A 71,656-nucleotide genomic window follows, 5' to 3' on the forward strand; every position below is an offset into this window, starting at 1 on the left:
TTGTGACTTGTATTGTTTAAGATTATTGTACCTGTTTTTATTATGTATACCCCTCCTCACATGGAATAAATGGCGCTATAATAATAATAACTTTGACCTGATTTAGGTGAACGTCCTTCTTGCAAAGTGTTGGAATATAAAAGGAGAGAACCACAAGTCTCAGCAAGTCCAGACTGGTATTATGTTACAGTGAGAGGAGGACTTTATCTCCCATCATTCCACCCATCACTGTACGTCCTTCTCCGTGGACTGCCCATCACTACTCCTCCACAGAGTCTGAGGCAGAGCTCTCCCGCACACAGCAGCTTCTTCTCACTACTTAGCTCCGCCCTCATGTGACGTCACCACAAGTCCTCTAGTCACTGCTATGCCTGCCCGTCATGTGACGTCACCTCAGGTTCCCTACTAGTCAATGCTAGGCTCCTCCTCGTCATGTGACTGGTCACATGGCGGTGACATCACCACAGGTCCTGCTAGCACTGAGCAGCTACCTACAGGTCGGTCCTGGCCGGGTTTGTATGCGCTCATTAATTGTACCGGCGTTCACTGTCCGGGAGGCCTGCGGTATCTGAGCTGTGTGCTGTGATGTTCTGCAGCAGCTGGAGCACCGTGCATAACACATAGTGAGGCTGCTGGAGATCCCCTCAGTGCAGCACAATAAGGCTAAGTTCCCACCATGAGTATTCGGTGCGGTTTTTTTTCTGCCGTGTATTTTTGTGCACACATAACGCAGCGTCTCCCAGTCCCAGCAAAGTTCATGGGGTTTTCAGTAATCTCATGGTCACTGAGCCAAATCCGCAACTTGCCAATTTCCTTAGCTGTAAATCTGCGTTTCATGTGCAGATGTTTCCCGCAGACTTGTATGAGATTAGGAAGATCCGTAGGTAAAACACGCAGTCGTCTTTATGTAGTTTCCGCACTAAAAACACGTAATGCACACATGACCGTATAAATAAAGCCCCGGATGAGGTGCAGGAAGTAACACAAGCAGAACAGCTTTATCTAAAACCTGGAGACAAAATCAGCAGCGGAAACCTGCAGTGTAGCTCATGGTAATGCGGCAGAAACACTGCGACATCCAAACCCCCCCATCCTGGATGCTCGTCGTCAGTCTGTGGCTGGTACAGGAGGAAATGGCAGACGCATAGCACCGATATCGCCTTAGCGTCACAATGGAGCCATTAGAGAACGGGGATTATGGCCGCATTGTGGTTGTTGCAGAAGATTTGTTGTCATCTTTTTTATTCCTGTCCTGTGACCTAGCAGATCCATGACCCTCCTCAGTCAAAATCCAGAAACTAGCAGACCATGACATTTAATATATGTGGCACCGAATAGAAACAGCATCAACTTTTAATAATAATAATCTTTATTTTTATATAGCGCTAACATATTCCGCAGCGCTTTACAGTTTGCACACATCATCATCACTGTCCCCGTTGGGGCTCACAATCTAGATTCCCTATCAGTATGTCTTTGGAATGTGGGAGGAAACCGGAGTACCCGGAGGAAACCCCCACAAAGATGGGGAGAACATACAATCTCCTTGCAGATGTTGTCCTTGGTGGGATTTGAACCCAGGACTCCAGCGCTGCAGTGCTAATCACTGGTGAGATGTTATCATTGTGGCATGACCCACACACAACGTCATGCCAGGCTGGTTAATCTAAGGTAGAGCTAGGGATGCTGGGAGTTAAAGAGATTTGCAGGCCTCCTTTCCAGTGGTCACGGATTACTGACCTGCCCCGTGGACCCGAGTCTGTGTCATCTCTAGCGAGAGGAGAAAATCAAACATTACCTATATTTTTTTCACAGGTTCATGATTTTATCCTTCGGCGCTTGTAAGCAGCAATGGCCGCAAAGTCTCTCACTTTGGAGAGATAAGAGAGACGCTCCATTCATCCGTTAAGTCAGTTGCAGAATAACCGGTAAAGGATTACATTTTGTATAACTCTTCTCCATCCATTATACTGCGTCTCTTCAGCAATAGAATGCTATAGCACTGGACTTAATGCAATACTAAACATAGAAAAAAAAGTTCTTGTAATTTAGTGATAGACTGATGCACTAAATACTGTTAAAGTGACAAAATTGTGGTAGTATTAATGTAACCGACAATTAAAGGGGTTGCCCCAAAGTATAATAATCATTTAAAAAAAATACTTATTCTCTCTTATGCTCTGTTGTGGTTCCAGGTCTCCCAGTGTTCGAGTGATATTATGTCACATGAGCACTGCAGCCAATCAATGACCGCTAATGGGCTGCTTCGCTAAGGCCCGGGATCACACAGTGAGATATGGCCGAGTCTCGCAGGTTAAAACCAAGCTCTGGCACCGGCACTCCGGAGCAGAGCGTGCTGCCGCATAGCAATACATGGAGCCGCACGCTCCGCTCCGGAGTGCCGGTGCCAGAGCTTGTTTTTAACCTGCGAGACTCGGCCGTATCTCGCTGTAGTGTGATCCCGGCCTTACTCTTCCTGGGACGAAACTGGGACAGTCAGAGCACTGCAGGCAATTAGCAGCCACTAATTAGATGCAATGCGCATGTGACATAATAATGTCAGGTTAACGCCAGGAGAACGCCACTGGTGTGCTAGGAGAGTTTTTTTTTTTTATTATACTTGTGCAGTCGGAACTACAGCAGATCTCTTTTTCTCTATCGCCTTTCATTGGGGGACACAGGAACCATGGGTGTATGCTGCTGCCACTATGCAAATAAAAAAGTTAGCTCCTCCTCTGCAGTGTACACCCTACCGACAGGAAGTAGGATATTCAGTTTAGCTTAGTGTCAGTAGGAGGTGGACACGGGTCTTTCATTAGACCCTTATCTACCTCAATGTGCGTCGTTCCTTTTCAGGTTTTCCGGAGGGATACAGGGTGAGCAGTCACACCTGTATTCCCACTATGCGGACTATGAGTACGGCGTGTACTGCCACCCCGTATCCTCATAGATCCCTCTCCAGGACCATGATCCTGGCACACAAGCGTGCTCAGAAGTCCGGTCCTGGCTCCGTCCCCCACCCACTCGCCCACCAGAGCCTGTCGATCGGAGGAGACGAGGACGTCCAGCTCCACGGACGTCTAATACCTTCAGGGCTTCAGGTTAGTAACGGACGGCGTGGGATGTTTAGGTGAGTATTCCCTTCCCACCGATCCCCCTATCCCTCTGTTTCTCTTCAAAGACAATCATGGGGGGGGGTCCCTGCGGATTCCCTGTTACAGGGGCGATCTTTGGACGTCTCTTTATTGGGACGTTTTCCACATTGCGGCACCTTTTTGCTCTGTGCGGCGCCCTGTAGGCAGCCGCGCTGCCGTTTCTGTGGCTGCACTTTCCCCCTGACCTGGCAGTTTGCGCGGCAGCTGCGCCGTTTCATGCACGGCGGCCGCACCTTTAGAGGCAGCGGCTCTGCCTTGTCTGCGGCCGTACCTTTGTTCCAGGCAGCCACGCCGTTTACTCCGGCGGCCGCACAGTTTGCTCCCCAGCGGCCGCACAGTTTTCCGGCGGCCGCACAGTTTCCTAACCGGCGGCCGCAGTGTTTCCTATCCGGCGGCCGCGGTGTTTCCTGACCGGCGGCCGCGGTGTTTCCTGACCGGCGGCCGCTGGGTTTCCTGACCGGCGTCCGCAGCGTTTCCTGACCGGGGGCCGCAGGGTTTCCTGACCGGCGGCCGCACGGTTTCCCTCACCGGCGGCCGCACAGTTTTTTCTAACCGGCGGCCGCACCGCTTTCCGGTCCCGTGGCCCTCTCCGGCGCCCACCAGCTTCTAATTTAGGTCCCGGCTTCTCCCGGGGCCTACTCTCGGCCGTGACTCCGCCCTCTTCCTGCGTTCTCAGGCGGGCTTTTTTCCCGCCCGTCTGTCTCGACTAGCTCCGCCTCCCGGCGCCATCTTGGTGCTCCTGGCCAGGCAATTAACCCTGCCCACTACCTCCGTATTCTCGAACCAGGAACGCCTTATGCCCCACTCCAAAGTGCGTAAATCCCGGCGTCCTCCTCACTTGCGGTCGCCTCAGCCCCACAGCTGGTCCCGGACAGGAGAGTTCCAGAGGTCTGCTCCTTCTGCCTGCACCGTCTGCCTGCACCCCTGCCTTTAAGGACCACTGAAGCGCATCACCTGCCGTGAGTAGCTCTGCTCTGCAGTTTGACACTCTCCTCTGCCCTTCTGTCCCCTAACCTTCTGGTCGGCCGATCCGCCCGTGAGTGACACCCCCATCCCAGGCTGGGCCTCCTCTCTGTCTCAATCGGTGGCCAATTTAACATGGGTGTCTCAAACCCTGGTGTCCGTGCTGGATCGGTTACCCTGGCAGACCCCCGCAGTAGCCACCGGGTCGCAGGAAGCTCCGTCCAAGCCCTCCAAGGCTAGCTGCAAAAGGTCCAGACAGGAACGCCGGTCTGAGTCCTCTTCTCGCTCCATCTCGCCACTCGGTCCTCCTCTGCGGTCGGCGTCCTCCCGATCCTCCTCCGCTGAGTCAGGCGAGGCTTTCTCTGATGCGCCTTCGGAGGATAATTTGGGGCCGGATTCGAACCAAATCGCTAACATGAGGGATATGGTTCAAAGCCTCATTGGAACGACCAATCAGACCTGTGGCATCGAAGATTCCTCTACGAAACCCGCAGATCAGGCGGTTTCGTTTAGACGGTCTAAACTACCTCCCAAGGTATTTGCTCCTCATCCTGAATTCGAGGAGCATCTGGCCAGAGAAAGAGCGAATTCGACCAGACATTCTCAAAGAGACAAGCGTCTTGGAGTCTCATATCTCTTTCCTCCGGATCTCATTGCCAACCGGAATGAGAGGCGTTAGAGAACGACCTCTCCCCCTGTGGATCCGTAGGCTGCTAGACTTGCCGCCAACACAGTCCTTACGCTGTCCGGTGGGCGGCTCTGAAAGATTCCATCGATAGGATCATGGAATCCTTCGTGAAGTCGGCTTTCGAAACTGCCGCATCATCCCAATGCCTGGCTTTGGCTTCCACTTGGGTTTCGAAGTCTGTATCCGAGGGGCTAAACAACTCCAATGAAGCATTCAAGCTGGAGCTCCGTCAGGCCGGCTGGCGGAACTTGCCACCCAGATTACTCATGACGGGGAATAATTTGTTTCCTGGACGTCGCATCTTCTGCCGCACAGGCGCCCAGTAATGTTGTTGCCAGCTGTCGCACTGTTTGGCTCAAGAGTCATCGAAGAAGTCCCTTACTAGCCTGCCTTTTCAAGGCTCACGTCCTTTCGGTTCCAAGCTGGACCAAATTATTAAGGACGCCACTGGTGGCACCAGTCCCCTTCTCCAGACCTCACCTACTTCCCCTTAGGCGGCTACTTTGGTCTTTTCGACCTTTTTCGTAGTTTTGCGGCATCAGATTCTTCTTCGCAACTGCAGAGGCCACAGGCACGTTAAGAGAAGAAGGTATTCTTCGGCTCACTCTTTCCTGGCGTGCCCGCTACTCCTAAGGTGGATTCTCCAGGTCCAGGACTGGAAGTTCCACCTAGGCATGACCCACGACTAGACCCCAGCCCGTTTCTCAGACTGGGTAATCGTCTCCTGTTCCTCAGGGACGTCTGGGTCTCCTCAGTAGAGGTCGCATGGGCCAGGGCTCTTGTTCTCTCTAGATACAAAATCTTCATTTCACAGTCCTGGGATCGTTTTCTTCAAATCCCAACCGGCTTTCTCCCGGGTCAAATGGTTCCTCGACTGGTGGCCGAGGTCACTTCTCTTATCCCAGAGTAGATCCTTCATAGCATATCCTTCCTTCCAGTTCCCTGGCAGGTGGTGACAACGGACGACAGCCCGCTCGGCGGAGGCGCGGGGCTTTGTCTCCTGTTCTTTCAGGGTTGTTGGTCGGCGCAGGAGTCCTCTTTGCCGATCAATGTCCTCGAGTTCCGGATCATCTTTCTGTCTTGCCTTCACTGGGTAAGGATTCTCGGCAGCCTGCCAATTTGAATCCAGACAGACAATGACACAGCTGTGGCATACGTCTACCACCAGGGGTGGACTCGGCGTTCTCTGGCCTCGGCCGAGATTCCAGGATCCTCCTTTGGACAGAGGCAACGGCCCTGGTGAGCTCCGCAGGGCATGTCCCCGGCGTGGACATTTAGGCCGCCGACTTCCTCGGCTGCGAGGGTCTCGCGGCTGGGGAATGGTACTTCAGGAGGTTTCCTGTCAGATTGCTCTTCGATGGGGGACTCCAGAGGTGGACCTCATGGCGTCCTGATTGAACAGGAGGTCCCTCGGGTCGGCCCAGGGTCCCGTGATCCACTCACAGTGGTGTTGTCACTCTGGCCATTCCTCGGTCGCAGTTCGGGCTCCCCTATCGGTTCCCACGCCTTCCCTCGCTTTCCAAGCTGTCGAAGAAGATCAAGGCTGATGGGTGCCGGTCATTCTGATCGTCCCGGATTGGCCCATGAGGTCTTGGTTTGCAGATATCGTCAATCTTCTCGCGGACACCCCTTGTGTCTTCCAAACGGACCCGATCTGCTGTCTCAGGGTCCGATCTGCCACCCGAATTATCGGTCGCTCAGTTTAACGTCGTGGCTGTGGACTCCACAGTTCTAAGAGCGTCCGGCCTTTCGGCCCAGATGAGTCACTCTATAATCCAGGCTGGGAAGTCTTCGTCTTCTTCCAGGATCTACTATCGTACCTGGAAGGCTTACTTTCGTTGATGCGAGTCCAACCGCTTTTCACCTATGTCCTTTTTCCCTGCCTTCCATTTGGTTTTTCCTTCAGGCAGAACTGGATTCGGGCTTCGCTCTCAATTCCCTAAAGGGCCAGGTTCCTGCGCTCTTCTCTTTTAAGAATACATTTCAAAAACCTGACCTGCACATCCAAACATAGACTGAGTGTGAACAGGTGCTGAAGCTCAGTCTATGTTTGGATGTGCAGGTCAGGTTTTTGAAATGTATTCTCTAGCCTTCTGATCGTGCACTCCCCGCCTCCTAGCTTCAGGTGTTTTAATTATAGTAGGTCCAATACCCCTCCACATAGAGAGAGAATTTGAGTCCAAGAAGAGGTTTTTGCATGTACCCATTCAGATGGAGACGTTTATTCTCAGTGAGGTAGGTCAAACTTAGGACCTCGTATAAGAGAGATGCCTTAACGTGGCTACGAGGTACACATAAAATTGGCCATTTTTGTGCGCTAAAAGCTCTCATTTTTCATATTTCTAGTGCAGTAATGCAGTTTAAATTTCGTTTTTTCAAGTTTACATGTTTTGGCGCTGCAGTGTGCTGCCCTATTTATTTAACTATATACGAGTTGGCGACTCTGGGTTGAGCACCTGTTCACACTCAGTCTATGTTTGGATGTGCAGGTCAGGTTTTTGAAATGTATTCTCTAGCCTTCTGATCGTGCACTCCCCGCCTCCTAGCTTCAGGTGTTTTAATTATAGTAGGTCCAATACCCCTCCACATAGAGAGAGAATTTGAGTCCAAGAAGAGGTTTTTGCATGTACCCATTCAGATGGAGACGTTTATTCTCAGTGAGGTAGGTCAAACTTAGGACCTCGTATAAGAGAGATACCTTAACGTGGCTACGAGGTACACATAAAATTGGCCATTTTTGTGCGCTAAAAGCTCTCATTTTTCATATTTCTAGTGCAGTAATGCAGTTTAAATTTCGTTTTTTCAAGTTTACATGTTTTGGCGCTGCAGTGTGCTGCCCTATTTATTTAACTTCTCTTTTAAGAAGACGTTATCTTCTCAGCCACAGGTTAAGACCTTCCTTCAAGGAGTAGCCCACGCTGTCCCTCCGTACAGGGCCTCTGTGGATTCATGGGATTTTAAGGTTGTGTTGGTCGTTCTTAGGGGTTCCCCCCTTAAAGCCTCTCAGGGAGCTTTCCCTGTCAGTTCTATCTCGGAAGGTGGCTTTTCTCAGGTCCATCTCTTCGATCCGCCGCGTTTTTGAGTTGGCGGTCATTTCTTGCCGACCTCCTTTCTTGATTTTCCACCAGGACAAGGTGGTCCCAGGCCTCCGCCTTCCTTCCTTTCTCGAGGTGGTTTTCATCTTTCCACCTCAACGAGGACATCGTTCTACCTTTCCTTTTGTCCAGCTCCGACTCATCCTCTGGAGTGATTGTGGAACAGGCTGGGACTCGTCAGGGCAGTGAGGATCTCCCTGGCTAGCACAGCCACTTTCCGAAAGATGGATTCTCTTTTCGCCATCCCTGATGGCATGCGTAGAGGCCTGCCGGCTTCCAAGGCGACTATTGCTCGCTCTATCAGAACGGCAATTTTGGAAGCTTACCGGGTCAAGAACAAGAGTGTCCCCTCCTGAGACAAAGGCTCACTCTACCCGGGCAGTCGGCGCTTCCAGTGCGGTACGTCACGGGGTTTTCGCCGATGGCTTTGCAAAGCGACAACCTGGTCTTCCATCCACACGTTTTGCCGAACTACGGCGGACTCCAGCCTGGGCAGAAGGATCCTGCAGGCGGCAGTGGTGAGTCCTCGGACCTGATGGAAGTCTGTTTTTCCCACCCCAGGGACTGCTTTGGGACGTCCCATGGTTCCTGTGTCCCCCAATGAAAGGCGATAGAGAAAACAGGATTTTTGGTTGCTTACCGTAAAATCTGTTTCTCGGAGCCTTCATTGGGGGACACAGCACCCTCCCAAGTTAAACAGCTCTGTTTACTGTATACGTTTGAGTTCTTTGAACACTCTTTGAGCGTTTGAATCTGTTAATCTATAGAGCGCCGTAGAATTTGTTGGCGCTAGTAGATAAAGTTTATTATTATTATTATTATTTCTCTTTTACACGTTGCTTCTCCTACTGCTTTCTCACTAACTGAATATCCTACTTCCTGTCGGTAGGGTGTACACTGCAGAGGAGGAGCTAACTTTTTTATTTGCATAGTGTCAGCAGCATACACCCATGGTTCCTGTGTCCCCCCAATGAAGGCTCCGAGAAACAGATTTTACGGTAAGCAACCAAAAATCCTGTTACTCTCCAATTTACACAAAAATAGTCTACAATATTCTAGCCAGGGAGAAACCGTACTCTTTATTCACATTCTTGTAAAACAACATTCCTCCTGCTTAGATCTTCCACTGAGAATGGATAAGGACGTAAATGAGAAGGCCAAGAGGATATTGTACCTTACCTTGGAGATCATCACCCTGCTGACTGGAGAGGTGAGAAACACTGGGGATCGAAGGAGGTTATGTGATATGACATGTTGTTATGGCTGATTAGGTTATGAAGTCTGGTTGTGGTTATATTTATTACTGTCCCTTTTCTTTACATACAGGACTACACAGTCATGAAGAAGACATCTGATGAGTATGTGACACCAAGCAGCTGCCCCCTTAATGAGCTTCTGCCTAATTTGGTACATGAAAGGATCAACGATGAGAAGATCCTCAAAGTCACCAATAAGATCATTGAGTTGCTGACTGGAGAGGTGAGCACTGCTGGGACTGGACTCACTGCCAGTGTGTGTTCAGATTACTACAATACTTCTATAAGGTTTTAAGGCATCACTACTTTTTTTTTTTTTTTGCAGAAAAAAGACTGGTCAGAAGTACAGATGGATGTACACAAGAGCGTCATGATGAAGTCTCGCCTGTCCCTCAGTTCCTCAGGTAAGAGACTTTCATTGGTTGGAAAGTAACGATCAGTTTTGAGAATCACCTTGTTACAAGCATCAGTCTTATCTTGCAGTATGTATGTCTATTGTAGATGGGTCATCTAGAAGTTCCACACCAGAGAGTTGTTCCAGCCCTTTTTATATTGAAGATTGTGAAAAAACAAGTAACAATAGCTCACAAAGCGATGAAGTCACTCGAAAACACAAAGTACGGTAGATCTCCATTTTTCTGATTGTATAGATCCTGTTTTCTCTAATTGCTATTCAATAGATCAGTATTCAATGACATTTTTCTGTTATTTCTTAGGAAAACGAGGTGTTCGTTATTAAAGTTGAAGCTCAAGAGGAAGATGAGATGTATATGAATGGCGGAGAATGGTGCAAGGAGGAGAGAACGACTACAGATAGCCTAGGTAAGAAGAGTGTCAGAACCTTGTTCTGTGTGCATACTTAGGTTTGAGACATGTGATCTTGTCTGGGCTGCGCACATCAAAGGGTTTGTTTTTTTTGTTACCAATAGGTGGGGATTTCAGGACCTGGAACCCCCACCCATTTGTTTGCAATTGAAAGGGCACTTAAAAATCTATAAAAGTTTTGTGGTCTTTTGATTTTTATTGATGAATCCAGTGATTTCATTTGCCTTTACAGCTGCAGCAGCCTGACACTAGTTGCTTAACAGGAATCTGTCAGGCCATTTTCAGTGATGCGTGCTAAAATCGAGCTTGCTGAGCTTTTTTGGTACATGTAATTTTTATTGTTTTCGCTCTCTTTTGTTCACCATAAGCTTGTGAACCTACTATGTGCTGCAGCTCTAATTAGCCCACTCAGTAAATGTAATATGCCTCATATTCCTCCATATGCTAATGACTCCCTACTATGCAAGCCCATCCTACGTGTAGGATCCTCCAGACTGTTGCAGTTGTGCATAAACAGACTTTTGCTAAGAATACCCCTCCCCTGTCTTCAATCCTACTAAGAACCTTTGGAGTATCCTTCAACAAATGATCTATGAGGTTGGGAGTCAATTCGCATCAAAACAGCAGCTATGGGAGGCTATGTTCACATTCTGCAAAGAAATTCAAGCAGAAACTTTTCAAAAACTCACAAGTTCAATGGATGCAAGAATTGTGAATGAGATGCAGTGGGGAAAAAAAGTATTTAGTCAGCCACCAATTGTACAAGTTCTCCCACTTAAAAAGATGAGAGAGGCCTGTAATTGACAGCATAGGTAGACCACAACTATGAGAGTCAAAATGAGAAAACAAATCCAGAAAGTCACCTTGTCTGATTTGGCAAGATTTATTTTGCAAATTATGGTGGAAAATAATTTGCCATTAACAAAAGTTCATCTCAATATTTTGTTATATATATATCTCTTTTGTTGACAATGACTAAGGTCAAACGTTTTCTGTAAGTCTTCAGAAGGTTGGCACACACTGCTGGTGGTATGTTGGCCCATTCCTCCATGCAGATTTCCTCTAGAGCTGTGATATTTTGGGCCTGTCGCTGGGCAACACGGACTTTCAACTCCCTCCAAAAGGTTTTCTACGGTGTTGAGATCTGGAGCCTGGCTAAGCCCCTCCAGGACCTTCATATGCTTCTTACAAAGCCACTCCGTTGCCCTGGCGGTGTGCTTGGGATCATTATCATGCTGAAAGACCTATCAACGTTTCATCTTCAATGCCCTTGCTGATGGAAGGAGGTTTGCACTCAAAATCTCACGATACATGGCTCCATTCATTCTTTCATGTACACGGATCAGTCATCCTGTTCTCTTTGCAGAGAAACAGCCCCAAAGCATGATGTTGCCACCGCCATGCTTCACAGTAGGTATGGTGTTCTTTGGTTGCAACTCTGCATTGTTTTGTTTCTACCAAACAGTTCTACTTTGGTTTCATCAGACCATATGACATTCTTCCAATACTCTTCTGGATAATCCAAATGCTCTCTAGCAAACTTCAGATGGGCCCGGACATGTACTGGCTTAAGCAGGGGGACACGTCTGGCACTGCAGGACCTGAGTCCCTGGCGGCGTAGTGTGTTACTGATAGCCTTTGTTATGGTGGGCCCAGCTCTATTGCGGGTCATTCACTCGGTCCCCCCATGTGGTTCTGGGATTTTTGCTCACTGTTCTTGTGATCATTTTGACTCCACAGGGTGAGATCTTGAGTGGAGCCCCAGATCGAGGGAGATTTTCAGTGGTCTTTGATGTCTTCCATTTTTTTATAATTGCTCCCACAGTTGATTTCATCACATCAAGCTGCTTGCCTATTGCAGATTCAGTCTTCCCAGCCTGGTGCAGGGCTACAATTTTTGTTTCTGGTGTTCTTCGACAGCTCTTTAGTCTCCACCATAGTGGAGTTTGGAGTGTGACTGTTTGAGGTTGTGGACAGGTGTCTTTTATACTGATAACAAGTTCAAACAGGTGCCATTACTACAGGTAATGAGTGAAGGATGGGGAGCCTCTTAGAGAAGAAGTTACAGGTCTGAGAGCCAAAAATCTTGATTGTTTTTAGGTGACCAAATACTTATTTTCCACCATAATTTGAAAATTATATCTTGCCAAATCAGACAAGGTGATTTTCTGGATTTGTTTTTTGACTCTCATGGTTGTGGTCTACCTATGATGTCAATTACAGGCCTCTCATCTTTTTAACCCTCCGTCAGGGGCAATATGTTTCATAACGAGTTTAGGGGCATTGCGCCTGTCCGGCACAGGCTAGAAAATTGGCTATATTTTCCTTTTTAAAATATTTCAATGCTCTAAAAGTGATCAGTTACCTTAATAGGAATGTAATAAATGAGAATACACATAATCAGGTGTAAAAAAAATGTTTAATAACCAGAAAAGTAATATGTTTCTATGTCTTGAGCATCCTCCTCACTCTCTCCATCTTGATCTGTATCAGACACATCTGGACATTCTTCCACATCATCTTCTGAATCAATGTCACTTTCTCCCCCTAAATCTTCTAGCTGTAAGGGGTCTGTCTCATCATCAAGCAGAATATTTTGCACTTGCTCAACATGAAGGGCATTGGACAAGTCAAATATTCTCCTCGCCATTTCAGAAGAAAAGCAGAAGCAAGAGAGAGAATATGTGTTAGGGCGCAATGTGCCTGAGAAGCACACTCTTATTTCTAACAAAACCTTCTATGACAAATCCACAAATTTAGCACTAGCTATTCATAAAACAAGCTAAAAAAACAATTGGGATGAATAAAAACAGCAAATTCTAACCGTCAAAGGTGTGACACATTCAGGGGCAATAAGCCGGAGAAGCCAAAACACTGATATCTGATCTCCTGCAGCTCTGCAGCACAAGAGGCTTCTCAGGTTTCACACAGCCTTTAAAGTTAGGAAGGTACTGGGAGGATGGTGTTTCCCAGACAAACCACTGAAAATAGAGAAATTAAACTAAGTGAGCTGCGCCTGTCAGATCAGTTGCCCCTGACGGAGGGTTAAGTGGGAGAACTTGCACAATTGGTGGCTGACTAAATACTTTTTTCCCCATTGTATCAAAGAAGAGGTCATATGTTAACAAGTAACTTGGCCTGTTAAGATGATTTTCACTGAAAAGCTTTTGTTTTCAGTAAATTACTTTTTAATGCTGCAAATTCCACAAATAATTTTCAGTTTTTCGCAACCTATAAAATGTTTGCAAACTTGTGCAGAATAATTTGGAACAATGCATTGACTTTTTTTTTAGTTTTGAAAAGAAAAAAAACTACTGTTATCACTGGGAGGTTTGTCCCATAAAGTGTGATTTATGCTCTTACAATTGATGATTTGAACATTGTAGTGACTCATTTGCATTGACCATTTAAGAAAATCAGAAAAATAGCATTAGCATAATAATTTGGAATGCGGTATAAGTGGAGTTTACTGCTTTAGTATGTAAAAAAATAAACACAACTTTTTTTTTTACATTTTAAATTTATATCCTTACAGCGATTTGCTTTTTTTTTTTTTTTTTTTTAATCCCTTTCTGACATTGGGCGTAATAGTACACCGATGTCGAACTCCCTCCCTTTGATGTGGGTCCACATCTTTCCCAGGACATGTCAGCTGTTTTGAACAACTGACATGTGCCTGCAATAGCCGCTGGTGGAATCGCGATTCATCCGCGGCTATTAACCAGTTAAATACTGCTGTCAAATTCTGACAGCGGCATTTAAAGGGGTTGTCCACTACTTTCAATTAACCCCCCAATGTATCCCCCCGGGGCCCCTAATGAATTGGGCAATTACCTTGCGTTGCCGTTTTTGCCTGTGAGCGGCGCTATTCTGGCTGCTGAGTCCGGGTCACGTGACCCCCAGACTGCAGCCGCCGCTCATTTCCGCCGACGTCACGTCAATTTCCAGACTCTAGAAATTGACGTGACGTCAGCAGCAGGCGTGACCAGCCCCCACAGTCAGCAGTCACTCAGCAAGAGTGACTGGGCTGTGGGTGGTGCTGGGGGCTGCCTGGGCTCTGTGTGCTCGGGCGGGGCTGTGCTGCGGTCGCTGGGGATCTGCCGCCCGGCGCCTGTGTTTTTGTGGACCGGCGCCGGTGTCTGCCCGCCGGCGTGTGCGGGGCTCTGCCCGCCAGCGTGTGCGGGTGCCTGCCCGCCGGCGCGTGCGGAAGTCTGCCCGCCGGCTTGTGCGGGGCTCTGCCCGCCGGCTTGTGCGGGGCTCTGCCCGCCGGCATGTGTGTGTGTGCGTGCCGGCGCTGTGTGTGTGTGCCGGCGATGTGTGTGTGTGCAGGCATCGTCCGATGGGACTACAAGTCCCATCGGGCTATGCCTGCTACACTGACAGTGAGTGACACATTAGCCAATGATGGGACAGTAGTAGTCCCATCATTCGGCTAATGTGTTGAATATAAAAAAAAAAAAAACATACACAGTACATACATACAACACACACCATGCGACGACATGCACCATGCGACATGCGACGACATGCACCATGCGATGACATGCACCATGCGACGACATGCATGCACCATGCGACGACATGCACCATGTGACGACATGACACATGCACCATGCGACGACATGCTGCATACGACGACATGCACCATGCGGCGACATGCACCATGCGGCGACATGCACCATGTGACATGCACCATTCGACGACATGCGACATGCTACGACATGCACCATGCGACGACATGCACCATGCGACGACATGCTGCATGCACCATGCGACAACATGCCCCATGCGACATGCTACATGTGACAACATGCTACATGTGACAACATGCACCATGTGACGACATGCATGCACCATGCGGCGACATGCACCATGCGACATTCGACGACATGCACCATGCGACGACATGCTACATGCACCATGCGACGACATGCAACATGCTGCATGCAACATGCTGCATGCACCATGCGACGACATGCACCATGCGACGACATGCACCATGCGACTGCATGCACCATGCGACGTCATGCACCATGCGACGACATGCACCATGCGACGACATGACACATGCACCATGCGACGACATGCTGCATACGACGACATGCACCATGCGGCGACATGCACCATGCGGCGACATGCACCATGTGACATGCACCATGCGACGACATGCGACATGCTACGACATGCACCATGCGACGACATGCACCATGCGACGACATGCTGCATGCACCATGCGACAACATGCCACATGCTACATGTGACAACATGCACCATGCTACATGCGACAACATGCACCATGTGACGACATGCATGCACCATGCGGCGACATGCACCATGCGACATTCGACGACATGCACCATGCGACGACATGCTACATGCACCATGCGACGACATGCAACATGCTGCATGCAACATGCTGCATGCACCATGCGACGACATGCACCATGCGACGACATGCACCATGCGACTGCATGCACCATGCGACGTCATGCACCATGCGACGACATGCACCATGCGACGACATGCACCATGCGACGCCATGCACCATGCAACGACATGCACCATGCGACGCCATGCACCATGCAACGACATGCACCATGCGTCATGCACCATGCGTCATGCACCATGCGACGACATGCACCATGAGGCGACATGCACCATGCGACGACATGCACCATGCGACGACATGCACCATGCCACGACATGCACCATGCGACGACATGCACCATGCGACGACATGCACCATGCGACGACATGCACCATGCGACGACATGCACCATGCTGCATGCACCATGCTGCATGCACCATGCTGCATGCACCATGCTGCATGCACCATGCTGCATGCACCATGCGACGACATGCACATGCAACGACATGCTACATGCACCATGCGAAGACATGCACCATGCGTCGTGCACCATGCGACGACATGCACCATGCAACGACATGCACCATTCTACATGCACCATGAGGCGACATGCACCATGCGACGACATGCACCATGCGACGACATGCGACATGCGACGACATGCGACATGCAGTACATACATACATACTACAGACATACAGTACATATAACAGAGTACATACTTACCATCACTTGTCACTTTGTTCCCCGAAGCCATTGTCACCTGTAAAAAATATTAAAATAATAAACAAACAATATACTCCCTGTCCGCAGAAATCCAATTAAAACGAGTGTCCCACGACGATCTCCCGTGGAGAGCAGGAGCATCAGTTGATGCGACCACTCTCCAGGGGCTCCAGGAACACAATGATGGAAGGTATCCTTCCATCATGTATTCCTCACAAGGTATTCCTACGCCCCTGTGAGAAAATAGTCCCTAGTCTCACTATTGGCATTGCTGGGTGAGACATTTTCCCACGCAGCAATTGCCATAAAGTGAGACCAGTGAACTAGAGTAAGCTTAGTGATGCACTGCAGGAGCCATTGTCTCCTGTCAGTGTGTCACTGAGGGTCCTATAGAGCAGTGACATCACCCGATGTCACTGTTCTATAGGGGAGATCGTCGTGGGACACTCGTTATTAATTGAACTACGGCGGAAAGGTAGTATACGGTTTATTATTTTACTTTTTTTTGCAGGCGCTGAAGTATGGTAAGTATGGTTAAATGAAGAATATTAAAATACTTTTTTCCAAATGTGTGTGTTTTATTAACCCTTTCTTACTATTGGATTAATAATGAATAGGTGTCTTATTGACGCCTCTCCATTATTAACCTGGCTTAATGTCACCTTACAATAGCAAGGTGACATTAACCCCTTATTACCCCATATCCCACCGCTACTCGGGAGTGGGAAGAGAGGGGCTAAGTGCCGGAATTGGCGCATCTTACAGATGCGCCATTTCTGGGGTGGCTGCGGACTGGTATTTGTAGCCGGGGGGGGGGGGCAATATCCATGGCCCCTCTCTAGGCTATGAATATCAGCCTGCAGCTGTCTGCGTAGCCTTTCTGGCTATAAAATATAGGGGAACCCCACGTCATTTTTTTTTTTGGGGGGGGGGTCCCCCTCTTAATAGCCAGTAAAGGCTACGCAGACAGCTGCGGGCTGATATTCATAGCAGGCTACAGATATTGGCCCCGGCCGTCGGCTTTCCCCCTCTGGCGCAGAAAATTGCGCGGGAGCCCACGCCGTTTTTTTCCCGCTTTTTTTTTTCTTTTTAAATTCATCGCTCATTAAGGCCTCTTTCACTCTTGCGTCAGTACGGGTCCATCGCTATGCGTCGGGCCGACGTACCGACGCACGTTATGAAATTTGTGCACGACGTGGGCAGCGGATGCAGTTTTTCAACGCATCCGCTGCCCATTCTGAAGTGCGGGGAGGAGGGGGCGGAGTTTCTGCCGCAAATGCACGGTAGAAAATGGCGGGCGAGCCGGCCAAAAAAAATTTTCAATTGAACCTTTTTTTGTGCCGACGGTCCGCCAAAACACGACGGATCCGTAGCACGACGGAGGCGATGTCTGGCCATCCGTCACGATCCGTCGCTAATACAAGTCTATGGGTAAAACGCATCCTGCGAGCACATTTGCAGGATCCGTTTATTTGCACCGGATCGTTTTTTCCGCCAGATCCGTTTTTTTCAACCGGATCCGTTTTTTTCCGCCGGATCCATTTTATTCCACCGGATGTTTTTTTTTCCGCCAGATCTGTTTTTTCTCATAGAGTTGTATTAGCGCTGGATTGCGCCTGGTGGCCACACGTTTAATCCGTTTTTGCAGGATCCGTCAAAAAAGGTGTTTCCACCGGACGGAAAACACATACAGAGGAACGGTTTTTCGGTACGTTGAAAAAATGCACAGCGACTGATCTAGCAAAAAACGGATGAAACGTGTGGCCATCAGACGCACTCCGGCGCTAATACAACTCTATGAGAAAAAAACGATCAGGTGGTAAAAAACGGATACGGCGGAAAAAAAAAGATCCGGCAGAAAAAAAAAAGATCCGGCGAAAAAAAACGGATCCTGCAAATGTGCTCGCAGGATGCGTTTTGTACCCATAGACTTGTATTAGCAACGTATCCGTCGTGTTTTGGCGGACGCAACGCACACAAAAAAAGTTCAATGTAGCTTTTTTTGTGCGACGTGTCTGCCATTTCCGACCGCGCATGCATGGCTGGAACTCCACCCCCTCCTCCACGCTCATCACAATGGGCAGCGGATGCGTTGTAAAACTGCATCCGCTGCCCACGTTGTGCTAAATTTAGCATAACGTCCGTCGGTACGTCTGGCCGAAGGTTTGTGACGGCCCCGTACCGACGCAAGTGTGAAAGTAGCCTTACATCTGAATTTGCTGAGTATAATGCAGCCACCCCAAAGTATAATGTAGCCCCCATAGAATATAATGCAGCCCCCCATAGTATATCAGACAGCCTCCCCCATAGAATATAATATACCCCCCATAGTATATGACAGCCTCCCCCATAGAATAGAATATACCCCCGCAATAGTATATAACACAGCCACATAGTATATAACACGGCCTCCCCCATAGAATATAATATACCTCCCATAGTATATATCAAAGCCCGCATATAATATAGAACAACTTGCATAGTATATAGCACAGCCCACATAATATAGCACAGCCCGCGTAGTATACAGCACAGCCCGTGTAGTAGTATACAGCACAGCCCGGGTCGTAGTATACACAGCACAACACGCGTAGTAGTATACACAGCACAGCCCGCGTAGTAGTATATACAGCACAGCCCGCGGAGTAGTATACACAGCACAGCCCACACAGTGGTATATACACAGCACAGCCCACACAGTGGTATATACACAGCACAGCCCACACAGTGGTATATACACAGCACAGCCCACACAGTGGTACATACACAGCACAGCCCACACAGTGGTATATACAGCACAACCCACACAGTGGTATATACACAGCACAGCCCACACAGTGGTATATACAGCACAACCCACATCTCATCCCCCCGATAATGGCTCTACACTCTCCTCACCTTTCCTCTTGCCTGCGCTGCTCCTGTCTCGGCGTCTGCAGTCTGCCCGGGACACAGCAGGTGTGCGATGATATGACGTCATCGTGCACCCGCAGTGTCAGAGGCAGAGCGGGGAATGATGGGAGAGGGAGCGTCAGCGGACGCTCTCTCCTCCATCATTGCATTGAACTATACCGGCGTCATAGACGCCAATATAGTTGAATGCGGCGGCGGCACTGGCGGGAGTAGGGGGGAAAGAGTGCAGCGGCCCACTACTGGCACCGGCCCTTCTGGCATTTGCCAGAAGCGCCCGATGGCCAGTCCGGCCCTGGTCACCGCCCACACACTTCCCTCCTCCTGAACTGCAGCGTTTCTCGGACCCACATCCGCAGCAAAACTGCAGATATTTTTTTACATCTCAATGAAAGTGTAAGGCCGGAGTCACTACAGCGAGATACGGCCGAGTCTCGCAGGTTAAATACAAGTTCTGGCACCGGCACTCCGGAGCGGAGCGTGCAGCTCCATGTATTGCTATGCGGCCGCATGCTCCGCTCCAGAGTGCTGGTGCCAGAGCTTGGTTTTAACCTGCGAGACTCGGCCGTATCTCGCTGTGTGGTATCCCGGCGTAAGGGTGCAGAAACGCTGCAGTTCGGCACAAAAGAAGTGACATGCTGCAGAAAAAAAAAAGCTGCGTTTCGGTGCGGCCTTTTCCGCAGCATGTGCACAACAAGTCTGTGGCTCCCATAGACTTACATTGGTTGTGCACAACACTGTGGATTTAATGCAATTCCGTACTGCAAAAAACGCTGCGGATCTGCAATCAAATCCGCAACGTGTGCACACAGTCTTAGCATTTAGTGAGCCAAGCAAAAAACAAGTGTGGGATTGCACTTTTTTTGCAATTTCATCATACTTTGAATTTTTTTCACATTTTCTACTACACGATATGGTAAAACCAATGGTGTCGTTCAAAAGTAGAACTTGTCCCGCAAAAGATAAGCCCTCACATGGCCATATTGACGGAAACATTATGGCTCTGGAAAGAAGGGGAGCGATAAACGAAAAAAGCTCCAGGGGTGAAGGGGTTTAGAAACATGGATATGGACATATCTATGGAAATAGATATATAGATATATCTGTATGTATCTATCTATCCCACATCTATCTATCCCACATCTATCTATCCCACATCTATCTATCTGTGTGTAAGGCCGGCATCACACTTGCGAGTTTTACGGACGTAAGAGCGCAGAAACTACGTCCGTAAAACTCGCAAAAAATACGGCACAATTATTCTCTATGCCCCTGCTCCTATCTGCCGTATTAAACTGATCAGTATTATACGGCTTTCTACGGCCGTAGAAAATCGCAGCATGCTGCGTTTGTCACCGTATTGCGCAAATAAAAAGTCAATGAAAGTCTATGGAAGCCCCAAAAATACAGATTACACACGGACCAGCAGTGTGACTTGCGAGGAATACGCAGCGGTGTTAGAGAGAAAAGCCGGTAATTCAATTACCGGCTTTTGCTTTCTCCTTCCTAAACCCGACATGATATGAGACCTGGTTTACATACAGTAAACCATCTCATATCATTTTTTTTGCATATTCCACACTACTAATGTTAGTAGTGTGTATATGCAAAATTTGGCTGTTCTAGCTATTAAAATAAAGGGTTAAATGGCGGAAAAAATTGGCGTGGGCTCCCGCACAATTTTCTCCGCCAGAGTAGTAAAGCCAGTGACTGAGGGCAGATATTAATAGCCTGGAGAGGGTCCACGGTTATTGGCCCCCCCCTGGCTAAAAACATCTGCCCCAGCCACCCCAGAAAAGACACATCTTGAAGATGCGCCTATTCTGGCACTTGGCCACTCTCTTCCCATTCCCGTGTAGCGGTGGGATATGGGGTAATGAAGGGTTAATGCCACCTTGCTATTGTAAGGTGACATTAAGCCTAATTAATAATGGAGAGGCGTCAATTATGACACCTATCCATTATTAATCCAATACTAGTAAAGGGTTAAAAAAAAAACACACATTATTAAAAATTAATTTATTGAAAAAAATCACAAAGGTTGTTGTATTAATTTATTCTACTCTCAATCCACTCACTGAAGACCCTCGATCTGTAAATTAAAAAAATAATAATAAACCAACAATATACTTACCTTCCGAGGATCTGTAAGGTCCAACGATGTAGATCCATCTGAAGGGGTTAAAATATTTTGCAGACACGAGCTTTGCTAATGCAGGCTGCTCATGTCTGCAAAACCCCAGCAAATGAAGGTAAAGTAGGTCAATGACCTATATTTAGCCTCATTTGCGGTGAGGCGCCCTCTGCTGGCTGTTCCTAGATCGTGGGAACTTTCCTAGAAAGCTCCCTTGCTCGAGATCATATGAGGACAACCAGCAGAGGGCGCCCTTTTATGATCTCGAGCAAGGGAGCTTTCTAGGAAAGTTCCCACGATCTAGGAACAGCCAGCAGAGAGCGCCTCACCGCAAATGAAGGTAAATATAGGTCATTGACCTACTTTACCTTCATTCTCTGGGGTTTAGTAGCAAGGAGCAGCGCTGCATTAGCAAAGCTCGTGTCTGCAAAATATTTTAACCCCTTCAGATGGATCTACATCAGTGAGTGGATTGAGAGTAGTGGCTTTACTACTCTGGCGGAGAAAATTGTGCGGGAGCCCACGCCAATTTTTTCCGCCATTTAACCCTTTATTTTAATAGCTAGAACGGCCAAATTTTGCATATACACACTACTAACATTAGTAGTGTGGAATATGCAAAAAAAATGGGGATATGAGATGGTTTACTGAGTGTAAACCATGTCTCATATCATATCGGGTTTAGGAAGGAGAAAGCAAAAGCCGGCAATTGAATTACCGGCTTTCTGCTATCTCGCTCTGTATGAAGTAATAATATATATATATATATATATATATATAATTTGATATATGTTTTTGTTTTTTTTAACACATGGATCCCTTGTATAGCCGTTTGTCGGTTTTGCAAGCCTGCGATAAAAACACGCAGTACGGATGCCATACGGATTACATACGGAGGATGCCATGCGCAAAAAACGGTGACACACCCTGCCTACGGAGGAGCTGCGGACCACTATTTTCGGGACTTTTCAGCGTATTACGGCCGTAATATACGGACCGTATTTTCATACGCTGAGTGTGACGCCGGCCTCATGGTGTGTGGGTTGGACAAATGTAAAAGAGGAGTTGGACAGAAATGACACCACAAATCTTTTTGAAGAGAGAGGACGGAGAGGAGGGAGGGGTTTGGGTGTTTTTGGAGTGGGTGTGCTAGATTCTGGCTTAGTGGCAGTGCAAAGCATCATGGAACTTGTAGTATTAGGGCACAATAAGGAAGTTGTCGATTAACCCCATGAGAGCTGAATCCAGCACTGAAGATGTGCTGCTACAGCATAACAGCTAATATTGCTAAAATAAACACAGTAGATGTTTTCAGTGGCACATAATAGCAAGATTTATGAAAAAAAAACTAAAAACTTTATAGTACTGGACAACTTCTTTAACAAGCGCTTCCGGCAATCATGCCGGATATACACACACCGGTGACCCCCGTCACGTGATCATGGGACACCGCTGTGTTGGCATGACAACCAGAGGTCTCCTGGAGACCTCTATTGTTGTCAGTGTCAGCTTGCTGTGAGCGCCACCCTGTAGTCGGCGCTCATAGCTAGTGAGTAATTCTGTTTTATATAGGCAATCTGATAATCGCCCCTATGTAGCAGATCCGATCGGGCTATGGCAGCTTCTAGCCTCCCATGGAGACTATTGAAGCATGCCAAAAGTTAAAAAAAAAGGTTTTTAAAAATGTAAAAAAAAAAAAGTTTAAATCACCCCCTTTTGCCCCATTCAAAATAAAAATAAAGTCAAACATACACATATTTGGTATCGCCGCGTTCAGAATCGCCTGATCTATCAAAAAAAAAAAGGATTAGCCTGATCGCTAAATGGCGTAGCAAGAAAGTCAAAACCCCAGAATTACATTTTTTTTATTGCCGCAATATGGCATTAAAATGCAATAACGGGCGATCAAAAGATCGTATCTGCACCAAAATCGTATCCTTAAAAACATCTGCTTGGCACGCAAAAAAAATAAGCCCTCACTCAACCAGAGATCATGAAAAATGGAGAAGCTACGGGTAACGGAAAATGGCGCAATTTTTTTTAATTTTTTTAACAAAGTTTGGAATTTTTTTCACCACTTAGATAAAAAAGAACCTAGACTTGTTCGGTGTCTATGAACTCGTACTGACCTGGAGAATCATAATGGCAGGGCAGTTTTAGCATTTAGTGAACCTAGCAAAAAAGCCAAACAAAAAACGAGCGTGGGATTGCACTTTTTTTTGCAATTTCACCACACTTGGAATTCTTTTTCTTGTTTTCTGTTACAAGACATGGTAAAACCAATGGAGTCTTTCAAAAGTACAATTCGTCCCGCAAAGAAAAAGCCCTCACATGACCATATTGACGGAAAAATAAAAAACTTATGGCTCTGGGAAGGAGGGGAGCGAAAAACGAAAGCACAAAACCGAAAAAAAAGCTCTGGGGCTTAAAATGAGAAAAATGTGGCATGCTATAATGTATTGAATAAAAATAACCCTAATTCGGACGCCTATTAAACAACGGAGAAAGTCTAGACCCATCGAACAGATCATATCTGGTCATGATGGATCACAACAGGTCTGTTGTATTTGTCATGTCTTATAAAAATGGAAATATTTCTTCCATAGTTAATAGACTAAAGCTTTGTTCACCTACTGTGTAGTATCCACGGTGTTCTGTTAATATAGCCATGGCTAAAAAGAATTGCAGTTTTTTTCTGCCAAATGTGACCTAATCTATGGTAAAAACTCTAGCAGGACCAACACATTTAGAACAAAAGACCTTATTTTTCACTACACATACAGTCCGGTACGTGATTCACAGACATCTAAGGCTACGTTCACATTAGCGTTACGCTAATGTGCGTCGCTGTTGCGTCGGCGACGCAGCGGCGACGCGCCCCTATGTTTAACATAGGGGACGCGTGCGTTTTTTGGTTAGCGTTTTTCGACATGTGCGTCGTTTTCGACGCTAGCGTCGGACGCACGAAAATGCAACAAGTTGCATTTTTCGTGCGTCCGATTTTCGTCAAAAAACGACGCACGCGTCGCAAAACGCAGCGTTTTTGCGCGCGTTTTTGGTGCGTCGCGCGTTGCGTCGCCGACGCACCGGCGCGCAACGCTAATGTGAACGTAGCCTAAGGTAACGTTCACATTAGCGTTTCCCGACGCAGCGTCGGGAAACGCTGCGGCGACGCATGCGTCATGCGCCCCTATATTTAACATCGGGGACGCATGGACATGCGTTGTGCTGCGTTGTGCGACGCATGCGTTTTTTTTGCCGCAAGCATCGGGCGCAGGAAACGCAACAAGTTGCATTTTTCTTGCGTCCAAATTTCGGCAAAAAACGACGCAGCGTTTTTGCGTGCGTTTTTATTTGCGTTGTGCGTTGCGTCGCCGACACAGCGGCGCACAACACAAATGTGAACGTAGCCTAAATGAGGTCTAAGGGTACCGTCACACAGTGGCACTTTGATCGCTAGGACGGCACGATCCGTGACGTTCCAGCGATATCGTTACGATCTCGCTGTGTCTGACACGCTACTGCGATCAGGGACCCCGCTGAGAATCGTACGTCGTAGCAGATCGTCTGAAACTTTATTTCGTCGCTGGATCTCCCGCTGACATCGCTGAATCGGCGTGTGTGACGCCGATTCAGTGATGTCTTCACTGGTAACGAGGGTAAACATCGGGTTACTAAGCGCAGGGCCGCGCTTAGTAACCTGATGTTTACCCTGGTTACCAGCGTAAACGTAAAAAAAACAAACACTACATACTTACCTTCAGCTGTCTGTCCCCGGCGCCCTGCTTCTCTGCACTCCTCCTGCATCCTGTGTCAGCGCCGGCCAGCCAAAAAGCACAGCGGTGACGTCACCGCTCTGCTTTACGGCTGACCAGCGCTGACAGTGCAGAGGAAAGCACAGCGCCGGAGGACAGACACGGAATGTAAGTATGTAATGTTTGGTTTTTTTTTACGTTTACGCTGGTAACCAGGGTAAACATCGGGTTACTAAGCGCAGCCCTGCGCTTAGTAACCCGATGTTTACCCTGGTTACCAGGGGACTTCGGGATCGTTGGTCGCTGGAGAGCTGTCTGTGTGACAGCTCTCCAGCGACCAAACAGCGACGCTGCAGCGATCGACATCGTTGTCGTATCGCTGCATCGTTTTAGTGTGACGGTACCCTAAGGTGCAAACCTAACCAATTCAGTGAAATTGATAAGTTCCAGTTTGACAATTTGTAGTCTTGTGAGGTGTTAGGTGCTTAGAACCCACTAAAAATGGTCAAAGGAAGGATAAGCTGTGAACAGACAACCTTTTCATTGTTGATCATGGGCAGTGAAAGCTATCTTGTTTGATCCAATCCCAGAAAAGAGCCATTGTGACACAAATTGCCGAAAAGCTACTGCTCATTGTTATAGGAAGGTATCAGAATCAGTTTTCTACATCTGGGACTGTGTAGCCACAGAATGGTCATATTGCCCATGCAGACCACTGTGTAAATGACCTGCAAACAGGCACATAAATATCAGATCTGGGTCATAAAACAATGGAAAGCCATACCAAAGGTACATTTTTTTTTTTTACACCATTCGGCTGATTGAGTGTATGCATCATTTGCCTAATGGAGATGGCACCACGATTCGATTTAGCAAAAGTGCCAACTGGCTGTGACTGTTTAATACTCCGCACAATATTTTCCTAGGAAATCGTTGGCCTGGCATTCAAATGGATATTGCTTTGACATGTACTGTGATGTGCATGCGAGGGGGGTGATACCCAAATTAACACTGGAAGCGGAGTTTTCTTCCAGGCACCCGCACGTCCCAGAGCCTGAAAGAACTAATTAACATAAAAGATTAAGTCTGTTTCCCGGCAACAAGACCCCAGCTATGAGACATACAGGTCAGACTTGTTTAACCATTCTGTTACCTGTATTACCATAGCAATAGCTTAAAAGCGTCCCAATGGGTGACAGATTCTCTTTAAATGTCTTGTATAGGCCAGACCTCCATGGGTCAAAGCGGTTTTGGTGGCATGAGGGACACTTATGCAATATTAAGGCAGGGGTTTTTAATGTACCGTATTTTTCGGATTATAAGACACTTTTATATCCTCAAATTTTTGGGGAAAGTGGGGAGTGCGTCTTATAATCCGAATCTGTGTGCTGTGCTGTAGAGGAGGGGAGGCGGCTCTGGAGTGGTGTCATGGGGCTGGGGGGGGTTGGCTGCGGGCTGCTGAGACAGCAGGAGGTACTGTGCTCCCGCTCATTAGCCTGATGTAATATTCACTGCACCCGCTGCCCATCACCTCAGTGCTGAAGCCACACAGAGTTGCTTGACAGGGGAGCAGCGAATATTGCATGTGCCTGCACTCCCCCCCCCCACCAGTCACTACATGCCCCCCTGCAGGCACATGATAAAATAACAGACACTTAACTCACCTTCTGATGATGGCTCTGTGCTCCCAGTTCTCCTGTGGCTCTTCCTGTGTCTGTGCTGACATCCAATCATGTGATCGGCACAGCACAGTGATGTCATCACTGTGTGCCCAGGTCACGTGATCTGATGCCTGGGAAACAGGAAGTGCAACAGAGGAGCTGGGAGCACGGAGCCATCATCAGAAGGTGAGTTAAGTGTTTGCTATTTTATCATGTGTGTGCCTGCAGGGGGGTACGTAGTGACTGGGGGGCCATGTACGTGCCTGCAGGGGGCATGTAGTGACTGGGGGGGGGCCATGTGCGTGCCAGCAGGGAGGCATATAGAGAGAGGGGGGGCCCATGTGTGTACCAGCAGGGGGCTTATAGTGACGGGGGGCCATATCCAGGATGAGATGGGGGGCAGTGTGCCAGTAGCACGGGGGGGCCATGTGCCAGCACAGGGAGGGGGAAAGTGCCAGGATGGGGATTATATAGATACCAGGATGAGGGAAATATATATGATTTGTAAGACGGACACTGTCATTATAAGACAGACCCCCATTTATCATAAAATTATTTTTTTCTCTTTTTCTTCACCAAATTTGGGGGTGCGTCTTATAATCAGGTGAGTCTTATAAAGCAAAAAATACGGTAATTGATAGTTGGTTAATCGGTAGAATGGAAAAAAAATAGTATTACCTCCAAATAGACAGACCTGGAATTTTATAAAGTAATATCTTTAACCTAAAAATAATCCCTTTCATTTCCAGAAGAAAGAATCCATGACAGCGCTGGCAGAAAAGGTTTAATTCCAGATTCGGAAACAGAAGATGCTTATATTATACAAAATTTTACAGGGGAAAAAGTATTTAACCCCAACATACTTCCTGGACTTTCCAGTGGAACTCTGTCTTCCGATCCCTCTAATTATGAGGAACCTCCTGATAAACGTATCAGAAAGAGTAAAAGTCATAAGGGGGTTGAAATTCTGCCATGTTGCCAATGTGGAAGGTTCTCTCAGTTTTCATGTTCCAGTTGTGGTACACAGGGAGCAATGATTACACACGAAGAAGTTAAAAAGAAAAAGCGCAAATTTTCATGTAGCGATTGCAGTAAAACCTATACTCACAAATCGCATCTTGTACAACATCAGAGAGTTCACACTGGCGAGAAGCCATTTCCATGTGTCGATTGCGATAAATGTTTTTCAAGGAAATCGCATCTTGTTGAGCATCAGAGAACTCACACAGGGAAGAAGCCGTTTTCATGTTTACAGTGTGGAAAGTGTTTTAGCAAGAAATCCAATTTAATTCAACATAAGAGAAGCCACACAGGGGAAAAGCCATTTTCATGTTCAGAATGTGGAAGATGTTTCACAGTCAAAGGAAACCTTGAAAGACATCAGAGGACTCACAGAGATGAAAGATTGTTTTCATGCTCGGAGTGTGGAAAGTTCTTTTCCCAGAAATCTCATCTTATTGAACATCAAAGAATTCACACAGGGGAGAGGCCGTTCCAATGTCAGGATTGTTGAAAATGTTTTATCGACAAATCGGATCTCGTTAAACATCAGAGAATTCACACTGAAGAGCAGGTTTTCCAGCTTCCCACTGATGAATTCTTCTCCCATCATCTGCAATAAGTGTATTCTCTTCACAAGAACTGTTAATATGGAGGTAGGAAGAAACCCAGAAGTTTAATGTTATGTTTCTCTTTTAAAAAAAGCTATTATATCATATGAATATGCAATTTAATCTTGCCTCCTTTTGTTTCCGAGGGCACCACATATAAAACCGTATTGTGTTTATTCCATTCAATCTCATAACATGCAAAATATATAGCAAAGTGCATTGAAAATGATTGTTAAAGGGAATTGTTTTAGCACCAAGAGCTTAAGCATGTCTTCTGGTCTGACACACCTCCTTCTGTGGTAGGCAGCTCACTGTCTATGGACATTGAATATGTTGTGGGCGGAATTAGCTTTCTCAGCTCTGCTTCTTGCTAAATCTAAAAACTCTGGCAGAACTGTTGTAAACTGAGTGATACATTGTTGGATTCAGGGTCTTTCTGCTCACATCGTGTTGCTCAGATGATGTAGCAAAAACCCGCTTACAGATTCCCTTTAATTGTTTGTTTTACAATATGTCTGTCATGTATTTGTATATAATTTATATTAGATAGACAGATATTTAATATGTTTATTAAAGCTATGTTTACTAAATATTAAAGGAGAAATGCCAAAAGATTGATGAGGAATGTATTTTACCGAGCACATTTAATATAATCATAATATAATAATTTTATGTATATAGCACCAACGTATTCAGCAGCACTTTACAATTAAGCGGTGACATGTACAGACAATAAATTGAATACAAGGTAAGACAGCTTAAACATTAGGAGTGAGGGCCCTGCTCGCAAGCTTACAATCTACAAGGAAATAGGTGGGGACACAATAGGTGAGACATGCTTGTTATTTCAGGTCAAGCCATTATAATTTTTATATAAAGCTGCATGATCCAGTCATTAGTTAGTATGTTTAACCCCTTCACGCCGCAGCCCGTTTTCGTTTTTTCGTTTGTTTTTTCCTCCCCTTTTTCCCCAGAGCCATAACTATTTTTTTTCAGTCCACATAGACATGAGGGCTTTTTTTGCAGGATGAGTTGTACTTTTGAATGATGTCATTCATTATACCACATGGTGTACTCGAAAACAGGAAAAAAATCCTAGTGCGGTGAAATTGTGAAAAAAAAAAACCAAAACACTGACATTGTTTTTTGGAAATTGTTTTTACGGTGACATTTTGTGCTAAAAATGTCCATGCAATACGATTCTCTTCATCAATATGATTACAGCGATGCCAAACATGTCCAGTGTTTTTTTTATTATTTTAGTGTTGAAAAAAAATCTGAAGCTTGAAAAGAAAATGTTTGGAGGGGTGTCGCCATTTTCCGAGACCCGTAATATATTTATTTTTTTCGATGCAGTTGTGTAATGTTTTATTTTTTGCAGGGAAAGACGTTTTGTATTAGTACCATTTTGGGATAGATGTGACTTTTTGATCACTTGTTACAGCATTTTTTGTGGAATTGTGGCGACCAAAAAAACCCTGTAATTTTGGCCTTCTTGAATTTTTTTTGCTCTTACGGTGTTACCCAATCGAGTTAATTGTTTTTAGATTTGATAGATTGGACTTTTGTGAACACCGCAATACCACATGTGTAATTTAAATATCTTTATTTTCACTGGGGTAAAAGGTGGGTTATTTGAACTTTTATTTTTATTTTTCATATTTTCAAGACATTGTTTTTTACTTTTCACTGATTTTCTAAGCCCCCTCAGGGGGCTTGTAAATATGATCATCTGATCGCTTGTGCTATATGCAGTGATGCTTTAGCAGAAATCACAGTCTCCTTTGAAGCCTAGCCACAGGCAGAGTTTCAAAGGAGTTCTGTAATGGCAGTCACTGGGGTCATCAGCTGACTCCCGCCTGTCATGACAACCCATCGGCAACCTGCGATCACATCACGGGTGCGCCGGAAGTAAAGACAGGCACTCGTCGGTGCAAGTTAAATGCCGCTGTCAGAGTGACAGCAGCATTCAACAGGTTAAGAAATGTGGGCAGAGCTCTGCTCCACCCGTTATGGTTAGCAGCAGGTCCTGGCTGTAATACTCAGCCATCGCCTGCCTAGTGTGGGGTGGGGTTGCTGCGCGAGCCCACTCCATACACCCGCTTCTGACTTGCTTTGTATATATATACCATGCGTGTCGTGAAAGGGTTAAGTGCAGTTATCAAGTGCAGTTATCATGTGCATGGAATGTGTGGAGACAGATGAATAAGAGGTAGCAGATTCTGAATAATATTTAGGAGGGAGTAGGGAAGAGTTAGGTTAGTGAGTTGAGGTGAGGCTTGTTTAAAGAAATGTGTTTTTAAAGCACACTTAAAAACTGGGGGCCTAGGTATCAGTCAGATTTCCTGTGGTAGTGCATTCCAGAGAACTGGCGCATCACAGGAGAAGTTAGTCTTGGAGACAGAGGTGCGAGGTTCAGTTTTAGAGGATGTTAGTCTTAGGTCAGTTTCAGAATGAAGGGAACGTGTAGGGCGATACACAGAGATGAGGGAGGAGATATAGGGTGGTGCAAAACTGTGGAGGGCTTTATAGGTGAGATATGAGTTTATATTGTATTCTGTAGCGGATAGGCAACCAGTGTAATGACTGGCATAAAGTGGAGATATCGGTGAAGCAGCTGGGCAGAAATAAGACCCCGGCTGCTGCATTCAGAATGGATTAGAGAGGAGAAAGTTTAGTTAGAAGGAGACCGATCAGGTAAGAGTTGTAGTAGTCCAGACGAAAATGAATAAAAGCGACAGTAAGAGTTGCTTAGACTTGGTAATTTTGGGAGTTAGGGTATGTTCACACGTTCCTGATTTCCATCCTTTTTTTTTCAGGACTGTTTTTTAAAAAACTGCAGCTCTTGGCAGAAAACGCAGGTCCTTTTTTTGGTCCTTTTTTGGTCCTTTTTTTGATGCGTTTTTTGATCTTTTTTTATCCTTTTTTTGATCCTTTTTTTAATGCAGTTTTCTATGCAGTTAAAATGGCTGAAAATACCCTAACCCTACCCCTAACCGTACCCCTAACCCTACCCCTAACCCTAACCCTACCCCTAACCCTATTCTAACCTTAGTGGGAAAAAAAAAAATCTTAATTTTTTTTTATTGTCCCTACCTATGGGGGTGACAAAGGGGGGGGGGGTGTCATTTACTATTTTTTTTTATTTTGATCACTGAGATAGGTTATATCTCAGTGATCAAAATGCACTTTGGAACGAATCTGCCGGCCGGCAGATTCGGCGGGCGCACTGCGCATGCGCCCGCCATTTTGCAAGATGGCGGCGCCCAGGGAGAAGACGGCCGGCCGGACACCGGGACGCCGGGTAAGTATAAGGGGGGGAGATTAGGGCACGGGGGGGCATCGGAGCACTGGGGGGGGGGCATCGGAGCACGGGGCGGTGGGATTGGAGCACCGGGGGGGGCGGGATCGGAGCACGGGGGGGCAGCCACACTCCGCCCACGCACTTCCGCCCGCTTCCCCGCACTTCCTGCTGCAGCGGTTCGGCACCACAAACCGCAGTAAAACCCGCAGATATTTTTTTCATCTGCGGGTTTTACTGCGGGTTTGACCTCACAATGGAGGTCAATGGGTGCAGAACCGCTGCGGCTCCGAAAAAAGAAGTGACATGGTACTTCTTTTTTCCCGCAGCTATTCAGCGCGTTTTTGTTTTTTTTTCCCGCATTGTGGGCACAGCAGTTCCTGTTTTCCATAGGGTACAATGTAATGTACCCTGCATGGAAAACAGCTGCGGACCCGCAGCGGGAAAATCGCGGCAATTCCGCATGAAAAAAAGGATCGTGTGAACATGGCCTTACCGTACAATTCAAAAACCTGCTCCCAGTTAGTTTCTATTGAAAAACAAAATATTCTTCATGTGCTTATTATTAGAGAGCACATATTGAAATTAACTGGTTATTCACCAAAAAGACAAGTTATCCTTTATCCACAGGGTAAGGGATAACTTACTGATTTCTGGAGGTCCATCCACTGGGACCCCCTGCGATCTCAAGATTGGGGACCCTGCAGACCTGTTTTGAATGGAGCAGTGGTGCCTCCAGTACATTTATTGTCTATGGAACTGCTGAGTGAAGGCCTCACCTGTTGCCATAGCTGTCAAACGTCCAGCAATCAACAAGTTATCACCTATACTGTAGATAGGGAATTAATTTACTTTTTGGGGGGGAATGGCATCACATAGATAACATGTATGAAATTAGTCCTCTGGAGTGAACAAGCTACTGAGTGTGAAAATCTTTCCTTGTGACAATACTGAGCCTTGATACAAAAACAAAAAGTAGTATGCTAAAGGGATCACCTATAAATACTTTTATTACAAATTTAAGCGAAAATTTTGAAAACAAAAAGCCCCAAGGCTTTAACAATGTATTGCACATAAGACAAATAAAGACATACCCAAATATATCAAAGAAATAAAATGGTATATGATAAGGAACAGCTCAACATGACAATTCTGTACAGCCATATATAAATAGTTCCCAAATGTAATCTATTGCAGGCATATGTTGCATTTATGAGACCTGTGATCTCATAACTCAAAATCAGACTATTAGCAATACAAAGTGGTTTAATTCTTTTCCAATACTACATGTGTTAGAAAATAAAGGAAGACTGTGATTGGTTGGTAAAAGGCCTATTTACTCCTACAATTATCTATTAGTCTGCCTAAAACAAGAAGAGGAAATGTTACAGGCAAATGAATTGTTCATATAGTCACCAGAAGCATGAAACTTATCACATTTTTTAAAGTTATTGAGGAAATTAATCTTTTGGTATTTCTCCTTTAGTATTTAGACTTATCATTGGTTAACGCTGACTACAAGTAGAAGTGTTCCAATAAGGCTAGGTTCCCATTAATACAGCGCTCTCAGCTGAGCACAATGTTAAGGCTTTTTTGATCCACCTAAAAACTGTATTCTGATGGGAAACTAGAATGAGAGTATGGCAAAACACATTTCCAGAATGTCTCCCCTGAAAGGACGCTGCACACGAGAGGTTAAAATGCTCTTTTCACTTCCACCCTCCGGTGTTTTTCCTGTCCCTACTGAGGAGAGTCACGAGAGGTTCTCTTAGTTTTAGAAAACTTCCCCTTTCCTAATGGACTCAGTTGATTGAGGGTTTTCCTTCCCTTCCTCCTTGAAATAGTCCAAGACAGGCATCAAGAGGTCGAGGTCCCTCAACCACAACAACCAGTGGAGGCCAGAATCTAATTTTTCTCCCAGGGTATCCACTTCCACCTGAGAGGGGCTCTTGACTCCTTACTCACGAGATCTGCTCCAGACTGCCTTCCCTGTGGGAGTGTGCCATGTTTGCTGTCTGGATTGGGTTCCAGAAAGGGACACGCATCCATTTCTAGTTCTGAGGAAGATAATCCTCTAGTGCCAAGGAGTGAACACTAATTGTTCTGTAAAGCGGTATTAAAGGTTGTATGTGAACCTTAGCAGGACTCCACAAGGTGGATCTATGGATGGCAGGAAGTAGGTGCGTCAGGGAAGTATTGGCATTAACAATTGGACGTAGTCTAACTTAGGAATACCTATTTATTCCAATTTCCCATCTGCTGTTCCATTGCTCGTTCAGTTCGGTGGTGAACCATTGTGGATGGCAAAAATCTAGGCTGTTCAGAGCTTCCCATGGAGGTTATCTCAGGTCAAGTGAGTGTTCTACAGGGGTTTTCTAATCACGTTCAACTGCTGTAGTTGTCTATTTCTTTTAAGGGAATAAAGATTCTGCCCAGAAGATGACTTCCACTATTAAAGAGAAAGATAATAAATGTGCCATCTGTAATAGTAAGCTCTCAGAGTCATACAAGAAGCTGCAATGTTCATACATCAGTACCAGGCTAATTAAAAAACAGTTATGGCGGCGGAAATGAAGACAATCATTAGAGAAGTTAGAGAAAAACACTGGTGCTAATCTTATTCCTCCACAAACTTCGTCTTCTACTTCCCCATCACTAGAAGGGAGTTAGCCTAAGATTTTTTTCCGCTCAAACGGAGTCTATGTGCACACGTTGCAGATTAGCCTTAGGTATTTCTGGTGCGGATTCTGCCTCTCCTGGCAGAAAACGCACCTGCGGATTTGTCGCTTTTTTTGCAGTTCCGCAGCTTTTGTGCGTTTTTTCTGCTGATTTGCTGCGTTTTTTACCCCTGCGGTTTTCTATAATGGAATGGGTACAAAAACGCTGCAGATCCGCAAAAATAAGTGACATGCTACTTTTAATCCGCAGCGTTTCCGCACCGGATTTTTCGTAACGTGTGCACAGCTTTTTTTTCTCATTGATTTACATTGTACTGTAAATCAATTGCGGATCTGTAGCGTTTCTGCACCGCAAAAAACGCTGCAGATCCGCAGAGAATCCGCAACGTGTGCACATACCCTTATACTACGCTGATGAAGACTTGGAGGGAGAAGAAGTAGTAACACCCTCAGTTGCAAAAGAAAGGTTTTGTTTTTTTATTATAGAGAATACAGATGAGCTTTTGCAGGCTGTAAGAAGTACCTTGAATATTGAAGAAATTTGGGAACTTTGCTCCGTTGAGGATGAAATGTTTGCTGGTCTGAGAAGTATAAAATAATCTTTCCAATAAACAAGAATATTAAATGGGAGGATGCAGAGAATAATAGTTGCAATAGATTTCAAGAATCACCGGCCATTTGACCAGTAGAAAGTCAAGATTTGGGAAGATGTTCCTAACATGGATGTCCTGGTCGCCAAATTAGCCTAAAATATTTCCATCCCCTTCGAGGAGTCTATAAACCTCAAAGATCAGATGGACAGTAAAGCAGATGAATTATGTAAATGGGTTGTCCACTACTAGGATAACCCTTTAAACGAAATGTTTGACTTCAATAAAATAATAAAGCTTATACTCACCTCCCGTGCCTGCTGCCTTCCAGCCGTATCGGCACTCACACCAGGACTGTGATGTCGTGGAATGACACGTAACTGTCTCCACCTTCGGACAAACTGAACATGAATAGGAAGTCCGGGATGAGCTGCAGCCCTGGCGTTACATGTCACCACACTGCATAACAGCCTGGGGAGAGCGAGTGCAGACACCGTGGGAATGGTGCCGGCACGGGAGGTGAGTATAAGCTTTATTATTTTATCGGGGCCGAACGTTTAGTTTAAGAAGAGGTTGTTCTAGTAGTGGACAACTCCTATAGAAAAACTTGGATGACCCTCAGATGTTATCAAGGTCTACACATCTTTGGATCGATCAATTAGAAAGTCATCTAAAAATGAAGACATCCAGAGAAGGAAGATTGGAATTTCTGCCTTTATTTAAACTGGCATTACTGACGTCATGTCAGATGCGTTTTCTCAGTATTTTTTTTTTGCAGCTAGAAATGGAACCTTTTCTAGAGCAACATGACAGAAATTGGGTTAATCCCTGGTCTGGGGACATCCATTCATAAAACAAGATTTTTTTCATTCCCTCTTCAGGTATTCCAGGCAGTGTAAAATGACAAACTGGAAACCGTTTCTGAGAAAAAGAAGGGAATTCCTGAAGGTAAACTTAAAATACCCTCCTTTTGTTGATCTCATTCTCAACTCCGGAAGTATAAGGCTATATTCACACTTAGAGGTTTTTACCGCGGAACCGCCGCGATTTTGATGCTGCGGGTCCGCAGCAGTTTCCATAGCGTTTACAGTAACATGTAAACCCTATGGAAACCGCAAACCGCTGTGCACATGCTGCGGGAAAAACCGCGCGGGAACGCAGCGGTTTACAACCCGCAGCATGTCACTTCTTTGTGCAGAATCGCTGCGATTCTGCACCCATAGGAATACATTGAACCGCTTACTTCCCGCATGGGGCTGTGCCCACGTTGCGGGAAGTAAGCGGATAATGTGCGGGTGGTACCCGGGGTGGAGGAGAGGAGACTCTCCTCCAGGCCCTGGGAACCATATTTGGGGTTAAAAAATAAAAAATCTGGTTATACTCACCCTCTGATGTCCGGAGCTCCTGGGCGCTGCACGCGGCTGTCCGGTCAGAGTTGCTGTGCGACCAGGACCTGCGGTGACGTCGCGGTCACATGACCGTGACGTCACGAAGGGTCCTTCTCCCACAGCATCTTAGGAACCGGACCGCCGGGTGCAGCGCCCAGGAGATCCGGACATCAGAGGGTGAGTATAACCAATTTTTATTATTTTTAACATTACTATTGATGCTGCATATTGCTGCATATGCAGCATCAATAGTATAGGCGGAAACCCGCAGCGGAAAACGCGGAACAAACCGCGATAAATCTGCAGGGAGAACCGCAGTTGTTTTGCCCTGCAGATTTATCAAATCCGCTGCGGGAGAACCCGCAGGGACCCGACGCAAGGTGTGAACATAGCCTCAGGGGAAAGGAAAGACTGGAAGATGGAACTATCACAAGGAATGGATTACGCCAGAAGAGTAAGTGATAGACATCTTTTTAGCACGTGTGGGAAGAGGTAATGCAATTTGTGGGTTTATCAGACTATGAAAGACAACAAAATATAATTTTCCTATAATATTCCCTGCTCCCTTCACCTAAAACTTCTGGAAGATGTTGGAAGACTAGTACAGCTAGAAGCATTCATTCCATTCTCACAGTCTCATCAGTACAAGGGCCATTATTCCAGGTTATTTCTTATAAAGAAACCCAACTGAACTTTCGTCCAATTATAATCTTAGAAAAGTTCAAAAGTCAATCAGAACAACAGTTCCTTTGATAAAAAATGTTGTAATGTGCACATTAGACATAAGAAACGCATATGATTATGTTCTTGTTCACTTGTCCTGTCAGAAATATCAATAACAAGCAACTCCAAGATCAGTGATTTCCATTTTCATTGCTTTTGCTTTTCGAATCCTTACCAAGATCATTGTGAAAATCATGGCATTCCTAAGAAATAAAAACATCCTGATACTGCTGTACCTTGACAAATTTTAATTGCACATTTACTCTACCCAAGAATTCTGCTCTCATCTGTCCATGACTTTCTGCTAGCTGGGCGGCTTAGGATGGATAGTAAATTGGGAGAAATCAAATTTTGTGCGGGAGTCCTTCCACCACAGAAACAAATAGCGATCATAGACAAAATACATTTCTTTTGAAGGAATAAAGAATGTACACTAAAAGAAGCCATGAACATTTTAGATCCAATGACTTCTTATATTGAGTGTGCACAGGAGTCAGTTTTACACGAAAATTCTACAGCATCTAATCCTTTCCTCTTTGGAAGAAGTACCAAAATTCCACTTCCACACTTGGTGAAGAAATATCTAAACTGGTGGATATCACCAACACACTTACAGAAGACATTGGAGTTGCACTCTGTACATCATAATGACTACAGATGCCAATCTTAAAGGCTGGGAGTTGGGATGCATAGATATAAGGATGATACCTCCAGGGAATTTTGGTCAGCATCAATAAAGCGAATGTCCTCAAATTACAGGGAACTGAGAACAGTATGGGAGATACTGCAGAGAAGTCACATTTATCTTCAAATTCAACATGTAAGAGTTCTATCAGAAAATAAAACCACAAAATCATTTCCCCAACATCAGGAGTGATCAAGATATCCGCTGGGTAGTCTTTTCTATTTCAACCAAACACCCGAAAGGATCAGAAAATCCTACTGCAGATTTCCTCAGCCGGAAAATATTAAATCCAGCACAATGGTCATTAAAGACCGAGGTAATTTACCAGTAAAGTCAGCATTTGGACCTCAGACCATTTTGCTTCCAGGGAAAACGCAAGGGTGTAAATGTTTTCTTAGAGCCAGCAGACAATACTACCGCTACATACCTCCTTTCTTAAAACTCGGACATTGTCTTAACATATGCATTTTCAAAATTTTCTTGAATCTCAGCCATTCTAAGGAAGATGCAGGGAAGCTCAGCAAAAGTCATCAGGGTTGTCCTTTAGTGGTGGAAAATGAGCTAGTTTTCTTTTTAAGACTACTGATTTTGGAGGACTGATTTTCTTGAGGAACTCTAACCAAGAATCACTAACACAAGAATCTAGGAAATCTCAACTTGTTAGCTTTGCTCCTGAAATGGAAATTTTGAGGTCTCATGACCAGTAGTTTTTGATATTCAAATTATTAGAAAAGATTTTACTTCAGCTACACAAGAAGTTCTAGAGAAAGTTTTGCTTATGGTGTAGAGAGAATGTTCCTGATTCCTTCCAAACCATCTGGAAACTTTAGGTTTTCTTCAGGAAAACCTTCATGGTTCCTAGACCTAGTACCTTGAATATCTGCTTTGAGTTCCTTATTTGACCACCCCTCACCAAAACACACCTGGGTAATAAGGTTCCTAAAAGCTACTAGCAGGCTTAGGTCTACTTTTGAAGGTCTTGCTCCTTTTTGTGTTTTTTAAGTTGGTCCTAAATAATCTGTCAGTTCCAATTCAAACCACTGGATTCTACAGTGCTAAAGTTTCTATATTTCAAACCAGCCATCCCAATGGCTATAAGAATTGGAGACAAATTGGAGAAATACATGCCTTCTCCATCAGAGACCCTTAAAGTAAAATTTAAGAAAGATAAAATTGTTCTGAAATTGGATTCTTCCTTCCTGCCAAAGGTGGCAATAAAATTTCATAGGTATCATGAGGTCATTCTACCTACCTGGTGTCAGGATCCTAAAAACAGTCAAGAAGCATATTTTTATTATCTGTAGAAAAGAGCAGTTATCCAGTACAAAATCCTGGCACCTGGATTCTAACCTGTTCAGCTACGTGGGTAAAAAATCTTTTTTGAAAAGATGCTTAAAATCTACAATCCATAAATCTTACACCATGGAGGGGAATGATCTGCCTTTAAACATCAAGGTCCATTCAACAAGGGCGGTCTTCTAATAGTTTCTCTTTTGGTATTGCTCCTGTCAGGAGGGATATCCTGGAAAATGGAAATTAGTCCTATATTCCCTCCCATGTTTTTTCCTGCCGTGTGAATCTAACATTGAAATTTTTCAATAAATATGTTGCATCCATCCTGGTGTACTTGCAAACGCACTGCAGAGTGGAGGGGAAGTTAACCTCCCGTGTGTTCCTTTCCCTACTGAGCTAGAGAAGGATATCTTCCTGATATGTGGTCATGATGAACTCCTGGATATAAAATTACTGGTATTACTATTTCTAGGTGTCTGTACATGTCTGTAAAAGAATGGCTGGACAATGTGCAGAGTGACCCCACCTGACTCATTCAAGTTAAGGAAGCCCTCCTCCCATCAAAATTTTTATCCTCTTAATATATTAGTCATTATATTATATAGCACTGTGTACTTACAATTGCTCATTTTGCCCTTCTACCAAGTTAATTCTTTTTAAGTCTATGACATCACTGTATCGCTGGTGGGTGTGTTGCCCAATTAAGCCACAGGCCGGGCTTACTCTGGAGAGTCATGAAGTGTTTACCGGGTCTTCACTGGAGCCCCTGATGAAGAGAATAAGCTAGGCAGCCTACAGACAAGGTACCACTCCAGGGCAGTCCCTGGGACTGCAGCAGCTGATCCACAGGTCAGAGCAGGTGTGCAGGTCAGAGGGGTGAAACAGAAGTGTAGTCAAGTGGTCCTATGTTGGGGCAGCCAACACAGGTTCAGGATATGTAGCCGAGGTTGGGAGCAGAGAGAACAGGCAGGACGAGAAGACAAGCCAGGTCAGTAACGGGAGGCATAAACAACAAAACACCTCGCCAGTAACTAGATGCTAACATTAACTGGAATCTGAACTCAGGCAAAGGTGTGGAGGGCGGCGGTGCTTGATATAGCATCTGCTGGTTGGTGATTGGCTGGGGAATCCAAACCCTGCAGGACACAACAAGGTTACATTTTTGCAGAATCTGGCTACACCCTCCTTTATAGCCATGTGGAAACCGCATACAAATTGAGGAGTGCTGAGACAAACTCAGCAAGTCAGCCAGACAGAGAAGCGGCACTGTGACCGTGATCAGTAAAGCGGCGCCGAGGAGGCATGCGAGTTACCACAGTGACATTCTCGTGAGTGAAAACAGACCAGCTGAACCTTTCTAAGGTAAGTAGAAACGGGAAGTCTCTTCTGCCTGCATGACTCATTACTGCAAACATCCCTGGCAGGGGGAGGTGCGGAATAATTGAGTCAGGATTGAAGAGGGAGACGACTCATGCAGGGAAAATAACCTTACTATTTATAGATAGAGAAAAGAAGAATTGACTGGGGAGAAAGGCAAAATGAGCAATTGTAAGTACACAGCGCTATATAATATGATGACTGCAATATATTAAGAGGATAAATGCTTTGATGGGAGTGATTCTTTAATGGCTCCATTGTGGGTCTGTCGGGGTTCTCATTGGAATACCATTTTTAGAAATTCCAACAGAAAACCCCAATGTAGTGCTTGATGGACAGAACTGTATTACTGTGAACCTAACCGAATACAAATGTAGGTTTTTCGGATTTTTCAGAGTTCAAGGCAGCAATTTAATGCTTGTAGTCAATTAGTTAAAGGGGTTATATGGGACTTAAAAAAATGTAAAAAAAAATAGCATGCAGTTGCTGACAGAGGCAACTACCTGTCTGTTGTACCCGACGCCAGTCATTGATCACTCTTGCTAGAGATTCAGATACTCCCCGTCAGAGCAACAGTTTTTCTTCCTGTTGACAGAGTGGGACTACTGACTTCATGCTGATTGGCAGCCAGCTTCCCCCAATTAGGCTTCAGGGAGCCGGCTGTCAATCAGTATGACACCAGTAGTGTCAAGGAATGGAATCTGCTGCTCTGTTAACAGGGAGTATCTGAATCTCTGGCAGGAGTGGCCAGTGACCGGCGCTGGCTACAGCAGACAGGTAGTTGTGCCTCTGTTAGCAATTACATGCTTTTTTTTTTAGGTCCTGGATATCCCCTTTAACTTCAAGCTACAAGTAGTTATATTTATTGCTAATATATGTGCCACTAGGTTCATGTCTTCTTAAGTAAATACTAATACTTCGATAAGTTAGTTTTTAATACATTATACTGTATAAGATGGTAAACATTCAGCTATATGTTTACTATCCAAGGTAAGAAAAAACCTAACTAGGAAACTGAATGTATATTTTTTTATTGTCCTCCCATTCTCAGTACATTATGGCAGGGTTGTATGAAAGTACGGTAATTGGAGTAGCTGGACTTGTCCAAGTCTCAGGATCACCAGGAGCAGTCTGTTGTGGCACCTAACTTTTTCGATTCTACTGATGCCTGTGGACGTGCTTTAGTGCAGATGTTTAGAAAAGTCTAAGGGTACCGTCACACAGTGGCATTTTGATCGCTACGACGGCACGATTTGTGACGTTCCAGCGATATATCCGTGACGTTCCAGCGATCTCGCTGTGTCTGACACGCTCCTGCGATCAGGGACCCCGCTGAGAATCGTACATCGTAGCAGATCGTTTGAAACTTTCTTTCGTCGTCTAGTGTCCCGCTATGGCGGCATGATCGCATGGTGTAACAAAGGTGTGCACGATATTGTATACGATGTGCGCATGGTAACCAACGGCTTCTACATCGCATATACGTCATGAAATTATCGCTCCAGCGTCGTACATTGCAAAGCGTGACAGCAGTCTACGACGCTGGAGCGATACTGTTACGATGCTGGAGCGTCACGGATCGTGCCGTCGTAGCGATCAAAATGCCACTGTGTGACGGTACCCTAATGAACTTTTGCCACAATCCAAAAGATTTTTAGTGTCTTCATTAATTTGCCCCTCCTACATTACTGGACATAAAGAGCAACCACTAGACTTAATATGAAAGTGTGAAACTAGCCTTAAATATGTATCACTACATTTTTAAAAATGATTGTTTACAGAAATATATTTTTTGTAATAAATGTTTTTTTCTGTGTGGTACGTTTCTTTAACTTTAAATAAAGTAGTTTTTTTTTTTTAATTGTAGACCAAATAATTAAACAGCGTAAGAAAACATAGCAGTAAATGTAAAAGACATACAGCTTTACAAATTGGTGTTGTTCCATGTAATGAATTATAGCTTAATCGGAAACGTCAAAAGAAGGGTGTATGCACACAAATAGCATGCGGTTTTATTCAAGGGCGAGTCAAAAAATGTCCACATTCCAGTTTTATTAAAACTTCTGGTGCCAATATTTATCGAATACATTGTGTATGGAGAAACTGTTTTGTTGTGAAGAAGTGTATATGAATAGAAAGAGAAATGAAGGAAGGGCACACGTGAACTGATTCTGTTCAGTTGGACTATCACCCTTTTGGTCCCCTGAAAGAAGCCCCACGAGGCTGAAAATGTGTCTGATAAAGACAGTGGTGCATTTGTGGCTCACAGCACAGCTTAAAATATTTTTTAATCAGAAAATATGAAAGCTTGTTGACCCATGTAGGTTTCTTTATCGCCTCTCATTGGGGGACACAGGAACCATGGGTGTATGCTGCTGCCACTAGGAGGCTTATGCTGCTGCCACTAGGAGGCTGACACTATGCAAATAAAAAAGTTAGCTCCTCCTCTGCAGTGTACACCCCACCGACTGGCATAATACTCTTCAGTTTAGCTTAGTGTCAGTAGGAGGTGGACACGGGTCTTTCATTAGACCCTTATCTACCTCAATGTGCGTCGTTTCTTTTCAGGATTCCCCGGAAGGGATACAGGGTGAGCAGTCACACCTGTAGTCCCACAATGCGGACTATGAGTACGGCGTGTACTGCCACCCCGTATCCTCATAGATCCCTCTCCAGGACCAAGAGCCTAGCACACAAGCGTTCTCAGAAGTCCGGTCCTGGCCCCGTCCCTCACCCACTCGCCCACCAGAGCCTGTCGGTTGGAGGAGACGAGGACGTCCATCTGCAGCTCCCATGGACGTCTGATACCTTCCCCAGGTTAGTAACGGACGACGTGGGATGTTTTTAGGTGAGTATTCCCAGTGGGGGTTCCTTGTTTTAAGTACTCCAGGCCACCTTTTTGGGCCTGATCGGCGTTCCTAAAAGGGGCCCAGGATTCAGCAGGGGTCATGGCTGCTTTTGCAGCACTCCCCATCCCCTGTGCGGTACCTTTCCAGCGCCCACACCTGACATCGCAGCGGTTCCCCTCCATTCTAGGCGGCGGCCTCGCAGGCTGCCGCGCCGCTGTTATCGCCACTGCGGTTTTCCCTCCGGCGGTCGCCGGCTCCTAATTTAGGCCCCGGCTGTTCCCGGGGCCTACTTCTGGCGATACGCCCGCCGGAGGCAGCGCAGCGGTCGCAGCCTTCTAATTTAGGCCCCGGTTTTTCCCAGGGCCTACTTCTGGCTATACGCCCGCCGGAGGCAGCGCAGTGGTCTCAGCCTTCTAATTTAGGCCCCGGCTTTTTCCTTTATTCCATGCGGCGGCTCCCGCGCCTATCAGCCGGGCGGCGCCCGCACATTATTAGCGCCGCACCACTGTCTACCACAAGCACCGGCCACCGGCTTTTAATTTAGGCCCCGGCTTTTCCCGGGGCCTACTTCCAGGCCGCGCTCCGCCCACTTCCCTTCTCTTCGGGCGGGCTTTCTCCCGCCCGACAAACTGTGCCCTGCTTTCCCCACCCACCGGTGCCATCTCGTCTGGCTTCGCCCCTTCCTCCACGCCGCTGCTGGACACTCAGGGCACGTGATTCCTGCATCGTGCCACGCACCTTCTAAAACTCCACAGAGCGCTCCTTCCTGGGGACACAGCACGCCATCTGCGCCGGAGATCCACAGCATTCCTACAGGCCTGCAGCATACTGGTATCCGGGTTTTTCGTCTGCCGTGAGTAGCTCTGCACTGCAGGCCGACACCCCCCCTCTGCCCCACTGTCCCCTAACCCACCGGCATTTTCTTCAGGGACCTTTCTAAAATGTCTAATTCTAAAGGGGGCCGCTCTCGCCCTCCTACTTCTTCCTCTTCTACCTTAGTCAAGTACTTTACATGTTCGTCCTGTAACAACAAACTTCCCTCAGTGTCCGCGCTGGGTCAGTTACCCCTGCAGACCCCCGCAGTAGCCAGCGGGTCGCAGGAAGCTCCGTCCGAACCCTCCATGGCTAGCCGCAAAAGGTCCAGACAGGAACGTCGGTCTGAGTCCTCTTCTCGTTCCATCTCGCCACTCGGTCACCCTCTGCGGTCGGCGTCCTCCCGATCCTCCTCCCCTGAGTCTGGCGAGGCTTTCTCTGATGCGCCCTCGGAGGATGTTTCGGAGCTGGATTCGAACCAAATCGCTACCATGAGGGATATGGTTCAGAATCTCATTGGAGCAATAAATCAAACCCGTGGCATCAAAGAGTCCTCTACGGATCCCGCAGATAAGGCGGTTTCGTTTAGACGGGCTAAACCACCTTCCAAGTTTTTTCGCTCCTCACCCGGAATTTGAGGAGATTATGACTAGAGAAAGAGAGAACCCGACCAGACGCTTTCAGAGAGGAAAGCGACTTGGCGTGTTATATCCCTTCTCTCCGGAGCTCACCGCTAATTGGACTGCCTCCCCTTCGGTGGACCCTTCAGTTTCCAGACTGTCCACCAGCACGGTTCTTCCACTGTCCGGCGGAGCATCTCTGAAGGATTCTAACGATAGGGTCATAGAATCTTTCGCGAAATCAGCCTTTGAAGCGGCCTCAGCTAGTCTTTGCCCGGCCTTCGCTTCCACTTGGGTTTCAAAATCTATATCCAAATGGGCCAAGCAACTCCGTCGGGGTCTTCTGGACGGGGCTCCGCCCGGACACCTAGCGGAACTTGCCACCAGATTTCTCACGCGGGTGAATATCTGGTCTCCGCCTCCCTGGACACCGCGTCTTGTGCGGCTCAGGCGTCCAGCAACGCAGTTGCCATCCGCCGAACAGTTTGGCTTAAGACCTGGCAGGTGGAAAGTCGGTATCCTTTAGGCCCACTCCTTCCTGGCGTGCTCGCTACTCCCAGGGTAGATCCTCCAGGTCCAGGACTGGAAGGACCTCCTCGGCATGACTCTCGAGTAGTAGCCAGTCCACCTCCCAGGCTGGGCGGCCGTCTTTTCAGGGACATCTGGATCTCCTCGGTAGAGGACGCTTGGGTCAGGGAAGTTGTATCCTCGGGATACAAGATAGAGTTCCTTTCACGACCCCGGGATCGTTTCTTCGAATCCCGACCTCCAAGAGATCCCGCTCTAGTTCCGGGTTTCTTCGCAGCCATCGCGTCTCTCCTCAAAGCCGGGGTAATCGTTCCCGTCCCGGAGAAAGAACGGTTCACAGGTTTCTACTCAAACCTTTTTGAGGTACCGAAAAAAGACGGCAGAGTGCGTCCCATTCTGGATCTCAAAATTACTGAACAGGAGAGTCCGCCTAAAGCACTCTAGGATGGAATCCCTTCGTTCAGTAATTGCTTCTATGGAGGCTCAGGAATTTCTGTGTTCCATAGACATTCAGGACGCCTACCTCCATGTCCCAATATTCCCCGGACATCACCGATTCCTGCGCTTTGCGGTGCTCCAGGAACACTTTCAGTTCGTCGCCCTGCCATTCGGTCTTGCAACCGCCCCAAGAGTCTTCACGAAGATCATGGCGGCACTGATGGCCATCTTGAGGGTCAGAGGTCTGGTTCTGTTTCCATACCTCGACGACATCCTCATCAAGGCTCCGTCTTTTTCTCAGGCCCACGAAAGCCTGTCCATCGTTCTCGACACCTAGCCCGTTTCTGGTGGCTGGTCAACCGGAAGAAGTCCTGCCTTATTCCTTCTCAGCGCATCATCTTTCTGGGCATGCTCTTCGACACTCGTCAGACCAAGGTCTTTCTTCCTGAAGACAAGAGATCCATTCTTCGTCGGGACATACGCGTGCTCCAGGGCCCTCGGTCTCCCTCCTTCCGATTGGCCATGAAGGTTTTGGGGAGAATGGTAGCAACATTGGAAGCGATTCCCTTCGCCCAATTTCACTCTCGACCTCTTCAGCAAGCCATCCTGTCTCAGTGGAACAGGTCTGTCTTCTCCCTGGACCGCCCGATCCGACTCTCTCCCCGAGTCAAACGGTCTCTCAACTGGTGGCTCACGTCACCTCTCATCTCCCAGGGCAGGTCCTTCCTTCCAGTTCACTGGCAAGTGGTGGCGACGGATGCCAGCCTGCTCGGCGGGGGTGCAGTGTTTCGCCAACTGACTGTACAGGGCCGCTGGTCAGCGCAAGAGTCACCCTTGCCGATCAATGTCCTCGAGATCCGGGCCATTTTTCTGTCCCTTTGTCACTGGGTAAGGATTCTCAGGGGCCTTCCTATCCGAATCCAGATGGACAATGCCACAGTGGTGGCATATGTCAACCATCGAGGGTGAACTCAGAGCTCCTTGGCCTTGGCCGAGGTATCCAAGATCCTCCTTTGGGCAGAGGCAACGGTTCCAGTGATATCCGCGGTGCATATCCCCGGCGTGGACAATTGGGCCGCCGACTTCCTCAGCCGCGAGGGTCTCGCGGCAGGGGAATGGTCCTTACATCCGGAGGTCCTCCATCAGATTTGTCTTCGAGGGGGGACTCCGGACGTGGACCTCACGGCGTTTTGAATGAACAGGAAGGTTCCGCGGTTCGTCTCCAGGTCTCGCGATCCTCTCGCAGTGGGCGTCGACGCTCTGGCCATTCCTTGGTCACAGTTCGTGCTGCCCTACCTGTTCCCACCCCTTCCCTTGCTTCCCAAACTGCTGGAAAAAATCAAAGCGGAAGGGGTGCCGATCATTCTAATCGCCCCGGATTGGCCCAGGAGAGCTTGGTTCGCGGAGCTCGTCACTCTTCTCGCGGACGCTCCCTGGCGCCTTCCAGACAGGCCAGATCTGCTGTCTCGGGGTCCGATCTGCCACCCGAGTTCTCGGTCGCTCAGTTTGACGGCGTGGCTGTTGAGACCGCGGTTCTAAGAGCGTCCAGCCTTTCGGCTCGGGTGATTCACACCATGATTCAGGCTCGGAAGCCTTCGTCTTCCAGGATCTACTATCGTACCTGGAAGGCTTACTTCCGCTGGTGCGAGTCCAGCCGCGTTTCACCTATGTCCTTTTCCCTGCCTTCCATCTTGGCTTTCCTTCAGGCAGGACTGGATTCGGGCCTTGCTCTTATTTCCCTAAAGGGCCAGGTTTCTGCGCTTTCCATCCTTTTTCAAAAGACTTTAGCTTCCAGACCACAGGTTGAGACCTTCCTTCAAGGAGTAGCCCTCGCGGTCCCTCCGTTCAGGGCCCCTGTGGATTCATGGGATTTAAACCTGGTACCGGACGTTCTGAGGGTTTTCCCCTTTGAACCTCTCAGAGAGGTTCCCCTATCTTGGGAGGTGGCCTTTCTTGTGGCTCCGAGTTGGCGGCTCTCTCTTGCCGACCTCCTTTCTTGGTTATCCACCAGGACAAGGTGGTCTTCAGGCCTCCGCCTTCCTTTCTTCCTATGGTGGTTTCCACATTCCACCTCAACGAGGACATCGTTCTACCTTCTTTTGTCCAGCTCCGACTCATCCTCTGGAGCGATCGTTGAACAAGCTGGACCTTGTCAGGGCAGTGATGATCTATCTGGATAGAACGTCCACTTCCCGGAAGACGGATTCTCTTTTCGTCATTCCTGATGGCTCGAGCAGAGGCCAGCCGGCTTCTAAGGCGACTATTGCTCGCTGGATCAGAACGGCTATTCTGGAGGCTTACCGGGTCAAGAACAGAGTGCCTCCTCCTGGGATCAAGGCTCACTCTGCCCGGGCAGTCGGCGCCTCCTGAGCGGTGCACCACAGGGCTTCCGCCCTACGGCTTTGCAAAGCGGCAACCTGGTCTTCCATCCACACGTTCGCCAAATTTTACAAGGTCCATACCTACGCTTCGGCGGACGCCAGCCTAGGCAGAAGGATCTTGCAGGCGACAGGGGTGAGTCCTCTGACCTGATGGAAGTCTGTTTTACCCGCCCTTGGGACTGCTTTGGGACGTCCCATGGTTCCTGTGTCCCCCAATGAGAGGCGATAAAGAAAACAGGATTTTTGGTTGCTTACCGTAAAATCTGTTTCTTGGAGCCTCCATTGGGGGACACAGCTCCCTCCCAATGTTTTGGTTATATGTTCTATGACTGTTCTCACGTTTGACTGTTATCACGTTTACAGTTCTCAAGTTTTTGGTTTTGGTTTTCAACCTTGTTATTTATCTCCTACTGCTTTCTCACTAACTGAAGAGTATTATGCCAGTCGGTGGGGTGTACACTGCAGAGGAGGAGCTAACTTTTTTATTTGCATAGTGTCAGCCTCCTAGTGGCAGCAGCATAAGCCTCCTAGTGGCAGCAGCATACACCCATTGTTCCTGTGTCCCCCAATGGAGGCTCCAAGAAACAGATTTTACGGTAAGCAACCAAAAATCCTGTTTTCTAATAGTTCTAAAAAGTAGCAGGTTTCAACTCAACAGAAGAATCTCTTTCAAATGTGTAAGCAGGGTAGAATGTCGAAAAATGATATATTTGTCTTTTCTGAAAGCTGATTAAAACAAATTCTACAGCCAAAGTACAATTCATTTTTGACTCACCCTTGTATATATAGTAAATTTAATTTTTATCTGTAGTGTTGATCGCCTTTTCTCCTGTGGCTGAAATCTTCATTACCTTCAGTGGTGGACAGGAGTTGGAGTCATGGAAATTGAGGAGTTGGTGGTTTGGCTTACCGACTCCACAGCCCTGGTGGTGGATGCACATGCTCGGTAATTTTTCTGCTCTACACCTCCTGTTCCAACATTCAAATATAAACTGTAATAAAAACTATGCATAGATACCCTGCAGTAAGCAAATACTACAAGTAAAAGACATAGGGTTTTTTGTTTTTTTTAACCAAAAAAGCGTAATAGCCATCCCACCACGACAAGGTGCACCCAACTAGGATGGTCCCACCATCTCTATCATCTCACCTCGCTATGTGTCAGCAGGCCTCAAAATAGACAGGACCAGAGCAGAACCTGTCCTATCTTGACTATGGAAATCTGAATATATAAAGCTGCCTCATACAGCAGCATCAGCACACAGTTTAAGGCCAGCGACACAACAATGCTGCTGATAATGCTGGGACACCACTATTCACACCCAGTAAATTTGTGTGTGAATAGTGGTGTCTGAAAATCTCTCTCATTCATCTTAATAGATATGCTTGATGGAAGCATGTGGATGTTTGCGAGCTTCATTTGTCATGTGTTAATATAACGTAATAAAGTAATTCCTGCTCTGATCAACTGTACACTTCATCTCTGTTTAAAGGGGTTGTCTAGGTTTTGTACGAAAGTCTGCAGTCACTATATGACTGCAGACTTGTGAATCCTCACAGTGCGCACTGTCAGGATTCTCCTAGGCCAGATGGTCATGTGATTGCAAGTGTGCAATATGCATACTTCCAGCTACACTCCAACTAGATAGTCTCGTCAGAATGTGGCTGGGGCATGCACTGTGAGGATTCACAAGTCTGCAGTGGCAAAATTATTGCATGTTTTCGTGCCAAAGCTGGACAACCCCTTTAAGAAGATACAATGGTTAAACCATCTAATACTCCCATTGCCGTAACACAGATACAGATTTGACTGTTAACTAGTGATGAGCGAGTATACTCGATGCCCGGGTTTTCCCGAGCATGCCCGGGTGGTCTCCGAGTATTTGTGACTGCTCGGAGATTTAGTTTTTGTCAGCCGACTTTAGCTGCATAATTTATGGCTGATAGACAGCTTGAATACATGAGGGGACTCCCTAGCAACCAGGCAACCCCCACATGTGCTCAGGTTGGCTAATAGCTGTAAATCATGCAGCTGAGTCGACAAAAACTAAATCTCTGAGCACTAACAAATACTCGGAGAGCACCCGGGCATGCTCAGGAAAACCCGAGCAATGAGCACACTCGCTCATCACTACTGTTAACTCATTCTTCACATACTTGACCATACATGTGCAGTTCTCCTTCAAAGCAGTGCTGTAAAAACGGGCAGCATTGCATCACCATGAGATCAACTGTCAAGATAGCAGATACTCCTGTGTATCCGACAAAGATTCAGTTGGAACGGTCCCTAGTCTGTTCTGATTGGTGACTGAAATAAATTGAGAAAAAGACCAGCACATTCAAGCTAGTGTGAATAGGTGCCAACCAAAAAAAAGCATATAAATTGAAAAACAAACGTTGCACCATGATTTTAACAATGATTACTCTAGAACATTGAAACTGCATTGCTACCATAGAAAATGGGAAAAAAGCACTATATAATGTATATATGAAATATTCATCTGCAACTTTAAAAAATAAAATTTTTTGCACATGAATATTTCATATATACATTACATAACTTTAGTTCTTTTTTTCCACATTTTTTCTATAGCAGTAATACAGTTTCAATGTTCTAGAGCAGTATTTCCCAAACTCCAGTCCTCACGGACCCCACAGGTCATGTTTTCAGGATTTCCATAGGCTACGTTCACATTTGCGTTGTGCTCGTTTGCGTCGGGCGACGCAGCAGCGACGCATGCATCATGCGCCCCTATATTTAACATGAGGGACGCATGGACATGCGTTGTGCGACGCAAGCGTTTTTTGCCGCAAGCGTCGGGCGTAGAAAACGCAACAAGTTGCTTTTCTGGCATCCGATTTTCGGCAAAAAACGACGCATGCGTCGCAAAACGCAGCATTTTTGCGTGCATTTTGATGCGTTTTATTTGCGTTGTGCGTTGCGTCGCCGACGCAGCGACGCACAACGCAAATGTGAACGTAGCCATAGTTTTGCACAGGTGAGACAATTCCTGATGCCTTGATGATACTTCCACTACTTGCGCAATACTAAAATCCTGAGAACCTGACCAGTGGGGTCCGTGAGGACTGGAGTTTGGGAAACACTGGTCTAGAGTAATCATTCTTGGTAAAATCATGGTGCAACCTTTGTTTTACAACTGATTGATTAACCTGACACTAGCTAGTTTGGTCAAGGCTGCAATTTGTTAAAAAAATAAAACCACGCTGCATTCCCACTCTTCGAGTCCACTGACGAGTCTCCATTGTTGCTCTTGGTGTCTGGCATTGGCTGTGGCACTGCAGCTAACCACTGACCTTAGCGGCTTTGCCAGTGTAGACTAAATGCCCACTCCACTGCTTGGCTGCTGCACTGTCTACACAATGTCAGCACCGAAGACACTGGCAGTAGCAGTGAAAATGCACCAGTACACCCAGTGAATGCGTGTACAGCACAGTTATTTTTTGGCTCTCGCTGCAGTTTGTTAAAAAAAATATCTGAAAGGGAACAAACCCATGTAGTCATGTACACTAAAATGTATGCTAGGAAAGAAAATTGGATCAGCAAACTGAATTTCAATTAAAAAAAAAATTGTAATTTATTTCATTCTTTTAAAAAAAATATTAGTCCAGACAGATAAAATCATGTAGCATTCTAATAAAATCATGTAGAATTCTATCATCTGTCTGGACTATTTTTTTTTTTAAAGAATGAAATGAATTTTTTTTATTGAAATTCAGTTTGCTTATCCAATGGTCAAACGGAATCTGGATCCTGACTGCAGTATCAGCGGCTATCTACCATATAATACACGGTGAGGCACCATTCCCCTTTTTTTGTTTGTTTTTTCTATTTAAAATGTATGCCATTTCTACTCAGATAACAGTACTTATGAATAGATGCTTTGCGTTGCTTCAGCAGGGAATACAGTATGACACTTGCTACATGTTAGTGATGAGCGAGTATAAAAGAAAGAAAAAAGAAGCGCAAAGAACGGTGCACACTGAGCCACAGTACTATTAATTTACGAAATTTTATTGAGACCAAGAAAAAAGTGCTTAACATTTAAAAACATTTAAAAATCAGCATAAAATATATGCCTGTACACACTCAATAGATGTCCTCTAGATATTGGGACATAATAAACAGACAGACCCCTAAGGAAGAATAATCCTGAAGAACATGCCTCCGTGAATTACATGCAAGGTAGATCTATCTAATGCAGGCAGATGTCCGCAGGAATAGCTCTGGCATAATATACTGACTTGTGAAATTTGGCATGTTAAAGGATAATGTAATATAAATAAATCATACAATTTCTAACCAGCCAAATACCCAGCACAGGTGTATACTATGCAATATATCTGATATTCAATATGAAAGCATAAACACGCATTACCATATTAAGCAATGCATACAGCTGATAACAAATATTGCCAGAGCGGTCACTGCAGGCACTGCCTAGTATATGATGTAATGGTCATATAATGAATACTCACTAGGAGGTAGGGTCTGTCAACTCCCTACGCGTATCGCCGCTCTTGGTGGCTTAACCAGGCAACCCCCACATGGACTCAGCCTGGCTACTAGCTGTAAATCATTCAGCTGCCGGCTGAAAACAATCTCCAGGCGCTAAAACACTCGGAGGTCACCCGAGCGCGCTCGGGAAAACCTGAGCAACGAGTATACTCGCTCATCATTATACATGATGTCTTAAAGGGAGTCTCACCAAGGAATGACTGTCCAAGCTAGGTAGATATGCAAATTGCCTCTTCAGAGAGGAAGAGGACTTGAACTCTAGTGCAGCAATTCGATAAGTCATTATTGACCCTTTAAGAAGCCTTGAAATATGACTTGGGATAAAAGCCAAATCAAAATATCAATTTGTAGCCACAATGTTTCGGGATATTGCCCCTCAGTGTAAAGTATGAGATCTGATTTGGCTGGGTGATAGGCTAAGACTGGGATCTAGGGGGTAAGCGTTCTCCTTGTGGGGAGTGACATGGCAGGTCTGGCATGCCAGTATGAGGAGACAAACGCCTTGCATCCTCTTCAGAAGGGAAACAAACAAGCTAGGTAGAGTCACTCAGTGAACGCTTGGCATGACCAGGGGTGTAACTACAACAGGTGCAGGGGTTGCAATCGCACCACGGCCCGGGAGCCTAGGGGGCCCTAAAAGTCCCTTTGGCCCCGTTGGAGCATTTGAATCAGGGCCCATGAGTTCCAAGTTACGCCACTGGGCATGACCAAACATTTAAGAGCACCTTTGGGCATGCTTGTTTTTCCCATCTGCCTCCACCCCTTCCCTTTCAGCTTTGAGGGACAGCTCTGGCTTTATAGAGCCAGAGAAGGGCATAGGTAGATAGAAAACAAGTAGGTGGGAAGTTGCACCAAATGGCTGTACTTGGTTTGAACAGTCATTCTGTGCTGATAGAATCTCTTTAAATCATCTGAGTACTAAGGGGCACATATTCCTTGAGGTGTGCTAAATCACCAGTAGATGGCAGTGTAAACTTGTAAAGAAAAGAAAGACTTGACAGATACTGCAGATTTTTGCAGCTGGTTCTTGTAGTCAAGAATTACAGGAAGAGGAGCAGTTCGAGAAGTAGTCCTCTGCAGGCATTCTTTAACTGCAGGCCTTGCAAAGTCCTAAGCAAAACTAGAGATTTACTACTACTTTATTCAATGAAAGATTGTTGTAGTTGATCTCCTTAAAGAGAACGTCATGTCCAAAAATGCTATTTAACTATTTATTTAGAGTTAATCTGCAGGTAAAATCCTACCTGCATGCCTTAGTGGAGCAGCGACTACAAGTAGAAAATCTTGTATCCCCCTGTAGCTGCTTTCAGTCAGTGGCGGTGGAGGGAGCTGGTACAGTCACTCACTACACAGTCAGAGCAGCTGTAATCATTGCACACACACCTGATGGTCAGCTTGTGCTGCTCATACATTCTGCAGAGCACACTGCCAATCTGCTCCAATCAGACAAAAAGATAGGCAGGTCTATCCCATGTCTGCCGGTAGATCGTATTTGTGGAAATGACAAGATCCCTTTAAATGCAATATAAAACACTTGGATTACAGACTTCTGTGATGTGCTCCAGAAAAATTGGAGTTGTACTCCTGAGTTGTCTATAGGCACCTTAGGGTGCTTTCACATTGTGTTTCGTGTCCCAGTAGGGCATATGTCTGAAACCCCCCGCAAAACGAGGTCCGAACACATACCAACAGGGCCGTAGACTGTAATGGTGACATTTTGGGGGGAGTGTACGTCTACAGGAGGCAGACTGTTGAGAATTCTGCTCTTGGGTTCCCTCCAGTGGTTGTAGGTGGGAATGCAGTTGTCTCTGAGTCGCAGTCCTGGCCAGGTGTATCTGCTGATTACAATTCTGACTGGGATATTTAGGTGTGCAGGATTCATTAGCCCTTGACAGTTGTCAATGTTCCTTGTGAAGTGTTGGATCACTTTCTGGCTTCTCCTGCTTAGCTGCCAAATTCAGCAAAGATAAGTGTTTGGTTTTTTTGTGTCTGTGGCACACTGCTGTGTGCTTGTTTATGTTTGTATTCCTGCTCTGATTGTAGGATTCGCTGGAGTTGCAGATATACGCTCCTACATCTTTAGTTAGATGTAGGAAGTTTTTGTATATTCTGCTGTGGATATTTTTGAAGGGTTTTAATACTGACTGCACAGAACTCTGTCCTATCCTGTCCTATTTAGCTAGAGTGGCCTCCTGTGCTAAATCCTGTTTTTCTGCCTGTGTATGTTTTTTCCTCCCCGACTCACCGCCAATATTTGTGGGGGGCTGTCTATCCTTTGAGGATCTGCTCTGAGGCAAGATAGTATTCCTATTTCCATCTTTAGGGGTATTTAGTCCTCCGGCTGTGACGAGGTGTCTAGGATTGTTAGGTACACTCCACGGCTACTTCTAGTTGCGGTGTTAAGTTCAGGATTGCGGTCAGTATAGTGACCACCTTCTCCAGTGAAAGTTCTCATGCTGCTCCAAGGTCACCGGGTCATAACAGCAGACACTTGGACAGACAGCTTCTGGGTGTTCTTCTCCAGGTTCATTAAGCCCAAAAATGGTGCACGGCAAAGCGAACATTCACAATTACAGTCTATTGCCCCATCAGCGCATACATCCGGACCCCATTTTGAGGGGGATTTCAGATGTATGCCCCAATGGGGACACAGAATGCAATGTAAAAGCAACTTTAGTTGAAGACCATAACGGCAAAATACTGAAAAATTAGAGGTACACTACCTGGTTGCCTAAAAAGTATCTGACCTGGTGTTATTGAACAAGACTTATAGGATACAGAGAAAATTCCTATGCAGATGGGTAGAATTGTTTAGTGATTCTCCACTGTATATCGTGCGCACCTGATTGGTATAGTCAGGGTGCTAGCAAATATTGGTGAGCAGGACTCTGTTGTAATGCCTGTGGTGCAATGGCTGCCACCCATTCTTTTCAGAAGCTTGATTAATCAGGACAGTTTAGAGCTCATCCCTTGACACCGCTTCTTCCTGGCACTTGCAGGTAAGTCCCCGGAAATGTCAGAATGGAGCTATTGGGTGAGTGTTTAACCCATTACCGCTGAAGATTGTTTTGACCTCCCGGTCCAGTACAAGTTTTTCATCTCACCTGTCACTATGTTGTAATAACTCTGGAATGTTTCCACCCATCTCAGTGATTCTTAGACTGTTTTTCATGGTACATCATTCATATGATTTGCGTTCATTTATCAAAATATCTAAAACTTGTCAAACCTTTACAGATATCCATACCATAGAAAATAATCAGTTACCACATCTACTTTTCATCAGCTTCATTATTGAAATAACTTCAAGGGTTAAACTTTTAGCAGCAATTTTTTATTTTTTTTTTTAAATAAAATTTCCAAAACCTACATTTTTAGTGACCATTTTACTTTTGAAGTGATTTTGATGGGTTGATATGTCAGAACCAAGATCCCATTTAAAATCTGTACCCTTCGACGTATTTAGAATCACATTTACAAAGTGTGTTAGTCCTTCAAGTCCTTCACAAGAGGGAACGCAACCTGGAAGGAAAAAAATGTTTTGTTTTTATTACACAAATGTTGCTTTAGCCCCAATTTTTTCATTTTCCACAAGAGTAAAAGGAAAAAATGGACCCACAATTTGTTGTGCAATTTCTACTAAGTATATCAATACCTCACATTTGGTCGGAAACTACTGTTTGGAAACACGGCAAGGCTTGGAAGGGAGAGGACACGATTTGATTCTTTGGTGCGTAAATTACCGTAGGATAGATTAGATTTCGGATGCCATGTAGCGTTTGCAGATCCCCCAAGAAAACATTTAATTCTTTCACAAAAATTTTCCTTTAGACCTAATTTTGTTTACTTTTGCAAGGGTAACAGGAGAAAATGGACCATACATTTTGTTGTGCAATTTTTTCTGAGCATGCCGATACCCCATATGTGGGGAAAATCTACTGTCTGGGCACACGTCAGGGCTTGGAAAGGAATTAGCGCCATTTCACTTTTTGAATGTAAAATATGCTGGAATAATTAGCGGGCGCCATGTCATGTTTGTAGAGCCCCTGATGTGCCTAAACAGTGGAAACCCCCAGCAAGTGACCATTTTGCAAACTAGACCCCTTAGGGAGCTTATCTAGATGTGTATCGAGCACCTTGAACCCCCAAGTGCTTCAGAGTTTATAACGGTAAGCTGTGATAAAAAAATTTAAAAAAAATCACATTTTTCCCAGATAAAATCTTTTTTAGCTCCAAATTTTGCATTTTCATAAGGGTAACAAGCTGCATACAATTTGTTGTTTTCCTCCACATATTGGGTAACTGCGCACTCAGGAGAAATTTTACAACTGTTTGGGCACACGGCAGGGCCCGGAAGGGAAGGAGCGCCATTTCACTTTGAATGTAAAATTTGCTGGCATAATTAGTAGTGATGAGCAAATATACTCGTTACTTGAGATTTCTCGAGCATGCTCGGGTGTCCTCCGAGTATTTTTTATTTCTTGGAGATTTAGGTTTTTTTGCCGCAGCTGAATGATTTACATCTGTTAGCCAGCTTGATTACATGTGGGGATTCCCTAGCAACCAGGCAACCCCCACATGTGCTTATGCTGGCTATTAGCTGTAAATCATGTAGCTGTGGCAAGAAAAACAATCTCCGAGCACAAAAAAAATACTCGGAGGACCCCCGAGCATGCTCAAGAAATCTCGAGTAACGAGTATATTCACTCATCACTAATAATTAGAGGACGCCATGTCATTTTTGGAGAGCCCCCTACAAATACATTAATTTGGAAACTAGACCCCATTGGGACCTTACCTAGATGTGTACTGAGCACCTTGAATCCCCAGGTGCTTCACAGAAGTGCATAACGTTAAGCTGTGAAAATTAAAAAAAAAAAAAAACTTTTCCCACAAAAATCTTTTTCAGTTAAAAATTTTGTATTTTCACAGGGGCAAAAGGAGAAAATGGACCTCAAACTTTTCCTACACTAGTTTGCAGAGTCCATATAAAGAGCCCCTAAGTGCTAGGAAAGCAGAATCCCCCCTCAAGTGACTCCATTTTGGAAATTATAACCCTTTGGGAATTTATCTACAGATGTAGTGATAATTTTGACTCCATGCGTGTTTTCCAGAAACAGGCAACAGTGGATGTTGAGTGAAAATTGCAAACTGCCCTTGTAGTGACTAGTACATTATGCCCAGCTCATGCTTCTGGAGACACACACCTGTAAATTAGGCGGGCTCTCATCACTACAGAAATGCATGTCGGCTCTAAATGTTGTTTAGACACACTGGGGCTTAGAAGTGTGGATATAGGAGCGGAGAATTTGCTGAATTTCTTTTGGGGAGCAGGGAGCCATTTAGCATTTCCAGAGCCTTTGTACTACCAGTAACATGGAAGGCCCTATATTTCCATTAACAAATGATGGACCTGAGTGAGGGCTTGCTTTTCTTTGAGGATTGAGTGGAAGCTTTTATTGGGAACATTTTACATAACGTTTGGGATCACATTTATCCAGCGCTCTACACTGAGCACTTACATTTGGGGTTTCCATCTAAATCTCCGAATGAAGTTACAGATGAAACCCCTGAGGGATCTATTCACAATAATGAGGTAGCAGATTTACTCTGGACTCCGTCTGGCCTCTGTTCAGTGGTGTCCTTTTCAAATGTGCACAAAACTGCAATCCTAAAAAGACAGACACTGCTGGACCACAGGTCCTATGGCGTCCACAGTATCTCCATCTGCCTCATGATAGGGAATATTCTGCTGGGGGTTCTGTCTGAATCACGTATTTCAGAGATTTAAACGGAATCCACAGTGTAAGCGCTCAGGGCAGAGCGCAGGATAAATGTGCGACAAACCTTGCTGCGATCTTTTGGAGGCAGAATGAAAAAAAAAAAAAAATCAACAGTAGATGAAGAATTGGTTTTATTTATTTTTTACCCCGTTCCTCGTGGGGTATCAGTGATTAGTCGACTTTATTCTTCAGGTCAGTGTGATTACAGCGATACCAGATGTATATTGGGTTTTTATGTTTGGCTGCTGTCACACACTAAAAGATGATTTTTATTGCGAAAACTAGTTTTTGCATCACCATATTTTGAGAGCTATAATTTTTCCATATTTCTGCCAACAGAATGTGAGGGCTTGTTTTTTTGTGGGATGAGCTGAAGTTTTTATTGGTACCATTTTCGGGCACATGACATTTTTTGATCGCTTTCTATTTTGATTTTTGGGAGACTAAATTAACAAAAACCAGCAATTCAGAAATTGCTTTTTGTTTGTTTTTGTACCGTTCCGCGTGTCGTAAAATTTGTAGGCAGCTTTATTCTACGGGTCACTATGATTACAGCGATACCTCATTTATATAGTTTTTTATGTTTTGCTGCTTTTACACAAAAACTATTTTATAGAAAAAATATTTTTGCATCGCTTTATTCTCAGAGCTATACCTTCTTTATTTTTCTGCTGATGGAGCTGTATGGCAGCTTGTTTTTTGCGGGACAAGATGACTTTCGGCGGTACCATTTTCTTAACAGTCGTCTTTTTGATCACATTTTATTGCAGCACGGTGGCTCAGTGGTTAGCACAGCAGCCTTGCAGCGCTGGGGTCCTGGGTTCAAACCCCACCAAGGACAACATCTGCAACGAGTTTGTATGTTCTCCCCGTGTTTGCGTGGGTTTCCTCCGGGTTCTGCGGTTTCCTCCCACATTCCAAAGACATACTGATAGGGAATTTAGATTGTGAGCTCCATCAGGGACAGCGATGATAATGTGTGCAACCTGTAAAGCGCTGGTGGAATATGTTAGCGCTATATAAAAATAAAGATTAATATTATTATTGCACTTTTTGTTTGGCGGTATGATAAAGTATTGTTTTTTGCATCGTTATTTAGTTATTTTTCTACGGTATGTACTGAAGGGTTAAACTAGTGGGACACTTTTATAGAGCGGGTCATTTCGGATGTGGCGATACCAAATATGTGCACTTCTATTTTTATTTACATAAATGTATTTATATAAATGTATAAAAGACTATATACTTGCTCTATATAGACGCCTCTCCATTATTAACTCGTGGACTTGATGTCACCAGGCAATACATAGGTGACTAACCCCACAAATATGAACCCCACTTGCCACCGCAAAAGGACAAGTGGGAAGAGCTGGGCAAAGGGCCAGAATTGGCACCTTTTCTAGGCGACTGTGGGATGCTATTTTTTGGCTGGGGGGGGAGCAATATCCTTGGCACCTTAACAGTCTGGGATTACCAGTCCCCAGCTGTCTGCTTTAGCTTAGCTGGTTGTCAAAAAATTTGGGGTATCCCATGCAATTTTTTTTTAATTATCTAAATTCTAAATTTGGGTATGGGGATCCCTCAATTCTTGGTAACCAGCCATGCTGAAGCTGACAGCTGAGTGTTGCAACCTGCAGCTGTCACTTTTGCCTGGCGGTTTATCAGAAATACAGGGTAACCCCACGTCATTTTTTAAAATTTAATTATAGGTCAAGCGGCAGCTGATGAATACTCCCATCAGCCGCCGCCTGCTCTCGCTGTTAACAGTTGAATATAACTCTCATCATTGTCCCCTGCTAGTGGTGAGCACAGCACAAGCAAGGGAAAATGATGAGAGCTGTCTTCAGCACCCGATGTGATAAGTGTGCCCAACATTTTGTGGCCCATACTTCTGTTAAAAAAACGGACATAGCGTGTTTTGCCCACGGACACAGTCTGTGGAAACACACTGACATGTGCAAACTGATGTCTGAAAGTCCTTAGGTTCTAGTACTCTACTAAGCTTCAAATCTGGAAAAGATGAAATATGGCTGAAAAGTTGTAGCAGTTGCTGCTGGGTGAAATAGAGATGAATCTGATGGACATTTAACCCCTTTATGACGCAGTCAATTTGCATTTTTACTTTTTAGTTTTTTCCTCCCATAGATATTTTTTTCTGGCCACAGACATATGATGGCTTGATTTTTGCTGTATGAGTTGTACTTTTGAATTAAAACATTTATTTTACCACATAGTGTACTGAAACCCGGCAACATTTCATATGGGGAGAAATTTTGATTAAAAACGCAATTCTGACATTTTTGGGGAATTTGTTTTTACGGTGTATATCGTGGGGTAAAAATGACCTCACAATACAATTCTGGTCATCATTACGATTACAGCAATACCAAACATGTCCAGTTTTTTTCCATCTTTAATGGTGAAAAAAAAATCAGTGGTTTGTCAAAAAAACAATTTTGGATGGTATAAGTATTTTCCGACACTACCAGGAAACGCACAGGATTTGGGAAGTTATACCATGAAGGCGCTCACGATGGGGAACATTTTGTCAGAAAGCGGCACAGGATGGCGGAAAGTTTACTATGAAGGGGCCCAGGATGAGGGAAACTACAAATTATACAAGGATGGGGGACACTACCGTGAAGGGGCCTAGAATGTTATGACATACCATGAAAGGGTTCAGGAAGGATGATACTATACCATGTAGGTGCTCAGGAAGGAGGATATTATACCATGAAGAGGTTCATGTTGGATGAAATTATACAAACAAGTAGCCCAGGATGGGAAACATTATACTAGGAACTGGGTAAACATATCAAGATGGGGAACATACCACGAAGGAGCCCAGGCTGTGGGACATTTTGTATATCACTGAATGAAATATTCCAGTTGTAAATCTTTATTCATTATATAGTGGGATGTGTTGAGAACAATAAAACCTAAAATTGATCAATGTAAATCACAACTAATATCCCATGGAGGTCTGGAGTTGGAATGATGCTCAAAATCAAAGTGGAAAATGAAATTACAGGCTGACCAACTTCAGTGGAAATGCCTCAAGACAAGGAAATGATGCTTAGTAGTGTGTGTGGCCTCCACGTGCCTGTATGATCTCCCTACAACGCCTGGGCATGCTCCTGATGAGGCGGCGGATGGTCTCCTGAGGGTTCTCCTCCCAGACCTGGACTAAAGCATCCGCCAACTCCTGGACAGTCTGTGGTGCAACATGATGGTGTATAGTGCCAGAGAAAAGTAACCTCCGGCACTCAACAAGTCCACACTCTTATGTTCTCAATGAAAATAGATTTATTCAAGGACAGCCAGCAAAAATCAATAACAGACAAAAATTTCCAACGTTTCGGCGTATCGCCTTTTTAAAGGAAGTCTGTGGTATCAAAACAAAATGAATGTTACAATACTTCATAATATACATACAGGCATATAGAACAGAATAAGAAATAAAATAAATCCCATCCAAGAGAGAAAAAAAGATTTTTTAATTGAAAAGAAGACACCAAAAGAAACCATGTGATTAAGCAACACCATGGTAAAGGAAAAAAAGTCTTTATTATTTGTTATTACAAATAGAAATCCACGTGTCCCAGGAACCAGAAAGAGGGGGATGTGTACATATAGAAAAGAAAATGGAGAAAGAACCAGTAGATAAAAAACAGTAGATAGAAAATAAAAAGCAAAACTAGAGAGACTAGAGACAAAAAGTATAAGTCCAGGTCAAGGTGTATAGGAAAAAAGAGCCATCAGCACATTGTGACTCACTCATCATAGATGTGTAATGGTATAAACACCAAACCTATATGTGTATAAATGTATACACACATATATATGCATGCAAATAAACATGACCACATGTATACACACACAGAGACAGGCTAATCCAGACCAAAGGAACATCCACACAGAAATACCTGTATATGATCCGGAAAAAATCTTAATTATATCGCATGCCAGTAACGGCTAAAGTGGAAGGACCACTGCAGAGAGAAAAAATATATGACACGTACCACTATAATCAGAGAGACACAAGGTAACTGCCCCAAAGCGACGACCAACATGTCAGACTGAATCATCTTATACCACAACTAATCCATCCACAAAAGCCGCCCAGGTGAAGCGAACAAAAAGTGCTCATACTTACTTTATTAAGGAGTAACCGGCGTGTGTCCCGTAGCACCAAGGCAGGATGACGCACAGTATGGCACAGACCCGGTATAAATGCCGGAAAGAGGATGAGATCACTTCCGGTTGCACGAAACCAATCGTGCAAAGTACAGAGAAAAAAAAGACGCATGCACGGTACTGAACAAGGCGCTGATAGAATAATCCGAGCTCAAGAGACCGCGCCAGCAATAGCCGCCATAAATTAATTGAAACAGCCGCAATACAGGAGTCATGTACGCAAGTAAAGCACAACAACCAGTAGGGGGGGGGGGGGGGACATAAAAATGGTGGCAACAAAAGCCCAAATAGAAAACCGGAACGCAACATAAAAAAATAGGAGCCTTACAGAACACCAAGACCGGACAAAAAAGAAATGAGAAATAAGGGATAATGATAAAGGAAATAAATGATACAAAAAACTTACAAAAACCAGAGTAGTGGAGATAATATAGATAAGATATATCCAAAAGAAAAGATAAAACCATAGTAGCATAAATCTATACTAGACGAGATCCCATAGGAAAGGTATCCATGCAATAGGAATGAAGAGGATGTTGAAGGGAGGCATAACCCAGAAAGAGGGAAGGAGCCTTGGAGAAAGATTAAGAATCATGATGGCACCTAAAAGGGGAAATAGTAAAAAATGTAATCAATAACAGGCATCATAAAGAATAATCATAAAGATGACATAAGATTGAAAAATAAGTTTAAATTTAAATAGCTTCATATTCACTATTCATGCCTCGTGGATAAAGCGTCTGGAGGGTGAAAATCCAGAACGCCTCGTGTTCTTTCAATCTCTGAATTCTATTGCCCCCACGCCTGGAGGAGGGAATACTCTCAAGTACCTGAAACTTCAATTGAGAGATAGAATGTCCCGCTGAGATAAAATGAAACGGGACTGGTAACATGGTGCGTTGGCACCGTATGGTAGACTTATGTTGAGAAATGCGGTCTCGGACATGTTGGGTGGTCTCACCAACATATCCGAGACCGCAGGGACATTTTATAAGGTACAGTTAGGGCCAGAAATATTTGGACAGTGACACAAGTTTTGTTATTTTAGCTGTTTACAAAAACATGTTCAGAAATAAAATTATATATGTAATATGGGCTGAAAGTGCACACTCCCAGCTGCAATATGATAGTTTCCACATCCAAATCGGAGAAAGGGTTTAGGAATCATAGCTCTGTAATGCATAGCGTCCTCTTTTTCAAGGGACCAAAAGTAATTGGACAATGGACTCTAAGGGCTGCAATTAACTCTGAAGGCGTCTCCCTCGTTAACCTGTAATCAATGAAGTAGTTAAAAGGTCAGGGGTGGATTCCAGGTGTGTGGTTTTGCATTTGGAAGCTGTTGCTGTGAGCAGACAACATGCGGTCAAAGGAACTCTCAATTGAGGTGAAGCAGAACATCCTGAGGCTGAAAAAAAAGAAAAAATCCATCAGAGAGATAGCAGACATGCTTGGAGTAGCAAAATCAACAGTTGGGTACATTCTGAGAAAAAAGGAATTGACTGGTGAGCTTGGGAACTCAAAAAGGCCTGGGCGTCCACGGATGACAACAGTGGTGGATGATCGCCGCATACTTAATTTGGTGAAGAAGAACCCGTTCACAACATCAACTGAAGTCCAGAACACTCTCAGTGAAGTAGGTGTATCTGTCTCTAAGTCAACAGTAAAGAGAAAACTCCATGACAGTAAATACAAAGGGTTCACATCTAGATGCAAACCATTCATCAATACCAAAAATAGACAGGCCAGAGTTAAATTTGCAGAAAAACACCTCAAGAAGCCAGCTCAGTTCTGGAAAAGTATTCTATGGACAGATGAGACAAAGATCAACCTCTACCAGAATGATGGGAAGAAAAAAGTTTGGAGAAGAAAGGGAACGGCACATGATCCAAGGCACACCACATCCTCTGTAAAACATGGTGGAGGCAACGTGATGGCATGGGCATGCATGGCTTTCAATGGCACTGTGTCACTTGTGTTTATTGATGACATAAGAGCAGACAAGAGTAGCCGGATGAATTCTGAAGTGTACCGGGATATACTTTCAGCCCAGATTCAGCCAAATGCTGCAAAGTTGATTGGACGGCGCTTCATAGTACAGATGGACAATGACCCCAAGCATACAGCCAAAGCTACCCAGGAGTTCATGAGTGCCAAAAAGTGGAACATTCTGCAATGGCCAAGTCAATCTCCAGATCTAAACCCAATTGAGCATGCATTTCACTTGCTCAAATCCAGACTTAAGACGGAAAGACCCACAAACAAGCAAGACCTGAAGGCTGCGGCTGTAAAGGCCTGGCAAAGCATTAATAAGGAGGAAACCCAGCGTTTGGTGATGTCCATGGGTTCCAGACTTAAGGCAGTGATTGCCTCCAAAGGATTTGCAACAAAATATTGAAAATACAAATATTTTGTTTGGGTTATGTTTATTTGTCCAATTACTTTTGGCCTCCTAAAATGTGGAGTGTTTGTAAAGAAATGTGTACAATTCCTACATTTTCTATCAGATATTTTTGTTCAACCCTTCAAATTAAACGTTACAATCTGCACTTGAATTCTGTTGTAGAGGTTTCATTTCAAATCCAATGTGGTGGCATGCAGAGCCCAACTCGCGAAAATTGTGTCACTGTCCAAATATTTCTGGCCCTAACTGTATATCACGAGAAGAGTCACATGTAAAAAACCCTTTGATCGGGAATAATTTCCCCGATCTAGGGTGAGAAAAAGTATTGCCCTTAGTCACAATGGAGCACTGAGGGCAATGCAGGCAGGGGAATGTGCCTTGTCTCTGTGTGGCTAGGAGGGCCTGCCGCTGTAACATCTTAGATGAGCCGACATCGGCACGTACCAGTATGTTTTTTAAATTTGGAGGTCTCTTGTAACAGAAGAGAGGTGGAGTAGAGAATTCCACAATGGAGGGATACGCTTTGCCTAACAGGGGCCAATGTTCTAACACACAATTCTTGAATAGGTTCGTATATGGATGATAAGTGGTAACAAAGGCGACCCTCTTCTGTTTCTCAGAATGTCTGTTTGTTGATTGTGTGGCTTGTTCTAAAATCAAGGGTGGGTAACCCCGTGCAGAGAATTTATTACTCATTTCCTGAATTCGCTGTGTTCTCAGTTCCGAATCGGTCACTATGCGTTTCACGCGTTGTATTTGAGATTTCGGCAGAGATTTTTTCACATGTAAAGGATGACAACTAGAATAGAGTAACAATCCATTTCTATCAGTAGGTTTCGTATAGAGATCAATCTCCAAAGAACCATCATCCCTTGCCACAACTAATGTATCCAAAAAATTCACACTGTGAGAATCCTTAGTGATTGAAAAAGTAAAATTAGGGATACACAGGTTCATCTCATTGAAAAATTGTAATAGAGACATCTCATCACCCCTCCATATTAGGAAAATGTCGTCAATATATCTCTTCCAGTAAATACAATATTGCTGAAAGAGACAATGGGTATACACGAACTTCTCCTCAAAAACCGCTCTGTCGGCTTTCTCCGTACTTTGCACGATTGGTTTCGTGCAACCGGAAGTGATCTCATTCTCTTTCCGGCATTTATACTGGGTCTGTGCCATACTGTGCGTCATCCTGCCTTGGTGCTACGGGACACACGCCGGTTACTCCTTACTAAAGTAAGTATGAGCGCTTTTTGTTCGCTTCACCTGGGCGGCTTTTGTGGATGGATTAGTTGTGGTATAAGATGATTCAGTCTGACGTGTTGGTCGTCGCTTTGGGGCAGTTACCTTGTGTCTCTCTGATTATAGTGGTACGTGTCATATATTTTTTCTCTCTGCAGTGATCCTTCCACTTTAGCCATTACTGGCATGCGATATAATTAAGATTTTTTCCGGATCATATACAGGTATTTCTGTGTGGATTTTCCTTTGGTCTGGATTAGCCTGTCTCTGTGTGTATATACATGTGGTCATGTTTATTTGCATGCATATATATGTGTGTATACATTTATACACATATAGGTTTGGTGTTTATACCATTACACATCTATGATGTGTGAGTCACAATGTGCTGATGGCTCTTTTTTCCTATACACCTTGACCTGGACTTATACTTTTTATCTCTAGTCTCTCTAGTTTTGCTTTTTATTTTCTATCTACTGTTTTTTATCTACTGTTTTTTATCTACTGGTTCTTTCTCCATTTTCTTTTCTATATGTACACATCCCCCTCTTTCTGGTTCCTGGGACACGTGGATTTCTATTTGTAATAACAAATAATAAAGACTTTTTTTCCTTTACCACGGTGTTGCTTAATCACATGGTTTCTTTTGGTGTCTTCTTTTCAATTTAAAAAAATCTTTTTTTCTTTCTTGGATGGGATTTATTTTATTTCTTATTCTGTTCTATATGCCTGTATGTATATTATGAAGTATTGTAACATTCATTTTGTTTTGATACCACAGACTTCCTTGAAAAAGGCGATACGCCGAAACGTTGGAAATTTTTGTCTGTTATTGATTTTTGCTGGCTGTCCTTGAATAAATCTATTTTCATTGAGAACATAAGAGTGTGGACTTGTTGAGTGCCGGAGGTTACTGTTCTCTTACGCTGTACTTTTTCCTTCGAGCACCATATATTCTGGAGAGTGCACCAATCCTGACCTATTTATCTGGTGTATAGTGCCAGACATGATGTCCCAGATGTGTTCAATCGGATTCAGGTCTGGGGAACGGGCGGGCCAGTCCATAACTTCAATGCCTTCATCTTGCAGGAAATGCTGACACTCCAGCCATATGAGGTCTGGCATTGTCCAGCATTAGGAGGAACCCAGGGACAACCGCACCAGCATATGGTCACACAAGGGGTCTGAGGATCTCATCTCGATACCTAATGGCAGTCAAGCTACCTCTGGCGAGCACATGGAGGGCTGTGCGGCCCTCCAAAGAAATGCCACCCCACACCATTACTGACCCACTGCCAAACCGGTCATGCTGAAGGATGTTGCAGGCAACAGATCGCTCTCCATGGCGTCTCCAGACTGTCACATGTGCTCAGCGTGAACCTGCTTTCATCTGTGATGAGCACAGGACGCCAGTGGCAAGTTTGCCAATCCTGGTGTTCTGTGGCAAATGCCAAGTGTCCTACACGGTGTTGGGCTGTGAGCACAACCCCCATCTGTGGACATCAGGCACTCAGGCCATCCTCATGGAGTCGGTTTCTAACCGTTTATGCAGACACATGCACATTTGTGGCTTACCTCACATTTTTTATATGTTTTTTGCACTTTTTTTTTGGTGTGCAGTTGGGCCCATTCTGTCTTGTAAACTGTGGTGTCTGTTCACATGGGATGCATTTGGATAGCGCTGGGCAGCCTGCCTGATCTAATAGAAGGGTGTCACTACTAGGCTGTTAACACAATGGAGATGCACAGCATTCAAGTTAACAGCGCCACATACAAGTCTTATGTGCAGTAATATGCCAAGCAGCCACCCCCTCCATTTGTTTGGTAGGTTGTGAGTGGTTGCCTCATCGGTATTTCTGCACCTGTGTTGCTGCCATCCTGATGCATTTGTTTAGAGGCCTAGGCAGGTAAACATATCTGCCGTTTTGCTGTTTTCTGAATTTTTGGAGGACCTCTGAATCCTCTTTTTGTTTAGCGTTAGGGCTCTGGCAGCGCTCCTCCTGTTCCTCCTTGCACAAAGGCTGAGGTAATGGTCCTGCTGATGGGTTGTTGCCCTCCTACTGCCCCCTACACGTCTCCTGGTGTACTGGCCTGTCTCCTGGTTTCACCTCCAGCCTCTGCATACTACGCTGACAGACACAGCAAACCTTCTTGCCACAGCTCGCATTGATGTGCCATCCTGGATGAGCTGCACTACCTGAGCCACTTGTGTGGGTTGTAGAGTCCGTCTCATGCTACCATGAGTGTGAAAGCACAACCAACATTCAAAAGTGACCAAAACATCAGCCAGAAAGCATTGGTACTGAGATGTGGTCTGTGGTCCCCACCAGCAGAACCACTCCTTTATTGAGTATGTCTTGATAATTGCCAATAATTTCCATCTGTTGTCTATTCCATTTGCACAACAGCATGTGAAATTGATTGTCAGTGTTGCTTCCTAAATGGACAGTTTGATTTCACAGAAGTTTGATTTACTTGGAGTTATATTCTGTTTAAGTGTTCCCTTTATTTTTTAAGCAGTATACATACACTGCACATTACATCTTCTCCTGTCCTGTATATATGCACTGCACAATACCACTCCTCCTCTCCTGTATATACACTGCACAGTACACTATCCTGTATATACACACTGCACAGTACCACTTCTCTATGTATGTATATATGTATGTACAGTATGTATGATTGTATGTATGTATGATTGTATGTATGTATACAGCACAGTACCCCCACTCTTGTCCTGTATATATACATTGCACAGTACCACTCCTCCTGTCCTGTATATATACACTGCACTGTACCACTCCTCCTGTCCTGTATATATGCACTGCACAGTACCACTCCTCCTGTCCTGTATATATACACTGCACTGTACCACTCCTGTCCTGTATAAATACACTGCACAGTACCACTTCTCCTGTCCTGTATATATCCACTGCACAGCACCATTCCTCTGTATTTTTTGGACTATAAGATGCCGGGACGTCATGTGCAGCTTGCAAGCCGAAGGGCAGCTGCCGGAATACTCGGCTCTCTCTGCACGCCGAGACTGTTCATCGCAGAGAGTAGTGAGTATTCATTGCTCTTCAGTAGCACGCATAGTCTCAGCCGAAGCCTTCCTGCTGCTGCCGGTCACTTGTGCAGATTCTTGAGAGAAATGAATATTCAGAATATTCATTTCTCTTAAGTATCGGCACACGTGACCGCTGGCAGCAGCAGGAAGGCTTCGGCTGAGACTATGCGTGCTACTGAAGAGCAATGAATACTCACTGCGATGAAGAGTCCCGGCGTGCAGATATGATACGATACACTTTATTGATCCCGTGGGAAATTATGGTATGGCACCGAGTATTCCAGCAACTGCCCTTTGGCTTACAAGCTGCGCATAACTACCCTACCATGCGCTGCTTACAAGCATAAAGCAGCTGCTGGCTTCGGAACACGATGCTACGAGGGAGCGCTGGGAAGGTAATTGTCATTTTTTTTTTTTTTTCTGATGGGGCCATGCATACCAGGATAAGAAAAGGACGGGACCAATCATCAGGATAAAGATGGGGCCAATCATACCAGGTAAAGGATGGAGCCTTGCATACCAGGATAGGGCTGGAGCCATGCATACTGGGATGAGATGGGGACCCTGCATACCAGTGTCAAGGTGAAAATATATATCTTTATACACTTTTGTACTTTTATATATTCTTATGCTGAGAAACAATAAGTTTTTCCCTTCGCTTGCTAATTCATGTCCTCCCTCGCTCTAATTCCAAGCGCACTCCTGGCGTTTGCAATCTGTGTGCTGTTTCTTCCTGGTATGACGCTGCAGTGCGTCATTTCCGCACCTGTGCGGTGTGGGGGTGTATTGGGTGTACTGGTTGGGTCCGGAGCATGCGCACTGTACATTCTGACGCTGGCGAGTACACGCAATACTCCCCCACAGTGCACATGCTGGGCTCTGCCCACAGCCGTGTACCATTCTTCCCGACTCAGAAATTTACAGCCTGTACACACACACGGCTTCGCTCCGAGAACCCGTACACACACAGCTCTGCTCCGTACACCTTGCACACACTCGGCTCTGCTCCGTACACCTTGCACACACTCGGCTCTGCTCCTGACACCTTGTACACACTCGGCTCTGCTCCTTACACCTTGTACACACGCGGCTCTGCTCCTTACACCTTGTACACACGCGGCTCCGCTCCTTACACCTTGCACACACGCGGCTCCGCTCCTTACACCTTGTACACACGCGGCTCCGCTCCTTACACCTTGTACACACGCGGCTCTGCTCCTTACACCTTGTACACACGCGGCTCCGCTCCTTACACCTTGTACACACGCGGCTCCGCTCCTTACACCTTGTACACACGCGGCTCCGCTCCTTACACCTTGCACACACGCGGCTCTGCTCCTTACACCTCACCTTGTACACATGCGGCTCAATACCACACAGGGGACGCCCCTCTCTGCTCCACCACCTCACACAGGGAGATCCTCTCTGCCCTGCCACCTCAGACAGGGGGCTCCCCTCTCTGCCCCGTCACCTCACACATGGGGCCCCTCTATGCACATGTCTCCAGGATCTATATCACGACACCAGGGGGGGATGGTGAGCCAGCACCCACCTGCCTCTCTGTGAGGTTCTTGTCTGGCCCCAGCAGGTACGGAGTAAGCAAAGGTTCTGAGGTTGGAGAAGAAGCCGTTAGTGCACAGGATACATGTGGGCAGCACCCAACCTCCAACGGGCAGCAGCTGAGGCTTCCTGCTGGGCACTGCCTCCCTCAGCTCCATGCCGGGCAGACAGTAGAGCTTAGCCCTGAGCACAGCACAGAGACGTGGGGAAGGAAGGCAACGGCCGCAGTGCTGGTGACTCCAGAACAGCGGGAACAAGTGTGAATACAACCAGCACAAGGTAACTGCCCACCAGCCTCATGTTTGCCTGTCACTAGTGTGCCACCGAGGAGAGTGCTACTAGGACAGGCAGCTATTGGCTACGAGAGAATCCTGTGTCCCATGTCGCTTTTATTACTACTGTTCTGGACTGGCACATGTGATAATGGATCACGCGATCAGCGATTGTGGCATATACTATCTTTTATATTACAGTATCGGAGCTACGGGGGGGGGGAGCTGGGGGGCCACCCAGAGCTAAGCTACTCTAACTGCCGGGCCCCTAACCACTGCGGGCCCCGTCGCAGCTGCGACCCCTGCGACCTCGGTAGTTACGCCCCTGACAATGAACAAATAAACTGTGCAGAAATAGTTCTTTTTTTTTTTTGCGCGGTTCACCATTTGGTATAAGTGATTAATACAAATGGAGAACAAGACCAGCACATTCAAGCTAGTGTGAATAGGCGCTAACAAACAAAAACATATAAGTTGAAAAACGATAAAGGTTGTACCGTTATTTACCAAGAATGATTACTCTAGAACATTGAAAATGCATTACTGCCATAGAAAATAGGAAAAAAGTGCTATATAATGTACACAACTGGTATAAGTGATTAGACAACTTTATTCTTCTGGTCAATATGTTTACAGTGGTACCAGATTTATATAGTTTTTATATACAGTATATATTTGCTGCTATTGCTCTGTAAATATGCTTTAAAAAAAAAAAATCTCCATATTTTGAGAGTTGTAGCTTTTTTTTTTTTTTGGCGACCGGACTTGTATGAAA

At 45.5% G+C, this 71,656-nt stretch overlaps 1 protein-coding gene across 2 annotated transcripts; it reads left to right on the plus strand.

The window, feature by feature from the left end:
- The first annotated feature begins 436 nt into the window (after positions 1 to 436).
- LOC138665271 (oocyte zinc finger protein XlCOF22-like) lies at positions 437 to 28,750 on the plus strand. 2 transcript variants are annotated; one of them, XM_069752597.1, is made up of 8 exons: positions 437 to 497; positions 1,816 to 1,928; positions 9,020 to 9,111; positions 9,228 to 9,380; positions 9,483 to 9,561; positions 9,659 to 9,774; positions 9,874 to 9,979; positions 27,286 to 28,750. In XM_069752597.1, the coding sequence occupies exons 3-8, from the start codon at positions 9,034 to 9,036 to the stop codon at positions 28,047 to 28,049; spliced, it is 1,296 nt and encodes a 431-aa protein (XP_069608698.1). In that variant the 5' UTR covers positions 437 to 497; positions 1,816 to 1,928; positions 9,020 to 9,033; the 3' UTR covers positions 28,050 to 28,750. The 2 variants fall into 2 exon arrangements, with proteins under 2 accessions (XP_069608698.1, XP_069608699.1); XM_069752598.1 differs by lacking the exon at positions 437 to 497 and adding an exon at positions 867 to 1,609.
- Positions 28,751 to 71,656: the final 42,906 nt, after the last annotated feature.

The sequence above is a fragment of the Ranitomeya imitator genome, chromosome 2, assembly GCF_032444005.1.
Source record: "Ranitomeya imitator isolate aRanImi1 chromosome 2, aRanImi1.pri, whole genome shotgun sequence".
Taxonomy (NCBI): domain Eukaryota; kingdom Metazoa; phylum Chordata; class Amphibia; order Anura; family Dendrobatidae; genus Ranitomeya; species Ranitomeya imitator.

Coding starts and splice junctions, on each gene's coding strand:
- LOC138665271 (XM_069752597.1), top strand. CDS start 9,034: ATGGATAAGGACGTAAATGAGAAGGCCAAGAGGATATTGTACCTTACC. Junction 9,381..9,482: donor TTGAGTTGCTGACTGGAGAG/GTGAGCACTGCT, acceptor TTTTTTTTGCAG/AAAAAAGACTGGTCAGAAGT. Junction 9,562..9,658: donor CCTGTCCCTCAGTTCCTCAG/GTAAGAGACTTT, acceptor TGTCTATTGTAG/ATGGGTCATCTAGAAGTTCC.